The 72,089-nt window shown below is 39.9% G+C and overlaps 4 protein-coding genes and 1 pseudogene across 4 annotated transcripts; 3 read left to right on the plus strand and 2 right to left on the minus strand.

Annotated features, from left to right (window-relative positions):
* Positions 1 to 8,493: 8,493 nt before the first annotated feature.
* Positions 8,494 to 11,419, plus strand: LOC135697660 (E3 SUMO-protein ligase ZBED1-like; annotated as a pseudogene).
* A 361-nt stretch (positions 11,420 to 11,780) lies between these two features.
* On the plus strand, positions 11,781 to 12,923 carry LOC135697595 (zinc finger BED domain-containing protein 4-like). Its single transcript, XM_065217378.1, has 2 exons — positions 11,781 to 12,158; positions 12,404 to 12,923. The coding sequence occupies exons 1-2, from the start codon at positions 11,830 to 11,832 to the stop codon at positions 12,921 to 12,923; spliced, it is 849 nt and encodes a 282-aa protein (XP_065073450.1). The 5' UTR covers positions 11,781 to 11,829.
* Positions 12,924 to 17,920: 4,997 nt separating this feature from the next.
* Positions 17,921 to 20,422, minus strand: AP-1mu (adaptor protein complex 1, mu subunit). The gene is made up of 4 exons (XM_065217379.1): positions 20,286 to 20,422; positions 18,786 to 19,876; positions 18,590 to 18,715; positions 17,921 to 18,510 (listed from the first exon to the last, which is right to left on the minus strand). Exons 2-4 carry the CDS (start codon positions 19,827 to 19,829, stop codon positions 18,412 to 18,414), a joined length of 1,269 nt encoding a protein of 422 aa, XP_065073451.1. The 5' UTR covers positions 19,830 to 19,876; positions 20,286 to 20,422; the 3' UTR covers positions 17,921 to 18,411.
* Positions 20,423 to 31,788: 11,366 nt separating this feature from the next.
* LOC135697753 (selenide, water dikinase 2-like) lies at positions 31,789 to 33,214 on the plus strand. The gene is made up of 2 exons (XM_065217557.1): positions 31,789 to 32,059; positions 32,122 to 33,214. The coding sequence occupies exons 1-2, from the start codon at positions 31,834 to 31,836 to the stop codon at positions 33,048 to 33,050; spliced, it is 1,155 nt and encodes a 384-aa protein (XP_065073629.1). The 5' UTR covers positions 31,789 to 31,833; the 3' UTR covers positions 33,051 to 33,214.
* Positions 33,215 to 33,323: 109 nt separating this feature from the next.
* On the minus strand, positions 33,324 to 47,129 carry LOC135697755 (putative odorant receptor 83c). The gene is made up of 5 exons (XM_065217560.1): positions 46,324 to 47,129; positions 33,889 to 33,988; positions 33,740 to 33,829; positions 33,527 to 33,679; positions 33,324 to 33,463 (listed from the first exon to the last, which is right to left on the minus strand). Exons 1-5 carry the CDS (start codon positions 47,127 to 47,129, stop codon positions 33,410 to 33,412), a joined length of 1,203 nt encoding a protein of 400 aa, XP_065073632.1. The 3' UTR covers positions 33,324 to 33,409.
* Between the last annotated feature and the right edge of the window lie 24,960 nt (positions 47,130 to 72,089).

Genomic DNA, 72,089 nt, shown 5'->3' on the forward strand with positions numbered 1-72,089 from the left:
TGATCTCAGACAGGTGTCTTTGAACCTTTCCAGGATGAATACTCTCCGTTCTTCTAATGTCTGAATTCCAGCCAGGAGGTGGATCTCAGAATTTCTAGTCCGCGGGGGACTGTTTAGGACCATCCTAAGGATCTTGTTCTGGATCCTTTGGAGTTTAAGATGATGGCTTTTTGCGCAACTCTCCCAGATTGGCGTACCGTACTGGATTACAGGAAAGATGATTTGTTTGTAGACAGCAAGCTTATTTTTCAAGGACAGGGTTGACTTCCTGTTGATAAGTGGATACAACGATCTTATCAAGATGTTGCACTTGGTTTTCGTTTTGTCAACGTGCTCCCTAAAAGAAGCTTGCTGTCTAGTGTTAGCCCGAGGTACACGACCTCTTTGAACCAGTCCACCACTGTGCCGTTCAGGCAGATCTTGTTATTCTCCGACGGAACAAGTCTGGGAGATTTAGAGTGCGGAAAGATAATGACCTGGGTCTTTGCCGCGTTGATACGGATCTTCCAGCTGTTGAAATATTCAGACAGGACGTCCAGGCCTCTCTGAAGTTTGGCAGTCAGAGCTCCGATGACCCTACCCTTGTAGACGATGGATGTGTCATCTGCGAACAGAGACAACGATCCACCATCAGGGAGAGCCGGCATATCGGAGGTGAACAGGTTGAATATGATGGGGCCAAGGATGCTTCCTTGTGGAACCCCGGCACCGATGTTGAAAGCATCCGATGAGATGCCATTCAGAGAAACTCGGAACGTCCTGTCTGATAGATAGTTGTTTATGATCTTCACTAGGAAGATTGGAAGACCGTACTGCTGCAATTTGAACACCAGGCCATCATGCTAGACATTGTCGAATGCTTTTTCAACGTCCAACAACGCCATGGCAGATGTTTTCGAAACAGACTTGTTCCGTCTGAGAATGTTTGTTACTCGAGTCAGCTGGTGGACGGTCGAACGACCTTTCCGAAAACCAAACTGTTCCTCGAGTAACAAGTTGTTTTTATCGGCAGATGTTAGGAGCCGGTGGTACAGTGCTCTTACGAACAGTTTTGATAACCCTGAGAGAAGGCTGATTGGTCGATAACTTGAAGGAGAGGACGGATCAGTGCCAGATGGCTGTAGAATCTGGAACTCAAGTGTTTGAGTTCCAGATTCAGTATGTTGTCGAAACCTGGGGCCTTCATGTTTTTAGATGGTTTGATATAGGCCAACAGTTCGTCAGCCGTAATCTCGGATTCTTCTGGAAAAATGTTAGGAATCTGAAGAAGATTGGTTGCATTTTCAGCAACCTCAGATTCATGAGGGCTGACGATGTTTCGTCCGAGATTATGGGAGCTGACGAAGTGTTGACCTATCGCGGCAGCCTTCTCTTCAGGAGTTATCAGATGAACCACTGGGTCGCCGGGACGATCCAGTGGGGTCAGTGGTGGAATGGGCCTAGGCTTGTTTTTAAGAATTTTTGTAAGTTCCCAGAAGGACTTAGCACAATCTGAGAGAGAGCGGATCTTACTAGCAAAATCGTTATTTCTGAGACCCACCATCCTGGCCTGAATGATCTTTGTTAATCGATTACAATTGGTCTTCAAGTTAGGCAGGCCAGTACGCTGGTACTGCCTACGAATGGTGTTACGGAGTCCAATGAAATCTTTGGTAGGACTGTCAAAGTTCAGAGTGTTAATCACCTGTCTGTATACTGGCTCGTGTTGTTTCCTGACACCGGTCAACATCTTCGGACGTCCCCGGTTGGACATCGTAGTCGACGGTCGATGGTAGTTCAGATATTGCGCCCAGTGGTCTCGATGGTAGTTGTCCCGGGAAGCTTCGAATCGGTTAACCGAGGATCCAACTTCGGCCACCACCGGGTTGCCTCTATGATGACACTCTGTTTTGGCTGGATCTGGCATCGTGCCATTACGCGGAACCGGTGATGGAGTGGTACGAAGCCAACGATGTTGTTTTTGTGCCAAAGGAAGCAAATCCGCCAAACTCGCCAGAACTTCGCCCAATAGAAAAATTCTGGGGGATTATGAAGGGGAAACTCCGGAAACCAGGGAAGATCTTCAAAAACGACAAGGATTTGACAAGAGTGGATGGAAGTGTGTAAGAAAGATGGCGTAAGTGTTGCACGGGATTTGATGGGTAGCGTTAAGTCCAAGGTGCGGGCATTTAGCCTAGGAAAGGAGATTGAATAAACCAACTTTGCAAAAAACCGAGGCAAAAACATAGCTAAGCCGTGTTTATTTATGCCCTGAGAGTTTAAAAAATATCCGACTTAAAATTAATTTTTGGTGATCATTTTTGTCTGTTGCATTTTTTTTTTTCGAGTACATTCTATACACAAACTTTACCTCCTCTACTTGCATCTCTGTTTTCTGTTTATAGCCGTACGACAGCACCCATTGATTTAACACACGGCGGCTCTTTATCCAGGATTCGCTCCTCTAGCCGCTGCCATAAATACTATCAAAGTTACACACCTGTGTATAATTCTATGGGGGGGGGGGTGCATCGCACTTATGAGCGGTGCGTTTCGACCGTCACATATTTTAGCTGTAATGAGTATGTTCAAACCTGAATGTCACTATCGTGAAACCGAGGGGCGAACCACTCATGTATTTTCGTTTCATCCAAACGTATTGGCGTTGACGGCATCGTCGAAAAAATTACTCTTCCAGCAAATATAAACTTTTTTATATGGTAGTTTTCGATGGAGTTAAAGGATAATACAAAGTCAGCCATGTTTCACGTACAGTCTGACGTTTGCTTATAGATGTTCTGATAGAAGTAAAGAGCTACAGAGTCGCCATCAACGCCAATTGGGGATACGTATTGATGCGTATTGATTAATTGAAATGCATTAATGCCATTTTGTGTAATAATTAGTATTTTACGTAATCGAGATTATTTATTTGTAGAAAATGCACTATTCGTGTCGTGTTTGTTTACATTTGTGTGTGAATGACATTTGCGAGTTAAAGGTTCCACGAAACAAGCCACGAGCCGGCGCCGGTGGTGTAATGGTAAGCGTGACTGCTTTCTCACCCCAATGGGTCTGGGTTCAATCCCAGCCAAGGTCGGTGGGATTTTTTTGAGGCATAAAAATCTTTGGTCACGACTTCCTTCCGAATGGAAGTAAAGCCGTTGGTCCCGGCCCATGTGTATTAAATGGGTTCGATATCCTACGCAGGTGTGGAAGCTGCCTTCCTGCACATTCGATAGCCGTTAATGGATGGCAATCGATGTCCGTCTGTGATTGGCACTTGATTGCGGAACAGAGACCGACCTTAAATAAAGGAAATCAGAAGAAGAAACGTATCGTTTCAAAACAAAAATGGAACTGCAACTTAATTTTTCACAATATGGCGGAAATTTTACATTGGTTCTTTTGAAAAATTACTCGGGTAGTATCTAATACTTGAGTAAAATTATCCATACTTTTGAAGAAGTTTCCAAACCCAAACCACTAATTTCAATGGAAGTGCGACCAATCATTGCAATCAACCAACCAGTCTAGAACCAGATTGATGAGCCGGAAATCATCGCTGGAAGGGGTTGGGCCGCTGGGATTGGGGTCACATGAATCGGTAGAAATAATTAATCACACGATGAAACAAATTACTTAACTAAACATAAATAACAACAGCAATTTTATCACATCACAGTGGTCTGCTCAAAGGTAGGAAGGTTGTTGGTACGTGTTTATTTATACTTTCCAGAGCGATGCACATGAAAGGCTTACCGTGACCAATTTCACACCCAAAGCCATGCCATCCGATTGGATTGGAGCGCCTCGTTCCCACGCGGATGATAATGTTGGCCACCTCCACCACCTAGTTGGTACTGCTGCCTATGACCAACCGAAGGCGATAATTGCTGGAGTGCAGATGGGGCCTGTCCGTTCTGTTTACATGTTACACAAACTCATATTTTAATATAAATTAAATTTTAGTGAAAAAATATGATAACGACTAATTACCGCGCGAAAATGATTTACATGTTTTGCGTTCAAAAGGTGATCTTTGTTTCGGTTTGGTGGGGACGCATGGCGTTTTAATTTTCTTGGGAAACACTTCCAAAACGAACGATAAAACAGTTAACTGCTCCAATGGACTTCAACTCTTTAAAAAAAAAAGCTCCGAGCCAGAACCTGTGGATCCGGAGCAGGTGTCCTACCGAAATGAAATCGAAAAACTTTGACAAACTGACCGTACTCAAGCGGCAGCAAATCAAGCAGACAAAGTTCTGCTACCTACCTATTTGTAAATGTCTCCACAAGGTTGGGTTCGGGTCGGTTGATGAATGGTGCTGACCCTGGTCATTATCGAATTCAGTTCTTGTCCTAGTTGTGGCAAAGAATTTCAAAGAACATCACAGAATGAATGCACGATACAAGACTAATAGGAGCTAACGGTTTTTTTTTTTTTGGCGTGTACAATCTAATAAAATTATATTATTGCCAATATTGCTGATTGCAACTGAAACTGGACAGATTGAATACTCTTAAAAGTGTAAAAAAAAGTGGACGTTTTCAGTCAAATAGTTTTGGTGTCTTCGGTGCACTTATTGCTTACTTGCTAAGGAATTAAAGATAACAAGGCGATTAGACGGAAAAGTGCACTTTTGTCACACTTTTTAGTAAGTGAAAACGCGCTTTTTAATCCAGTTTGGTGTGAATTGATCAATATAATTAATTACAATATGGGACGTTCACAACAGATGAGGGGGGTTGTTAAGTATCTTTACCCTAAAAAATCCATTTCATCTCAAAAACCAATTACAATAAATTTTAAAGTTTTTCGATTTTTGATAATTTGAATACTACTATGCAACTACAATATAGTCACCACATTGTCACCAACAGAATGTATTGCATTTTATTGATATTTTATTGCAATTGTATGGTTATTTTGATACGGGCAATCATCGATGGCATTGAAATCCATAACATGACATCCCATTCGGCTCTTGCTTTCGGGGTAAACTAAACGCGTTTAGCAGTGCTTCCCAAAAGTGGGAAACCGATATCGACACCGATTGCACAAAACTTTCTACGCCAAACCTCAACCCAAAGATGCAGTGCAGCAATGGCTTTACACGATATACAAAGAAGTAAATAGGAACCCAGCTAAACTGAAAGATAGGATCCACAATTCGGGACTCACCTCACCCCACTTTCAACTAGACCTGTGCGCCAACACCAAGACGTTTCCCCTTGAACTGACACTATCAACCGGTGGAAACTGCAATCGTATTCCACTCGTTATACCACAGAAACTAAACGATTTAAAATTGGCTCACTACTTGACTAGCATATTGGTCCCAAGTACATCGATTAACGTACCCCATTCTAGTCGAACTGCTAGTACTACACTATGTTTGTTTTGATTAGCTATGAAAGTTTGACAGATAAAATGGATTTTCCTTATTAGCCAAAAAGTTGAGCACGTTTCTTCGGGACCTTCTGGTCTTAGAGTTACCTCTAAGGACACTATCATTCTGTAAACCATGATCCGAGGGACACGCAGAACACTGTATTGAGTGATTTGTATTCGAAGTACTGTAGGAGCCTTCACGGTATTTAAAGAGAATTCACAAGTAATTTTAGAGAAATTAAAGTAATCATAAGTATTTAGGACTTCAGTTCGCTCTTAGCTGTCGACACAAACAACTGTGTGTTTTTCTCGATACGAGTCTAGCGATAGTCTGTTTTTCGATAGCAACGCTCATTGTTGCGGTGCTTGCTCATTGTTTGAAGTTCGTTCGCTTTTGCCGTTGCCCCCATATATATAGGTGTTCTAATGTGTCAAATTCATGATTCAGCCATGTTGAATTTTTGTATGGGACAGCGACCGAGTCTCGGAGTATGTAATTTTTTTGCTGGTGTCGAATGGAAACTACTATATGCGATTTACTCAAATTTGGGTTATTGAGCTGAACCCCGGAATTGAGAGGAAAGTACTTAATTTTGAGTAGTTCAAATTGCGGTTCTACAACAACTAGTCTTGTAATATTTCGTTCCACTTTCTTTGCTAAACGTTATCCTTATACCTGTTTTTACTTTACGAGGAAACATGGTTTGTCTGAAATACAATTATTTTCATACTCTGATCTTTCCTTGATAATTAATGATGTTGCTTGACTAGCAAATGTCGCGTTCGCAACTACAAGGGACAGTCCTAATGGGTTGTACCATAGAGGTAACTCTAAGACCACTGGGTCCCGAAGAAAATCATTATTATTTTTGGCTCACTCAGTACCAGAACAACGGTCCCAAGCAGTCCCAAGCTATTTCACTCACCCCTGCATGTTCTGCATGAATCCACACACCCCTGATGTTATCTGTCAAACTTTCCTAGCGAATCAAAACAAACATAGTGTAGTAATAGAATTTCAACTAGAATAGGGTACGTTAATCGTTTGCTTGGGACCAATAGGCTACTAAAGTGGTGAGCCAATTTAAAATCGTTAGTTTCGTATTGATTGTTGGTTGTACGCAATGGTGACGTAGGACTACGTATTCTTATATAACAAATGTTATTTATTAACTGCAGCATGAGCTTGTGTTTTGTGTAGGAATTGGAATTTGAGCGGGGTTCTCTCTGTTTATACTATTTAGTATGACTATGATTGCTCTGAAAAGACATGTTCATAAATTTAACTCTTTTGGGAAATCTTGATGATTCTGAGAAGGGCCGATGGTAGTACAGGCTTAAATCCTTTGGAAGATTATAATGACTTGTAGGCACCTGCATCAACAAATCTGACCAGACAATCGCATATTCTTCGGTTCAATGATTGGGCACTCGCAAGAGTCTCGTTTCGTCTGTTGCTGGACAGGGGTTGAACTGATGCCTGCGACAGGTTGGAAGGCCGCAGAATATCACAGTCCACCCAGCTAAAGCTCCTCCCCTTTTTAGTTTTCCTCGTTAAACTCCTTCTCTCAATCTTAGCCTTTAGCAGAAAGACGCTTTACACTTTTTTCGGCGAATTTGTACATCCTGTTTCACATCATGGATCTTCTCTATGCCTGTTCAGATAAATTAGTACTTTTATTTAGTTTCTCTTCTGCGCAAAATCCAACGAGTAGAAATAAGAAGGGTTGTCGGTTACGCGATCGAATAATTGGGTTATTTAACTTCGAAATGTATATCGATTTATATACATCATCTGATAGAACTTTGTTTTTTGAGGAGCACAACGATATTTTTATCGATCCCGTAGACATTATTCTTGATTTTTAAATCAATATTAAAAATTTTGATCGTTGACAGCTCGCTTCCATACAAAGTCTCACCAAGGGGCGCAAAGATGGTGATTTTTTCTAATGTAATCGTACTTATTTAAAATAGTTCCAGTGTACCAAAATTGATGAAATTTTTGGATTTCGGTTCCATTTTTAATGCAGATAACAAATATGTACTTACCTCAATAACCCTAAACAACCCAATTGAAAATTAGATAAATATTTAGTCGAATAGCTGGAAAAATCTTTACCTTTATAGTACGTTCATAGTACGTTCAAACGCTATGACTATGATAGTACGTTCAGCCTACAGAGTTATAACATAGAGGTAACTCTAAGACCAGCAGGTCCCGAAGAAACGAGCTCAACTTTTTGGCTCAGCTCTGGTACTATCTTCGGTCCCAAGCTAATCGATTCACCCTTCGAAACATACGAAAATCCACTAACCCCCCATTTTATCTGTCAAACTTTCATAGCGAATCAAAACAAACATAGTGTAGTACTGGAATTTTTACAAAATGGGGTAAGTTAGTCGATTTGCTTGGGACCAATAGGCTAGTCAAGCAGTGAGCCAATTTAAAATCGTTAGTTTCGTATTAATTGTTGGTTATAACATGTTATAGCGCTATCTTGATGGTGGTTTCTGTGTTGCAATTTTTTGACAACCGTTATAACATGTTATAACTAGTGCTGTGACGATATCGATAAATCCGATATTATCGATAAATATTGGGTCCAAATTATCGATATGATAACCGATGTTTCAAAATCCGATATCGACGATAATCTGAATTTAATATCGGTTTGCTGGTAGCACTGTTTATAAATATTGGCGATGATGACATTACTCTTTTTGCTGGCGATTTTGTCAGAAAGTGAAGGAGGGAAGATTTATGCTTTTTTCATTCACACATCAATAAAAAACAGTTGGTGCAAAGAGAGTTTCCCGGCTAAGCTAATGCCGTCAACGTCAACGCCAATTACGCAGCAGTGAAAGAGCCGACTATTGAGTTTTTGACACATTACTCTACCATTTAAATCGGATAAATACATAAATGAATATGGTAGACATAAACATCGGATAAATCAATGAATCATTAATCTCAACATTTTTCGACTCCCTCGTCTACAGACGAAACGAACTCGCGACTGCTTTAATTTCTGTTCGTGCTCGTTTTAATGTATAGTATTTTTTTGCTTAGATAGTCATCGGAAGTCATTTACATATTTATATAATTATCGTTGAAGATGTCCGAAGTTTGGAATTATTTTGTGAAAACGTCCGGATACTATCGCTAAGTGTAAAATATGCGGTTCAGAAGTTCCACGTCTCGGTAATACCATAGAGGTAACTCTAAGACTAGTAGGTCCCGAAGAAATGAGCTTAACTTTTTGGCTCAGCTCTGGTACTATCTTCGGTCCCAAGCTAATCGATGCACCCCTCGAAACATAGGAAAACCCACGAACCCCTCATCTTATCTGTCAAACTTTCATAGCGAATCAAAACAAACATAGTGTAGTACTAGAATTTCGACTAGAATGGGGTGCGTTAATCGATTTGCTTGGGACCAATAGGCTAGTCAAGTAGTGAGGCAATTTCAAATCGATAGTTTCGTATTGATTGTTCGTAATACCGCCAATTTGAAAGTTCATCTCCAGAAGTATCCGCAGAAGGACAAAACGCTACGGTTGCAAAATGCATCCAAGTGTCAGGATCAGGAACAAGATTTGGCTCAACCTCCTACTCCCAGTACAAGCTTCGCTTCTGCAGAACCATCCACATCGGCATCCACAATAGATCGAACGTTTAAAGAAACGCAACTTTGGACATGTATTTTATGTTATTTGTTTTAAAATCAGTTTGAGGTTAAAAATTCACTCGTTTTTAAATATTGACTATGGGTAAAGCGAATTTGGAATTATACTATGGAGGTTTTCAGTCAAACTCCGTTCAAAAGCTTCCGCAAAAACTAGATAACTGGTTCTGAGTCATATATATAGAAGTCCATAGAAGTTCCAAGAAGTTTGTAGAGCTTCCAAATAGCCCGTAGAACTTCCTAGAAGTCTGTAGAACTTTTGAGAAGTTTGTAGAACTTAAAAAGTCAGTAAAAAATATCTGAAAGGACCGTAGATCTTCCAAGAACTCCGTAGAATATCCGAGAAGTTGTGTTGCGTATTGTATGGTTTGTTGTAGTAGTTTGACAGATTATTTTCTGATACCAACCATTTTTCCCACTATGCCAGGTTTTTCGGTATGCATGATAGGGATGAAACTGGTCTCCAAGAGATTTAAAATCGTTAGTTTCGTATTGATTGTTGATTATACGCCGTTGTTCAGGGAGATAAAAGGGGTGATCGTGTAAATGGATGATTTGCTTGTTCATGGTACTACAGAGGAAGAACACGACTCTACGTTGAAGCCCGTCTTACACATATTCTTGTCTAATCGTTTGGATCGTTTTTTCGAGCTCGAAATGGTAGTATACCACCTCTATATACATATATGACGCAGAACCTGTTACTCAATGCGTGTGCTCTCTCTCTCTAAGACTACAATGCCCCAGGTCCCTGGTCTAAAGCCACGGGGACCAGACGGGGTGGGCTATCCACCAGCCTCTTTTGCGGCGACTAGCTCGAGCTTGAGAGACGGAGCTCTCAAGGTCGGCTCCGGACAAATAGAGGACACTGATCAGCAAATGCAAACACGGTCACCTAATCTTTCTTCTCTTTAACTTTTATTAATTAAAACCTACTTACAAATTCTGGGGGTGTGTGTGTGTGTGTGTAAGGGCCGGCCGGCACGTGGATCTCTGCTGCGGGGAATCGGACGGGGCGGCTACGAGTGCGATCGGATGATCGCTGATATTGCTGCACGTCGGCGGCGTCGGCGTCACTTGCGCTGGACGCAGGGGACTGCTGGTTGAGTGCGATGAATGGCACGATTGCCACGGACAGTGGTATCAGTGCAGGATGGCACGAGGTTCTGTAGCTGCGAACTCCTCGCGGTACCAGGTTTCCTACCAAGGTTGAACGTCGGCTCGTTGGCACGTATAGCCGGTCGATCGAGCACTACCTGGCCTAGTGCGTTCTCGGACTGATTTCACAGACCGTGGCCTGACTCAGGCTTTACAGCCGGTTTTGAGGTAAAACTCAATGGGTCCTGATTCTACGGTTTCAATAGATTAGGCAGCTTTGTTTTTTCCACCCGTATTTGACTGTTCACTATTTTTTTACACTTTGTTCTTCAACTTGGTGAACTTGTTCTCTCAAAGGTTGGCGTGGAAAAGAACTAGTGCTATTCTTCGGACCGGTAGCAGACCATATATTTCCCTTTTCCCAAAATGTCCCTTTCCTTCTTGATCCATTAGTCCCATTCCAAATTTCCCTTCTCCTCCATGATCCGGGTGGTGGGTGTTGTTTTCTGTATGTTAAGTGTAGGTGTATAACAGTTGGTATGTTTCTGTATTTAATTCGACCGTTCATACAGGAGTTCATTTAATTCAGTTCCCTAATTCCTATCTGTTTTATGTATATGAATGAGCCATTAGTGCTCTACTATTCATTCACTGTTTAGTTTTAGCAACAATATGACTAATAATATCATTAATTCTAAGCAAACATTAGATCAATCATTACTGATTATAAACTATCATGGTTCTCAGACATTAGCGCACCGAACAGCAGTATACTAGTGGATTGCTGTCTCGTTCGGTTGAGTGCTCGCTCTTTATAGCACTGCTATCTCTCTGCTCGAGCTTTTTTCATAGGGCAAAGTACCCAAACGGTAACAAACCAGCTATCAAATAATATATACTATAGCACGATTATTAAGCTCATGTTATTTTATTAATAATGGGAAATTGATTCTAACATTCTAGATGATGGACCGAAAACCAGAGAAATTAACGAAGCGATCGCATTCATGATTGTGAAAGATTATCAACCGTTCTCGATTGTGGAAGACGAGGGCTTTGTTAATTTATTGAAAATTCTGGCACCTAAATACAAAATTCCCAACCGGAAGCTCATGGCAAAGCTAGTTGACGACAAGTATTCGAAAGTGGTCGAGTGTGTCAAAACCAAAATTCAAGATTAAGACTTGACCATAACTGCCGACATCTGGACCGATAGCCATACTACTAGGAGCTATTTGGGGGTAACTTGTCACTTTTGAGCCCTCAAATTTCTACAAGTCTCCAAACGATTGACTTGGGCGTTTATAGTGCATACATTCCAACTTGCTTTGAAGAAGTTCTTAAACATTGGGCAATTCCCAAAGTACACGTGGGCATGATTGTTACAGACCATGCGTCTAATATATTAAAATCTGTTGCGGATAGATTCTCTGAAGATAAACATATTGGCTGTGTAGCCCAGGCAATCAATCTCGTTGCGAAAAAATCCATTGAAACTACAAACACTCTATCAGAACTGATAGATAAAGTAAAGAAGATAGTTGCCTTTTTTCGGAGATCAACAATCGCAACAGATAAACTGCACAAGCTACAGATTGAAGATGATGCGAAAAGAACACCTCTGAAAATTACTTCATTTGTGCCTACCAGATGGAACTCGGAGTTTATCATGGTTAAACGGTTTCTAGAGCTGTACAACTTCATACAGATCATTATGTCGGACCAAGATCGCTCCTCAGAAATGGTTAAATTGGAGGGAAAAAGATATCTGGATGAAGTCGTCAAGCTACTACAGCTCTTTAATGAAGTAACTGAAGATTTGAGCGGTCAAGATTATGCGACAATAAGTCGGGTGCTGCCTATCATAAACTGCCTGAACAATTGCATCACTGCTATGAAACCAGTATCATCGGTTGGAAGAAACCTCCAAGCATCCTTGTTAAGAGAAATCCAATCCAGATTTGAAAACTACCGAGCCTCGCCTCTTTACACACTAAGGTTTTGGTTCCGTGTTCGGTAAATTTTACCGAAATCAGAACAGCTGAACGCTCGGTAAAAATTTTGACCTTCATTTTAAAGACTATTGAATTTTAAAATAATTTGAAAACATGTTCAACCTTGTTTAAATGATCAAATCTTGTCATTTTAGTGGAGATTTAGTTTCAAAGTAGCTGAAAAGCAATTGAATTGAATTGCATAAATTTTACCGGTAAAAATTACCAAAGTCGGCGATAATTTCTAAGTGTGTATGGACCAGGTATGTTTCTGGATCCTCGATTTAAAGATGTTCATTTCAAGAGTGCTGATGAACGCAACGCTGCTACGAAAATAATCATCCACATGGTCCATCCTCAAGTTGAAGGATCTGATGAAGAAGATTTTGTTGGCGAGGAGCCGCCGAGGAAGATCCCTACCGATAATGGGGTGTTGAGTTACCACGAAGGCATGGTTCAACGTTACAACAACCGAAGGGTAACAATGCGAACGCCAGACTCCATTCGCAAGGAAATTGACTTCTATATGAGGAGTGGAATCGAATCAATGACGTGTGACATTTTTCGGTACTGGGAGCAGCAGCAGAGCAGATTTCCATTTTTATACCAGGTGGCACTGAAACTTTTGCCAAGGATTGCAACCTCGGTGCCATCAGAGCGTTTGTTTTCAAAAACAGGGCGAATTTTGAGTGAGTCTCGAAGCAGTCTCGATCCTGAAAGAGTTAATCGAATAATTTTTCTCCATAATGTTGATGCTTCTGGTTTTTAAAATGCAAAATAAACGCCGGAAACGACACCGGTGCGATGCTAGTTTTCATTGCTATGACGATGACTGAATTCAGGGGCTTAGAAGCAGAGGGGTGAAAGTCAATTCTCTTCATCGATTTCCTCTTTTGATGACCATGGCTTCACTAACCTATTTCGCACTATTTCTGCTATGCTCTTCTATCACCCAGAACAACAAACGTATCAATAAATGTATTTGCCGTCGAGTAATTAACGAAACAGAAACGCGATGAAGAGAATCGATCAAAATCACTTGAACCCCTGCTTCCAAGTTTGGTTACAAGATTACAACTCTGGAGAGCATTTCTCAAGAAACATTTCAAAAGGTTCTATCAGCTTTGATAAATTCTTTTGAGCTTGAGCTTGAGCTTGATTGACCGCCCACGGTTGCTACTCTGTTATTGCCAGATCCAATAGACGATGCTTGGGACTAGCAATACCAGCGCCGGCCGCGCCCGAACACAAGTCAAGAAAGGAATGGGAAGGATTGTGTTGACATGACACTCGCTTTGATGGAAGCCGAGAACACCTCTGCACTTCCACGAGAAATCACTGGGATGTTGGATAAGAGGGTTGGGTTTGCAGCAGGATTCGTTTTGGTAAACGATAAGTTGAATTGATTTCCTAACGATCATATAACGCGAAGGAGCTTGGGACTAAACCCACGGTCTTCTGCTCAGTAAGCAAAAACGTTTGCCACTAGGCAGACGAGCACCTTTTTAATCACCGAGTTGCTGTTATTACCATGTAGTCATATTAACAAATAAAACGATTGACGAATCTTGAATGTGGATGGGCCTGAGATTAGACTCATGATGTTCTGCTCAGTAAGCAAAATCGGTTGCTCTAAGGCCACCGAGCCCCTCATATCACATAATACCGTTGCTCAAATTTTTGTATCCATTCAAACCCAGAACCAACGACAACAACGAGTTTCGCAAATACACGATACACAAGCGATTTTACCATAAATCTCTTTGATATGTAAGGACCTGGGACCACGTTTTTCTACTCAGTAAGCAGGCCACTGTAACCGACGATCTTTCAAATCCGAAAACTAAAAACTACGAAAAAGTACTTAGGCCTTCATTAAGTTCCACTTTCACGCGACGTTCAATGTTTCAATTTGCTCTTTACGCATTGTTCAGGCTATAATGTATTTACAATACCAACAGTTAATGAAAACAGAGAAAAAGAAACTTAGGCAGTCTATTAGAAAAGTATAAAAACAATGGATAAATAAGTAGGAAAACAAAACTACTTTATAATTAAAAATGCAATGCATGAGCGTTAGTTTTGGGATCATTTTAGTGTTAGAGTTATGTTAGCCTTGACCCGTAATCAACCCTGCGGCCCCTCCAACACTAGTTGCAGACAGTGGTTGTTAGATCATGCAATACTGTAACTATAATAACTATACTACTATATTCAAGGTATGATTCGTCGAGTTTATACAACTCATTGTTTCAATTCAGGTAAACTATCTATCAAACAATTACAAAATCAACCTCAAAATTACAATTATATGCCAATCACAGACAAGCGGACATAACACTCGCAAGTTGTTAATCGAACAAGCATTTAACAGTCAATTTGAAAGTATCTTAGTTGGTAGTACCGTCACCTGTGGCACACATAGTCAATTCCCTTACGTTTGACGTTTACACACTACCGCCATCTATTCAGCGTACTATCCACCACAGTGCACTCAACAGATGGCGGTAATGTTTTAGCAACGATGTTTTACAGTGAGAAATATTCAATGTGTTATGCCTGTTTGTCTGTGTGCCAATACTACGTTTCTGATATAAACAACTTTGAAGAAAACAAAAGCAACTGCAGAATGAAACCTGACAAATTATCGCCAATCCTCTCCTTCTTGGGCAGGGCGGTTTGCAGAAGGGTTCGTTTTTGGTGTCAAACTATTGCCTTGTGCAATTCTAAGCGATGTACCAGAGAAAATCGCCTCCAAACTCCAAAAACACATGCTCGTCGAAGAGGAATTAAACAAGGTTGTCCTTTGTCTCCATATATTTTCAACTTAAGGGGGTATTCCCGATCTTTTTTTTCAAAAAATCAAATTTTTTTTTATCACGTTTTTTTGTACTTTAGACTATATACTTTCATCCCCCCAAGCCGTTTTCCGATCAGCGAATTCGGTGTCCAGGCATAGCTGACTAATGGTAAGAACCCCCAAATGGTTTTACCTAAAGTCAAAACTTTAAACGCGTTTTTCTCGAAACCACATTTTTTTTATCGGGCGAAGATTTTTCTCAGAAACTATAAGAGATATTGACTTGAATCTTTGCGCATTTTGTTCCTTATTAAATTCTTTGGAGCTTCTCGCACTTTCAGCCAAAAATATTAACATTTAACATTGTTTGAAGCACCTTAAAGCTGCAAAAAAGCGGGCTAAAAATCGCCTGTTTTTTCATATGGCCGCCATTTTGTTAATTTGCAAGATTTTTTGCTGCCAACGGGAGAAGCTCCAGAGAATCTTATGCAGATTATAATTTCATCACGAAATCTGTTTCAGATGAAGCCGTTCCAGAGAAAAGTCTTCGCCCGTCCAGGCGTTTGCGGCGAACAGGGGTCTGTTTGCCGCCATTTTGTGACGTCAATAATGTCTTTTTTTAAGTCGAAAAAAATTTATTTGTAAACTTTAATGTTCAATAAACAAGAATCCCAAAGAGTTAGGCGCATTACTATTCATTTTCCTTGAAAAAAAATAATTGAAAAACAGGCCGAAAAAAGGCAAAAGATTGGGAATACCCCCTTAATCATGGAAGCTGTATTGGAATCTGTTGCTGATGAAGTTCCCAACCGTATACTGAACCAGGAAGGTAGAATCACACTTCCTCTTATCCTTGCATTTGCCGACGACATCATTATTATCGTGGACAATAAGGAAGACCTAGAGGTTATTCTTTCTAAACTCAAAGAATACCTAGGATATGTTGGCCTGAATCTAAATGAGGACAAATGTAAGATTTTAGTTAGGGAATCAAAGGGGGAGGCTTTGACTGAGATCCAGATTGGTGGGTGGTATTATAAAACCACTGAGCCTATGCGGTACTTGGGTGTGTACCTTACAGCTAAACTAGAACGCTGTGAGGGCTCGTTGTAGGAATGCTGTGTGAGTTTCAAGAGCCGTGATGGACTTCTTAAAAAAGTACAATCCATCCTGGCAGCTGGGTCGTGTGATTTATGAGTCTGTTATAGCTCCTGCCATGATTTTCGGGACTCAAGTTGCTGTTTTGACGAAGTACAGTCGAACGTCTATCCTGGGATACGAGAAACAAGTGGTGCAGAATATGGCGAACTTGTGCCAAAGTGAAAATGGATCTGTTGCTAACGCATCCGTGAATCGTTTGCTTGGTAAAAAGCGAATCACAAAAAAGGTCAGCATTTATCAAATGCGCTGGTGGGGGCATGTTCGGAGACGAAACCGTTCTCATCCCCTTCGATGTGCTGCGCGGTTGAGAGCTCCACAGTTACGAGCTTCACTTGGTGGGACAGTGTTCATCAGTCGATGCAACGTTTTGGAGACCTTACCTACGATGAGTGGAGCAACTCGCGCTAGATAAGGGAAAATTTTATAAGAAATTAATCGAAATATACGATCTCGACGAATCTGATGGTAGCGACTGGGGTAGAATCAAATACTCTTCTTCGTTTAATTTTTCAATACTAAACACATTTTTTTCTAGAGGTGATCCCTGAAGAAGCTTGACTACCATGACTACACTATCGAACTGCTTTACAATCCTCACAGCTTTGATCAATTCTTTGCACAGACTTTCTCTTTTGATAACCACAAACAGATTTTGAGCTATTTTTCCACATATTTCGATAAATAGCGTCCAAAACGTCAAGTGCAACAGGCAAAGTTTTGCAGTGGAGTTATTAACGAAAGAGAAAGTCGATGAAGAGAATCAATCAATGCAGATAGGACCTTTTGAAATATTTATCTAGACTTTGTGTGATCGTTGGGGGCGTGTGGTTCTGAATATGGCAATGAGTGTGCAAAATGTTACGCAATTGCATCCTCCCTATTCGCACACGCCCGAAGATCAGAGGTGAATGCCACTTCGACATGTTTCGTGTAGAAACGATTCTCTGATGACTGTGTTGAGGAAGCAGCGTATTCATGTACGTAATCTGGTGAATATGTTTGATAATTCGACACTTTTGGTCAATGCTTGACATTTACCACCTTTTCAATAGGATTCTTGTTGAAAATAAGCAGTCGGAAGCATTGTTATAAATATTTCTGATCGATTAGTGATAAAATTATTGAAATTGGTCCAGGGGCAGCTGAGTTATTAACATTTAAAATCTTTCACAATTTCGTTACATATTCCATTTTTGATTTTCACAAAGTGTATCCCCATATAGCAATCACAGACGTAGGCCTACGTCAAAAATGTTGAGAAAATTGGTTAAATATTTGTAATAAAATTATGCAAGTTGTAAAAAATCTAGAGATTAAATGAAAATTTCGGTGGGTTCCTTTAACGAAAATCAAGCAATATCCATTATGAAACTGTTAAAAAAAACCTGCGGGCAAACATTTTCCCTCCCAACAAAATATAAATCGGCGCACACGTCTTCTTTCAATCTCACATGAATGGGAATAAGGAGCACGACCAACCAGCAACTTTTGAGCTTCGTCGTGCACACAGAAGTGATAAAACAAACTTTGATGGAAAAGTTACCAATGCAAAAAAGGAACTAGCTTAAGCTCTGTGCACCAACTGCAGCTCCGGGGTGTGTTGTTTGAAAAGCTTTCCCCATCCTACCGATGTGCAAGGTATTGTATACCTACTACTTTTTTTTTCTAGCATCATCCGATTGTGTGACATACATTTTCGCATATACGAAATCAAACTTTGTTGCAACGAAGTTGTTTACAGCAGATTAAACAAAACCACAGGAAGTAAGGCTTTCTTTTTCGATCTACGTAATGAGGACAATCCCTTCTTGCTTTCATTGGTGAAATATGAACCGATGTCTGTTATTAATTAAACACAATAAAATAAAGGTAAGTAGAACTTTCTTGATTTATAATACTTCATCCGATTGAATGATATTTTTCTTCCATCCTTGCTTGCTTGTTAACCATTTCTCACTTGCACTATTACATAAATGTCTGAGGCCTTCACGTTTTCCTTTTTATCCAACTAGTTTAGTCAAACATAATGGAATTTAAAAAAAAAAATAAACAAGCTAAACCGGAAAACATAAACTGTGTTCATGCGCGCTGCCATAAACTGTTAGTATCCTTGATTTTGTTTTGCATTCAATTTTTGCACTTATAAATTCACTAAAATAAATTTCTACAACGACCTTTTGTCTTTTGTTATGAGACATGCTATCCCTCGTGGGCATCCAGAGCGAAGAATATTTATATACGTGTTTGTGTATGTGTAGGTGTAGGTTATGGGTATGAATGTATGCCCTGCATTTGCTTAGTTTGTTCTCAACTGGTAGTCGCCGTTCTGGGTTATGTAGCGCACCCAAGGCAAAGCCTGGTAGCCGCTCTTTTCGATGATCTTCAGATAGCGAACCTGTTGACACGAGACACGAGACACGAAATATGTTATGTGGATTTAGATAAACACCTTCACGGCAAAATAAACATCTCACCTGAATTCCAGACGTCGTAAAGTACGGGATCTCGAACTTGACTTGAATTGGCGGCTTGCCTTCCGAATCTTCACATTCAACACTGGGAAGTCCAAAGTGTGCTCGCATCAGATATTCCTTTCCACCCTGCAACGAAACCGACGAAAGTTAGTTCCTTTCATTCAAGAAATCCAACAAAAATTAACCAAAAACTTACCGGGAACGACTTGATCGTCCAGGTGATGGCATTCTGCTCCGGTGCGTACTTGACGCTTCCGATCGTGGTCTTGAACTTGGGTGAATCGGCATCGGCCGGCACCGGAATGACAATTTCCACATTGTTTGCCGTCGAACGGCGCTTGAATTGCGACTTGGCCTTAATCATGTACTCGACCCGGCTGTGGGCGTGCCGTTCGATTACCGATTCAATCCAGATCAGCGGTTTCACGTGCGTGTTCAACCGGTAGGACATCAGCTCAAACTCGCCGTCTGGTGGAATGAACGAAATGGTGCGATCGTTCTCGAAGCGGGACAATCGCACGCACTGATGGAATTTGACGTCCTCCAGTTCCACGGATTTGGATTTGCCACGACCGGTACTCTCGAACAGCACCTTATCATTCAAGCCCAGCCGCAGTTCCGGCATACCGGACAGATAGACACGCATCTTGATTGCTCCCACAATTTCACTGCGAAGGACATTACCGTTGGCATTGGCCAGCAGGTTAACACTTTCGATCACATCCAGGAACACTTCGTTCTTCCTATACTTGATGCCCTCCGAACGCCACGAAACGGCATTCGTCACGGCCATCGGAATACGCGGCTGTATCTCCAACTTATGACCCTCCTGGGTAATGTATTCCTGCAGGATCTTACTATCTGTTGTTTGCGGATAGCCGAAATCAATCAGCTCATCCAACAGTTCGTAGATGACGACAAAGTTGTCACGAATACTTTCCTCCTCAAGCTCTTTAAAATACTCCGTAAACACCTGAACCACTTTGTGGAGGAAAACAAACACCAGCGCGATGTTGGCATTGCTCCGGGTCACCGAAACTAAGTACAGATTGTTAGTCTTCACGTAGGCAAACGTGCACTCCGGTGTCTGCAGGATAGGCGTTATCAAACCTTCCTCTTCCTTCTCCATCAACAGTGGCATGAACTTATCAACCACACCCATGTCGATGTGGCCACGATAATTACGGGAAATCAGCACCTTCCCTTTGGCGTCCAGTATGAAAATTGCCGACGAAGACATTGCGCTACAAGCTTCTTATCGCTCCGAATCAAAATTCACGGTCACACCTGGAATAAAAACAAGGATCCAATTAAAATTACACCTTGAAGTCGTGTTTATTTACATCCATCATTCGTCTCGCCCTCTCGCCTATCCTAACGTTCCCGATCTCTGACTTCCAGCACCGCAAGCGAAAGAGCAATGGAAAACGAATGACAAATGGAGAAAATTTACGTCACCACTTTTGGGGCTCGGTTTTTTATGGAATCCTCCGGCCGGAATACGTTCAAGACGTAAAATTTACTATCTTGCTGACCAATAGCTTAACTCTTCAGATCTAGCACTAGTTTAAATGTCTTAAATAGATTTAAGTGATCAAATTTAGTCAACCAATTAGGCTGGACTCGAAACCCTATGGGACGGCTAAAAGCTCACTTAAACAACACTGAAACACACTGAGAGCCCCCAATTCATTACCTTCACTAAATGCACGATATGAAGAACCAATAAATACACGATTTAGCCGTCGAAAAGCTAAATTACAACGAATAAAACACAAAAATTACAGCACTGTCGTCATTTTTCACTCTTTTTTTTTCTCTCGGCGAACACGATTGACGAACTGCTTTGCTGTCAAAAATTTTATCCAGCTGCAAATGTCAAACAGAGGAGAATCGGGAAAACAAAAATAACGACGAGGGCTAACCTCGCGTTCGGCCTCCTGGCGGTGAGCACGGCAGAATTTCAGCACTGTACACTCAAAAAAACATTAAATAAAAGAATGCTTAAAAATATGCAAATATGATCACAAAAGAATTAAAATTAATAAAAAAATATTAAATAGAATCAAAAGTTAATAAAATTCAAACAATGAAACAATCAAGATTGTTTATTGTTGTTTTACATCAACAGGCTGGATGAAACCCCATTATATTAACCATATAAGCCAAGGGGTAAAACAGGTCCTCATCATGAGCAATTTTAGAGTAGCTTTTGAGGCACATCGAGTAACTCACACAGCTCAGTGAGCAAGATCCTTCTCATTTGCATTCTCACTTTTTACATGACAGCAACATATGAAGATGCGAAGCCGAAAAGCTGCTGTCAAGCAAAACAACAACAAACAACCGGCTTGATGTGGTAGAAAAACTCGATCCGTCTGACCAAATACTCCAGATCCGGCAAATTATACGTACACCGCCGCCCTCCAATACTCGTCTAAGCGATCCCGTTCCCATCACTCAACAACCTGCCGTTAGATTAAACTGCGATCGTGTAATGGCCCGTTTTCTGCGATACACCACCGAGATTCTGCTGATGATGGTACAGCACGGAACAACCATCCTACTGCTATCTCTCTGAGATGACCACGTTGGTCATGACGAGAGGAGCAACACAATAGTTGGGTAAAGAAGAATTGCATTATAACACACCATCCCGAATAGAAATTGTAATGTAAATTGTAAATCAGCAGACATTTTCAATACATGAATCCCAGTCGGCGCCGCCGGGATGTTCTGAGGCAAAAAATCTCTGATCACGCCTTCCTTCGGATGGGAAGTAAAGCCGTTGGTCCCCGGTTCATGAGTTGATGGGTCGATAGGTAGGGTCCAGATGTGGGAGCTGCCTTCCTGGCACGTCGGTAACATTGGTGCTCAGCACGGAAAACAAGATCAACGGAAAAAACAAACCAAAGGAAAAAAAAAATCAATACATTAAATTTTAACGTGTATTGCTGTACCCTTAATGTATTCAGACTTCAGTGTGACGTACAAGTACATAAAAACGAGGGGCGATTCACTTGTGTATTTTCGATTCAGGCCAACGTATTGATGAACGTATTGAAGTATTTTTTTATCGAATAAACGTGTATTTTGTGTAATAATGTATTTTTTTGTATTTTTTGAATATATGTATTTTTTTGTGTATTAGAAAAATAAAAGTGTATTTTTATGCATTAATGTATTGAAAATCAGATATAAGTGTATTCTGTCATTTCAGTGTTTATGTTTACCACTCGAACCGAGGATCAAACGGATCAAACTCACAATGTTGACGTTTTGTTTGACAAATGCACAACACACGTGAACTTTAAAATACCCACTGATGAGTAGAATTTCACCCATTTTAAAGAAAAGAGGCTTAACTCATTAACTACGTAGACAGTTTTTTGGGTTTCCTCGCCCCCCTCCTTATAAACCTGCGTAGACAAATGTCCAGACAAAATTTTTAAAATTTGTATGGGCCGCGAATAATTGTCTACGTAGATTATGAACAGGCGCTTACCTCGCTCATTACGCATTAATAAGCATCTGTTACATTACGCTACATCTGTTACATTACGTATTAATGAATTATTGTTACTTATTTGTGGCTCACAACTACTCAAAATGTTTTTTTTTATTTAATAAATGATTTAAGGCACTTTTCTTAAAAATGGGCGAAATTCTACTCATTAATGCATTGTTTTGTGATTCAAGCTAGGATTAAAACACAAAATAATAAATTTACGCATTTTGTTCGAATTCAGCATTTTGATTCTACATATTTTAGATTTTTTCGTGCAAATGACGAATTATCGTGTATTTTTATTATTCGTCGAATATTTTTGTATTTTTTTCCGAATTTTGTATTTTTTTGCATTTTTTTGAATAATGACGAGTAATGATGAATTTTTGTGTATTTTTTTCATTAACGTATTTTCGATTCATTCTCGAGAGCAGTTAATTGCCCCTCGCATAAAAATTAAAGAGCCTGAATTTATAAAGAGGTGACATCTTATCCATTTGACAGGTCTTCTGCTCGATTGGAATGACTTTTCCTATGACTTTGACAGACAATCGATTGTTCCAAGTTTGACATGTCGTCTGACATGTCGTCTCTTTGTAAATTCATGCTCTTTAATAAAAATACATTAGCCTCAAACGTTACATCAGAATCAAACGTCTTGACGATGTAAAATTTGACACGATGTAATTTGTTGCGCGCATAAAACATCAGAATACATCCAATGACAACAGAACCAAACGTTACATTAGAATCAAAGTTCATCACGATGTAAATTATTGTCCCTCGGTCCCTCACCGCATGCAAAGTTTGTTTTGTTCAAGGGGGACGGTTCTATCTACGATGCAGAAAAGATTGTGTTTAGCTGTGGCTAGCGGCACGCACGCTGAGTAGATAGAAAGAAGATTGATGACGATTCTGAAGATTTCCTGCAAAAAGATGATGCGCGATGCAAGTAGATGCGAGAAATGAAAGAAGATTTTTTGAAGATTGATTCGCTAGTGTGAGATTTGTTGAGCATCTAGACTTGAGATTTAGATGTGTCGCCCCCCTCGGTTTTGTCCTGAGTCAGCACTACACGGCAAATGAGAACGACCCAAATTTGAGTTTAGTTCACTCATAAATCGCAAAAAGTGCAGGAACTCAGTTTTGAGTTAATTTCCCTCATGTTTTCCAGGTTTTTCCAGGAAAATTTTTCCGAATATGAGAACAGTAAAGATTGGATTCTCTGGATTTTCGTCAATTTTTCTAATTTTAGGGCAGATTTTTGAGGTTTTCCACAGGAAAACATGCGGCAAATTTACTCATCCTGCACTTTTTTCGATATTGAGTACACTGTACTCAAATTTGCGTTGATCTCATTGGCCGTGTACAGTTTTTTTTTTCGCAGTGGGAAAAGTTTGATTTTTTGACGAATTAGCCCGGGAAAGTGCTGATAATGTGTCCGTCGCGAGTTTTGGTGGCAATTCGATGTTTTTCAGGTAAGTTAATTCGAATTAATGTAATGTAATGTAATTATGTTTTTTAGGAAAGTGCACCAGTCCGAAGCCGAATCCTGGAAGGGAGTCCAAAGCTGGATCCCGACGGGGAGTTTGAAGCCGGATCTCTGCAGGTTAGTGAATGTGTTTACTAAAAGCAAAAATAAAGTGGAAGTGGACCCCGATGGAAATCCGATGACGGATTTTTTTTTTTTTTTATATCTTTATTAAGGAGACTTTCAGCCGTTGGCTGGCTCGTCTCCGAACCCGATGATGGATTCCATAGACGGATCCCCATGACGGGTTCCGTAAACGGATTCCGTAAAAGGACCCCGATGGAAAACCGAATACGAATCCCGATGGGAAAACCAAATACGGATTCTAATGGGGAAACCGAATACGGATCCCAATGGGAAAACCGAATATGGATCCCGATGGGGATACCGAATACGAATCCCGATAAAGAAAACCGAATACGGATCCTCCGAGGGGAAACCGAATACGGATCCCGATGGGGAAACCGAATACGGATCGCGATGGGGAAACTGAATATGGATCCCGATGAGGAAAGTACAAGTAGAGTACAAATAATTTGTTGAACTAATTGAGGTTTTGCCAAGACGGTCCTCCAACATAATATGTTGGACGATGGAACGGTTGGTGTAGCAGCCACCGCCATAGATGTATTCGAGCAGGTATAGTTTTTGTTTGGTTGTTCTTTCTTCTTCCTCGCATTTCAAGCGGCACATTAGCTTATTGCGTGCTCTCAACTTAGTGTTCTAGATGCACTTCTACAGTTATTAAAGCTGGGTTTAGATATGGCAAGTCAAATGATCAACTCAGTTGAATTCAATTGGCTTGAAAAGTTGAGCCTGGTTCAACTTTTTTCAATTCAAGTGAGTTGATCAAGTCAGTTGAATGGCATGGTTTACACGTTCAATTCGCGTTGAAATCAGTTGAATTCAACTGACTTGATCAATTGACTTGCCCTATCTAAACCCAGCTTAATTGAGAGCTTTCGATGCCTGTATCATTTTTGCATTAGTATAATTGTGTGGCAAGTACAATCATACCAAATATTATAAATTAACAATATGGTTCACTCTTCCATTATCCCCAAGACACGATTTTTCCCGACACTAGCGGCTCTAGTGACGCGAAAGGTGACTAGTACACTGTAAATTGAGCATAACAAGGCAATCAAAAACAACTCACTGTTGAGTAAAATTTAACCACACGGTAAGAAAAAAATAGTCAAAATTAAGTTTATATCTCAAGCGCCGCCGGGATTTTCTGAGGTTCAAAATCTTTGATCACGAAGGGTGGGTGTGGAAGCTGCTTTTCGGGTGTCGGTAGCATTGGTATTCAGTACGGAAAACAAATCAAGGAAAAAAAGTTTATTTCATCCAACTACACGAAACGAAAATCAATTATTTAATTCATGTGTTTCACTTATACATTTTTGCCAAAGCATCAGCCTTATACATTCCATAAGACAAACCACATAGGTCCTATTAGAATGCATAAAAGGTATGTGTGACCACTTATACATTTCATTTAACACATGATCTTTATTAACTTTTTGCAAGGCGTCTGCTTATTAGTTGACTTATACATTTTATGAATAATCAGCAATGGAAATTTGCCAAAAGGTATAAGAAGATTTCTATCCGTGTAGGTACTATGTGGGAAGTCAAAAGTAAGTAAAGTCCCATGTACTCAATTGTTTTGTTGTTTTTGACATAATCCACATCCAGAGGGCCAGTCACTTTCGAATATATGGGAATGTTAGGAAACCATTTGGAAATGCATGAACATTTTCAGTTTTTATTCATTATCGTCTTTAAGGCCTGTATAGAGATCGAAGCGAAGCGAAAACCTCATACAAAATACTAAATTTTTCACCAGCGTGAAAAACGCAATTGACAAATTTTTCACTTCGCTTTGAACTAGGCTTTATGAGCAGTTTGGCAGTTGTCACAAATGACATCAAGATGCCTAGCCGGAGTCAAATTTGTTCTGAATAGTTTTCAATCCGATAAGTAGACTTACTCAGATTGGGCTTTTCCGCTTTTCGCGCTGCCGTTCCGCTTCCGCAGTAATTGCGTAATAAATAATAAAGCGGAATGGAACGATGCAAAATGGAAAGCAGAATCAAAACAAAACCGCAAATAAGGCTACCAGAAACTCAAATTTCTAATGGTCATAGGGTTACAAGAAGTTCAAAATAAAAATAAACCCCGTTAATATGCACGAAGTGTCATTAAGATTAGCAGCATTAAGAGTCAACAGTATTGTAGGATATTTGGACACCACCAAGTTAGTTGACTTGAGTTCAATTTCACTCATCATGTGGTTTCCATGAGGCTAGGTAAAATTAAATTAATTGTGAAAACTAAATTTTGAGAAATCCTCAATTTCTACGAACGTACACACGCCTAGCAGTGTTCGAATGGTTCTAGCGGTGCTTGCGCTGCGTAGAGATTCTGGAGCGGAGAGGGCCGAGATAACGAGAGAGAGAGAGAGAGGGGAAATACGTGTAGCAGACAAAGAGAACACTCTCAGTGGAACCCTAAGCTGGAGCTTAGGAATACAGATAAAAGGCATTCTGTGTGATTGTGTGACTGCGAGTTTTCTGTATGCGAAAGTGAAAAACGTGAGAATGAATGTATGGAATGGAAGCGAATTGAGTATCTAGGGTAAGATACGTTTACTGGACTATTTGGATTACGAGGAACTATGGTAAGTGATTTTAATTTAATCTTACGCTGTTTCTTTTATGATTAGCGCTGTCACTCTGCCTCCCGGACGTTTATACGTGTGTGATTGGGTCGCTTGCAAAAAAAAAAGTTTTTTCGAACGAAATTGTTTTGTGTCCCGGGCGCGATAATTTGACTTGAACAGCGCTGATCTTTTGTTTACTATGTGCATTGATTTGGTGCACAAAGTGACTAGAAAAAGAAAAGTCCCGTCTTGGGCCGCGGCCGGAGTGAACGCGACGCGACCAATTGAAAAGAATCTTATTATTTTTTTATTAACGTCGTGTAAGAATAGAATTTAATGAGGGAATGGGCGCTTTTTTGTTTCCAGGTTTGAAGGATCGTTGGTGGTAGAGGCTTGTTCTTGTGTGGGGGGCGCCGCCGTGGAGTTTGAGTTTGAATGGATCCCGAAACTATTATATTATTATTATATATTCAATAATACATATTCAAAACAGGACCAAAACAAACTGGAAGAAGCAAAGTAACATTGATTGATTTTCTCTAATGTATGCATACCGTTTATAGTGCAATTAACCTTTCTATTTTTCCTTTCTAGGAGACAAAATTACATTACTTGTTGATATATTTATTGGTATACTTGTAAATACTTATTTAATCAGATTCGGAATATGAGTGATGAGGAAACTTATTGTGTTCGCGAACCCTCCGTTTAGGCTGGATTTATTGATTTAAATCCTTAAGTTTATTTTCAACTCTTCGATGATGGAACATTTTTAAATTAATATTATAATGATTCACTTTTATCAGCCTTCGTTCAGGAAAATACAGAAACATTGTAATGCATGATTACAATTGCATGATAACTGTAAACTGTCCAAATAACCTTGATTTTTGTGACTATTGATTCTTTATTAAAGCTTACCAATATTAAAAAAAAAGCATTCCATATTGCGTTAAACCATTCCATGGTGCATAATAAAGAGTTTGTTCAATTCCAATAAAATATCAAAAATAATAATAAAAAAATATACTGCGGTTAACTTAAATTGAACTTATGTGTATTTTGTAATACTTGTTTATTTTACATTCATTATATTTTATATATTACATGACTAGTAAATTATTTTTATTTCACATATTTAAAATCTCATTATATCATTATAACTATAATTTTCATTTACAGAAAATAGTTGTCCTACAAATACTGATGGTGTATCAAATAGCAAATCATTGTTAATTACATTTTATTTTATTATTATATAATATGATCTATGGTTTTCAGAATTTGGACTACCCAGAGAATAAATTGAATATCATCATACATTAGGCCAATGTTTTTAATTTGTTTTACTTTTGCAGAATTTTGCTCTTTCAAGAATTATTCATTGATACTTTTTTTTTATAAATCTTGTATGCTCAAATATCCTTGACTATGTAGCAAATTGAGTCTTTATTTAAATTGTGGATTAATTAAATAGGTAAAGTTGAGTTCAATCATACCACGGCCAATGATTATAAATAACAAAACTTGTTTATTTTTTTTATATGTTGCATTTCACTACATATATTATATAAATTATACATTGCATGATGTACTATTACTATTAGCTTAATATTCCAGTTACCCAAGCAAGTCATCGAAATTAATATGAAGCTGATGAAGCAGAGGAAATAACAATATTAAATAAGATTATATTTTTCGTCTGTTAGTTATTAATCACAATTTTTAGCATTATTGTTAGTACCATTCGAGCAAAATATATTTAATTGCCTTATATACCCTATACATTTCAGTGCTGCATCCACCTGCCATTGTAAGCTGAAAAGGTATAGAGCTGCATCTTATTATATGTAAAATACTTCTTCATTGCAGTAGCAACTATATTATCCATATAAATGTATTTCATTATGTCATATTTTAATGTTCTGATATATTTCATTTCTCCATTGCATATATTTTCATTATATAAATAAATACTGGGTTGGGAGGGAGCATCAGGGTATCATTCAAACTGAAACTGGACGATGGTATGATTGACAGCTGGAGTCTAGGAGAGAATAAACACTATCATTTTCTTTATCCTACCGATTCGATTGTGGTGATGTGAATTCTACTCCAACAGTTTCAGGGCGATTGACGCGCCCTTCTTAACAAACCATCCAGTAGGAAGCTTAATAAGTATTGCGAATTGTGTTATTCGATTTGTTGGAGCGTATCGTTGGAAGGAGATTCTTAAATTCCCGTGGATTTCGCGTAAGTGTCTCTGCTTACGGGTCCACCCTTCCGTTTTTGGCCCTTCATACAGCGATATAGTGAATTCAGATCGGTAGCTCAAATTGATCTTGCTATTAAGTGGAGCTGCATCCAAGACAAGTCTTGAAAGGATGGTGGCTACCTTACATACATACACATACAAACTAAATTTTGAGAAATCCACATCAATAATCCATAGAGTGAAAATTACCTAACCATCAATTGAATGGAATTGGCGTTGGCAGCAACTCTGTAGCTCTTTACTCCTATGTTAAAATCCATAAGTAAACTTCAGACTGTGCGTGAAACATGGCGGACTTCATACTATCAACCGGTGAAAACTAACGATTTTAAATTGATTCACTACTAGAATAGCCTATTGGTCCCTAGCAAATCGATTAACGTATCCTATTCTAGTCGAAATTCTAGTACTACACTATGTTTGTTTTGATTCTGTATGGAAGTTTGACAGATAAAATGAGGGGTTCGTGGATTTTCCTATGTTTCGAGGGGTGCATCGATTAGCTTGGGACCGAAGATAGCACCAGAACTGAGCCAAAATGTTGAGCACATTTTTTCGGGACCTTCTGGTCTTAGAGTTACCTATATGGTACTATCCTATCACTTCACCGAAAAATCCCATAAGAAACTGTCAATCATTTCTAGAAGAGACCATTTTTCGACAGTGCCGTCAACGCCAATAATGGAGCACGAACGAAGGGGATGAAGCACACAAAAATGACAGTATCAAAGGCAGCGCAGGTTGCTATGATTTTGATCCAAAAATAAGTTAAAATTTCTCAATGGTGAAAACATGACGGTTGAGTACTTTTAACTTAAAATCGAATTCATTTTTATTTTTTGTTATTGAGCTTTTTTAAACTTAAGTGTTTTTGAGTGTTTTTTCTTCTTACCGTGTTCGTTAATCTATAACCCAAAATTGGGTTAACGATTATTAGCGTTATGAAAGTTTTCCTCCTGTCAGTTGCCAATGTGGTATGTAAAGAGGAATGGCAGATATAATCTGCATTTTCTTTTATTTGTTTGCAGTACCTCTAAGCTTATTGTACATTCAAACTTTAGCAGATATCACGTTATTTAGGCACTTTTGATATCATATTATATAACGTTATTACGTTATTAATATCAACTATAGTCTGAACGTAGTACAATGTCATGATGTCAGGGTACGCGTGTAACATGCATGAGAAAGCTAATACTGTTTGCCACACCTTTTATTTGACTAAACGTATGAATTGATTACACGCTTAAATAATAAGATCACGAATGTTTTCACCGGGAGAGGGTATTACTTATGCGTCTTTTCAGAAATATATGGGAATTCTGGAAGTGAACCATATTGTTAATTTATAATATTTGATCATACTCTATGCCCAGGGAAGTCGAGAAATTTTCCAACCCAAAAAATGCCTAGACCGAACCGGGAATCGAACCCAGCCACCTCCAGCATGGTCTTGCTTTGTAGCTGTGCCTTTACCGACTGAGCTAAGGTAAAGCACCGCTTGTCGTGACCGGCCCGAGATTTCCAGCGTCGGCCACGGCTACATGAATTAGCGATGCAGCTCCCACAGCTGCGGCTGCCTCTGCTTTAGTTGCTGCTGCTGTTCCGCCTCCTCTGAAATTCATAAAAAAAAGATGGACCAGCAGCAGCATTGGAAGTAGCCGTGGGAGCTGCATCGCTAGTTCGAGTAGCCATAGCCGGAAACCTCGGTCAGGTCAAGATACTGCTGTCAGCTGTTCTTCGTCTGGGAGGAAATGTGGATGCGACTGCCGTCACGGATGTAACAATTTTGAGAATCCATGGCGAGACTGGTGGAGATTCACGGTTGTTTTGAAAATAATTTGATTATATTGTGGCAACATCAATAACAATTTTTGACACATGCACACTGCGTAAGCGCAGAAAAAATTCAGTGTTGCCAGTAACTTTAAAGATCATAAAAATTGTAACCATGGGTGCCAAACAGCGTCAATGACGACGCCCAGGTGTGCCCAAGTTTGATTTTGGCACACAATGTAGAATGACCAACCCCTTGACCTCAATTGAAGAATCAAAGTGACGATTGACTCACAGATGGTGATTATAGTCGCTATATTTATAGTCTAGTGAATAGAATCTCGGGAAACAATCGAGCACATCACGATCAACAAGAAAAAAGCGCATATCAGCTTTTACGAACAAAACTTCGGAAACCGTTTTCTCGTGACCTCGCTCGTGACTCAAGGCTCAGCTATGCAAACCAACACCATCAGTTCAGGGTAGCAACGGCGCCGGTGGTGTAGTGGTAAGCGTGATTACCTCTCACCCCAGCAGGCCTGGGTTCAATCCCAGTCGGCACCGCCGGGATGTTCTGAGGCATAACATCTCTGATCACGCCTTCCTTCGGATGGGAATTAAAGCCGTTGGTCCCCGGTTCATGAGTTGATGGGTCGATAGGTAGGGTCCAGGTGCGGGAGCTGCCTTCCTGGCACGTCGGTAGCATTGGTGCTCAGCACGGAAAACAAGATCGACGGAAAAAACAAACCAAAGGAAAAAAAAAAAAAAAGTTCAGGGTAGGAAAAGTTTCCACCATCCGATGATGCTGTTAATTTGCGTTTGGTTGGTGATGATAGAACTATCAAAGTTTTGTTTATGAAAGTTGATGATACCTTTTTAAATATTGCTCTCCAATATATTGAATTGGTCCCACTTCTTGATAGGTCGAAATTCTATCCACTTAGACCATAAATATAGCGTCTATAATGGTGAGTGGGTGAAAATTGTTATGACCAGAGTCAATGTTATAATAAAAGTCCCGCCTATATTACATGATATAAGCCATAGTCTGTACGGGGTATTAAGTTTCATGACACTTCGTTGGTGATTGCCTCTCCTAATAAAAAATACCATAATCGAATGATACCCCAAAAGATTGAACAATTCCACAATTAGTTTGGATGATACCCGGAATACGTCGTTAAGCAAAATAACCATAACCATTAAGGGCATAGTCTATAGCCCCTCGCCCTGATTCTCAACCCTGCGCACGGCATTCGTAATTTTGATCATCTTTTCTGGAGGCATGAGGCTAACCTCGCTCACCTGGCAACAGGTGCGTGTTTATTTTTGTCTTTACTCTTTCTACCATTTTCATCGTCAGTCTCAGGCACCTCGTTCTGTCCGTCTATCAAAAGCGATTTATTTCTCGAACGGTAAGCATCTAATATTGGAAATAATTTCCACTTGAAGTAATTAAAAAAAATAAACCTTAGCGTTGGTCAGCATGTTTGATCCTACGCAGCACGGCTTGAGCCGTGATTTTCGCCTCACCAAGTTCTCCACGCTGCGCGGGTGAGGTTCGAAAATTCCTCAGGATGTCCTTGACCGGCTTCTCCGAGGAGTGTACAGCGAACAATTCGCCAGCAGCAGTAGTAGTGTAAAAAAATCCGACAATGTTAACAATGTAGAAGGTGATAAGAAGAGTACCGCTGATAGCGCTGAGGGTGTTGGTAAGTGATTATCTAGTTTGTCCCATGATTATCATGTCAATATGCGCTTATGTACTTTTTAGGGATTGGACTCGATTCATCCGTGATACCGTTGAAGAATGATTTGCATTTAGTTCAGACCGTGGACTTCTTCTACCCGTTGATCGATGATCCGTACATGTTGGGTCGCATAGCCCTGGCCAACGTGGTTAGCGATGTGTATGCCGTGGGAGCGTTGGAGATTGATGAAATCAAGTTGGTCTGTTCGGCTCCGACAGAGTTCAGTGACGAGGAACGGGACATTGTGGTTCCGATGATCATCAAGGGCTTCCAGGATGCGGCCACCGAGGCAAAAGCCCGCGTGAAGATCGGTAGCATTGCGCTGAATCCGTGGTGCATTATCGGAGGAATTGCCACGGCCGTTTGCCTCAAGTCGGAGTTGATCATGCCGTACTATGCACAAGCAGGCGATTCACTGGTCCTGACCAAGCCTCTGGGAACGCAACTAGCCACGAATGCGTTTGTGTGGATGATCGAAGAGTCGGACAATTGGAAGAAACTTTCCGAACAGTTCACTGCATCCGAAATTGAGAAAACATACGACATCGCAGTAGAATCCATGTCGCGGTTGAACAGATCTGGAGCGGAGCTTATGCACAAATTTGAGGCTCACGCTGCCACTGATGTGACCGGTTTTGGGTTGTACGGTCACGCCGACAATTTGGTTAAATTTCAGAAAGGTAGCATTGATTTCGAAATCCATACGCTACCGATAATAAGAAATGTCAAGGAGATTGCGGAAATCCTGGGAAGAAATGCGAAGCTGGTAGCTGGGAAGGCAGTCGAAACATCCGGCGGACTGCTGGTTAGTTTGCCATCTGCCAATGCAAAGCAGTTCTGCGACGAGTACGAGAAAGTTTCAGGTCGTGGTGCATGGATTATCGGAACGGTGGTGGAAGGTAGCCGGACGATCAAAATAAGTCCAAATCCAACGATCATCAGCGTTGATTAGCACAAACCGATGCAGACTGGGTTGATTGAGAGGGGGCTGGTGTCGGGAGCAGAGCAGCGGCTACGTGTGGTAGAACGTATGAAGCGGACTTTTAAAGGCAGAAATGCTGGTAAGTTTGTGAAAGTTTTTCTCCTCGGTAGCTGTTACCTGCTGTTGCTTCCGGTAGTAATCTCCTGTTGATGCCTAAGTTAGCGGAATAAATTTGTTTAATTTGTACTTTTTCTAAAGTGTGGACTCTGAGTTTATTTGCTAGAGAACGAACCCTGAACATCAACTTTTAAGTGCTTCTGAACGTGTGTTAATCTATCATCTAGTAAGTGGTGTTGTGTGCTGAAAACGAGGTGTTGAACGATTTGAATCTACTCCTGTGTTGTAACCAGCATGGTAAAGAAACTGTAGATCATTTTGTGGCTCTGTGAAAGGGAATAGGGATTTCAGTATCGTTAACTGATGATTCGATTAGAATGAGATCTTACCTGTACATAGGTCTCCATGTTCATCACTCCAAAGCGGTACGATATCTCCTTGATGTTTTGAGACATGAGCAGAAGCAATTTCAGAGATTGTTGAACCGACAGGTCCAAATCATACCAGGTGATGATGTACACCTGTTCGATCAGTTCTTCGCTCTGAAAAAGTATCATACCGATTTTAATCACTTAATCTGAAAGCCATGCGAGAAATGTTACCTTCACTAGCAAAAGGGTTCCCAGCAGGCAAAGTGAAAAGATCTGGAACGATGCAGCAAAGCAAATCACAATGGCCGAATACCAGCGCACCTGTAAAGGAAAGGATGAACGATTCTGTTCAAGAGTTTAAACGAGTAGTTCCAGCTTACCCAAACCAACGCGATTAGCAAAACGGCAATCGTGCCAGTCATACACGCGAGGCTCATCAGAAAGTATGAACTGAACACTTCGTTCGACAAGTTGAGGAAGCTGAAAAAATTAAAACGACCGACGGATAGGTTGTTAGTAACAAATAAATTTCAAAGGATTGTATGGCATTTTCCGGAAAGCCATTTGCCGGAATGGACCATTTCTGGGAATGTAGGGGTAGGCGGGGCAAAATGAGCATCCTGCAATTAAGCCTTAATTTTCTAATTGTTCGAAACAAATTAACTGGTAGGACTAGGAGTAGGTTCAATAGCATCATTGCAATTAATTTCTAGAAAATTATTGCATGAAACACATTTATACTTCGAAAAAGATTGTATGGCATTCCCGCGAAAGTCATTCCCTAGAACGGACTACCCTAATAAAAATAACCATAAACGAACGATAACCCAAATCATTGAACTATTCCATAAATGGTTTGGATGATACCCAGAACACGTCGTTAAGCAAATTAACCATACAATTTTTATTAGGGTATTCCCAATAAAATCACTCCCCAGAATACACCATTCCCCAGAATGGACTATTTCCCTGAAATATAAATTGTTACGTTTCCGTGATTTTGTCGCACTAAAGCTCTTATTGTTACATATTATAATCATTCTGAACAAGAAAAATGTCATCAAGATAGATTTGTTGCATGTTAAAGTAGATTGGCCCACATTTATATGGGAGATTTTTTTATCGTTTTTTTTTCAACGGGCCAACCCTCCAATTGTCCAATAGTCACTCTCTAAAAATTTCACCTCATTCGGATGTAACACGAGCAGGCGCTTTTGGTTTAAAGTTAATATGAGGATTTTTTCCAAATGTATGGAGAACTAACATCCCTTCACTCTTTCGTGCATAAATCTGGTTCAGCAAACTCTTTTAAGCTCAGAATTTCAGCTAAGCTTGTAGCTTAAACTATGAGAAACAACTTTGTTCAAGACAGCATCATGATTCAAGTTAGTATTATGTAGATATTCATTCTTGAATTTATATGTGCATTTTGTTCGTATATTGCAGCAAAAAACAGGCAGCTTCTGCAACGTAGATTAACACTAAAATAATAAAAGTTCATATTTTCCACAGGCCAACATCCAGACTCATGTCAGTACTCGTTACTCGGAATGGCGCTGTTGGTTTTATGTTCATGTAGTAGTAAATTTTGTTTGAATTTTCATATACAAAATGCTCATATATATTCAAAATCGAATATCTCAATAAAATTAACCGGAATTATAACGCAGTCTTCAGCAAAGTTGTTACTCATTGTTTGAACTACAAGTTTTGAAAATTTGAATCAAATCGATAATAGAGTGCAGGAGTGTCGCTTTTTCATGTATTTTATCCAAAATCTCCATACAAAATTCAAACTAAAAGCGCTAGCTCATCCTACAACCAAATGAGTTAAAACTTTCAGAGAATGGTTTTCTCACCTAAAGGCACAAATCTAGAGGTTGGCCCGTGGAAAATTAGAACTTTTATTTTTGTGGGCCAGTCCAATGTTATAGCTCCCTTTTCTGAACATTAAACACGTACCGTCTAAAAAATAACAACAGTGTACTTACATTTTCAACTATATTCAATGCACTAAAGGGTGTCCACGATGAAATTGCCACACTATGAAATTGCTCTAACTTTTTAACCGTTGGGTAGAATTTAATGAAAATTTGGGTGGATTTAGTTCATAGTGCATGCAAGTTTTAAAGTCCTGTGATCAAAACTCGCGGAAATGGAGTCGAAAGAACAGCTCGTGCGTGATAAAATCTTGCGCATTCATTACGAGAACAAGGATCTCTCGCATCGTTCCATCGCTAAAACGTTGGGAATCGCGAATTCCACAGTGTCGCGAGTGATTAAGCGGTTCGAGGAACGGTTGACCACCGATCGGAAGCCCAGAAGTGAAGGAAAAAGTATTCCGTACAACACCAAAAATCATAACCGCGTAGTTGGGGATAAGTTCAGCGTTCCGGAGCATGTCCGCACTCAGAAGATGTCCAAATTTGCGAAGAAATTCCTGGTTTGGCAAGCCATCTGCACGTGCGGGAAGCGGAGTGCACCTTTCGTGACCCAGGACACGATGAACGGACAGGTGTACATAAAAGAGTGCCTCCAGAAGCGGCTGCTTCCTCTCCTGAAGGCCCACAACGTCCCAACAATCTTCTGGCCGGATTTGGCCTCATGCCACTACTCCAAGGACGTGCTGAAGTGGTATGCGGACAATAAGGTCAATTTCGTGCCGAAAATGTTCAACCCTCCCAACACTCCGGAGCTCCGCCCCATCGAGAAGTACTGGGCGATTATAAAGCAGCACCTTCTTAAACGACCTAAGGTAGTGATGACAGTCGAGGAACTGAAGAAAGTATGGGTTTACATGCAAAAAACGGTTGATTCACAGGTTGTGCAGAATCTTATGGCCGGGGTTAAGGCCAAGGTGCGGGCATCTGCGTATGGACTGTAAATAAAATACGAGTAAAATGGTAAAATGAAGTTTAATAGTTATTTCTCAATCCCTGAAAATTTGATGGCAATCGGATGAAAACTCGAATTTTGCGAATCAATTTTGTGTGTGGCAATTTCATCGTGGACACCCTTTAAACTTGATGTAATATAATCACCGACGAACCGACATGCCAAATGAACATTTCGTTTGTCCACAATTCAAATTGTCAAACGAGCGATTCAAATTTTCAAACGAGATGAGGCGCCGCGTAGTGAGAAAATACCGAACTTCTGTCCACCAACCTTTAGATATTGATCCACTGAACAACTTCTCCGAAGACAGCAACTTCTTAGATGGCAAGGATTTCAAGTTATTTTTTCCTTGATTTGTTTTCCGTCGATCTTGTTTTCCATGCTGAGCACCAATGCTACCGACGCCAGGGAGGCAGCTCCCACACCTGGACCCTACCTATCGACCTATCAACTCATGAACCTGGGACCAACGGCTTTACTTCCCTTCCGAAGAAAGGCGTGATCAGAGATGTTATACCTCAGAACATCCCGGCGGTGACGACTGGGATTGAACCCAGGCCTGCTGGGGTGAGAGGCAATCACGCTTACACACCACCGGCGCCGCTAAAGGCCCACGCACATTAGATCCGGATCGGACGCACTGCCGCAAAGTGACAGCTAAATCTATTGTCTAACTGTCAAATTTACGTCAACGCAACGCAAATGGGTCTAATGTGGGTGGCCCTTAAGGATTTCAAGTTATACCGTATGCGTGATAATGTTTGCACCATCGTACAAATAAGGTTCACGTTTCACCTGTGCATACAATGCCTTGGTGCACGTAACCTATAGCTCATACCATAGTAGGCTGTGTATAAAAGAAAACGATTTACTTAGTTTGACAGTTGCACCATGACGAAGTGGCAGCGTATTCGTGATTTGTCCCATGCGCAAATGTCGCAAAAAGACATCTCAATCGCCGTGGGAGTGTCCCGGTGGACCGTCAAAAGGGTTTTAGACCGAGAAAAGAAAGTACAACTATCCGAGAAGGTGGCCACAGGTCGTCCGAGGTCAGCTCGGGTTCCGAGGGTTATCGCTGCTATCAAAAGGAAGATTCGGGTGAATCCAGTGCGTTCAATAAGGAAAATGGCAAAGGAACACGGGATCAGTGACTTTACTCACATGATTACCAACCGCATCCGGGAGCTACGAGTCGAACGATGCATGAAAATCTTCCGTAAGGGGGAAATACAAGTAAAAATTGTTTTTTTTTATCGATTTTTATATTTTACTTTAAAAATTTTAACAAATGCTACGAGCACGAGGAAGGAGTGATCTATGGCCCCGGTATCACCGATTAACCATAAGTTCAAAAAATCAAGTTTTTACACAACCCAAAACTTTAAACGCGTTTTTCTCGAAACGGTGTTTTCCAAATTGGCGGGAAAGATAACTCAAAAATCTGGCGCATCTTAAAGGAAATATATTTTTTCTCTATGTGAACCGCTGATATAATGAAAAAAATTAACAATAACTAATTTTCAGGTCTGCCTAAAGTGGAAAAAAACAGCGAAAAATCCGAGGGGGGCGACACATCTAAATCTCAATTCTAGATGCTCAAAAAATCTCACACTAGCGAATCAATCTTCGAAAAATCATCTTTCATTTCTCGCATCTACTTGCATCGTGCTTCATATTTTTGCAGGAAATCTTCAAAATCGACATAAATCTTCCTTTTATCTACTCAGCGTGCGTGCAGCTAGCCACAGCAAAACACAATCTTTTCTGCATCGTAGATAGAGTCGCCACCCTCGGAAAAATCAACTTTTTTTTCAGATATTTTTTTCTAAATTTTTAAATCGTTTTTTTCTTTGGGTTTTAGAGGTTCACATAGAACAAAAATCTTTTCTGAAAAAGGTCCAATTGATAAAAGTAAGTTTTGTCCATTCTTCAGGTCTCTAGAACGCCCGCCAATCCCCACCGGAGGCGACCTCCTTCCGATGTGACCCCAAGAAGCCACAGAGGTCACACACCAATGAAAAAAAATCCCAAATGTAGAGGAAGATTTAAGCAATTTAATGTAAAAAACCCCAAACGTTTGCGTTGTTTCATTTGCTCACAAAAAAATTCCGAAAATCGTCGAGTTTTTGACGTGTTACTTGTATTTCCCCCCTTAAGCGAAAAAAAATCTGGTAATCCTGTTCACCGACGAGAGCATGTTTACCGTCGATCCCGTATCAAATTCCAGAACCGACCGGTATCTCTTCCAAAAGGCGACAAGGTCAATACGGAGGTCTACATCGGGATTTTAAGTAAGTATGTTCTTGTGTGGATCAAAGAACAGTACGGTCCGAAGTCAAAAATGTTGTATTTCAACAAGATGGGGCTCCGTGCCGCACCTCGAACCGCACTCAGAAGTGGTTGCAGGAACATCCTCCGTTCTGGGCGAAGGATATGTGGCCGCAATCCAGCCCCGATCTTAATCCGCGGGATTACTCATGAAGGTCAAGGCCTGTTCTAAACGCCACCCGAGTACAGCAAGCATCAGACAAACATTGACCCGTACCTGGAGAGAAATGGATCCAGACTACATTATTAGAACCTGCAGTGCATTCCGGAAGCGTGTGGAGGCCGTAATTGCAGCAACTGGAAACTCGATCGATGATTAACATAGTTTAAGACTCTGAGAAACATCCCCCTTTGAATAAATAAAAAAAAACTCGAAAACGAAATTTTTGAGAATTTTTTTAATTTTGACATTGCTCAATGGTGCAAACATTATCACACATTACACATTACCGTAAACAAGGAAATCACAAATTCAAGTGACAAACTTCGCCAAAAGCAGCAACAAAGTTGAACACGTTATTTCGGGACCTTCTAGTCTTAGAGTTACCTCTATGGCTTTACATCGTACGGGTTAGGCAAAAAGGTGTGCGTTTGACTTTGTACTGTCGCATTAATGGCCCTTCGATCATTTTCAACTTCTATTCAATTTTCATACTGCCGTACTCTAACGGAACTATCCACCTACCCTCTACTAAAGATCATTCTCTAGCTAATAAATTATCGCACTTGAGCTTCATGTTGGCATTTTCAACCAACTCTGATGTATTGGATGTTTTATCTTTATTCAAATTTAACACCCAGAAAACATATACCCCAAATTTTAATATTTTTCAAAATAAAAACAATGAAAAACATTTTGGAGCAATATGTCATTGGAAGTTAAGGTATTCGAATGAATTAATGCGTAATTGAATTAAAATAACAAAACTAATCCCAACAATCAATACGAAACTAACGAAAATGATTAACGTATCCCATTCTAGTCGAAATTCTAGTACTACGCAATGTTTGTTTTGATTCGCTATGAAAGTTTGACAGATAAAATGAGGGGTTAGTGGATTTTCCTATGTTTCGAGGGGTGAATCGATTAGCTTGGGATCGAAGAGAGTACCAGAGCTGAGCCAAAAAGTTGAGCACGTTATTTCGGGACCTTCTAGTCTTAGAGTTACCTCTATGCTAATACCAACAATCAATACGAAACTAACGATTTTAAATTGGCTCACCACTTTAGTAGCCTATTGGTCCCAAGCAAACGATTAACGTACCCTATTCTAGTCGAAATTCTAGTACTACGCAATGTTTGTTTTGATTCGCTATGAAAGTTTGACAGATAAAATGAGGGGTTATTGGTTTTTCCTATGTTTCGAGGGGTGATTCGACAAGCTTGGGACCGAAGATAGTACCAGAGGTGAGCCAAAAAGTTGAGCACGTTTCTTCGGGACCTACTTGTCTTAGAGTTATCTCTATGCTAATACCAAAGAGGTAACTCTAAGACCAGATGGTCCCGAAGAAACGTGCTCACCTTTCTGGCTCAGCTCTGGTACTCTCTTCGGTCCCAAGCTAATCGATGCATCCCTCGAAACATAGGAAAATTCACGAACCCCTCATTTCATCTGTGAAACTTTCATAGTGAAACATAGTGTAGTAGTAGAATTTCGACTAGAATGGAGTACGTTAATCGATTTGCTAGGGACGAATAGACTAGTCAAGGTAAGCCATCAACATCTCTACTGATGCTTGCAAACATGATGAATCACGTTTTCTTTCTCGATTCTAAAACTTCCCGGAAAGCGAGAAAACCATCAATCACACAAGTATAACCAACCGGTGAACACTCGTGTTTATTTCAGTTACCGTGGGGACGTAATTTGTGATTAGCCCCGGTCCCTTTCAAATTGTATCATTATTTATGTACGGTCCTTATATTTGAAATAACGTTTCACACAAGGGGGGTGGTGGCTGTCAAATACGAACAATCGTCGCCTACCTCGCATAACTGGTTACAAACGTAAACAAGCCATAAGAAACCTACAGTGTTTGTTTACGTTTGGAACCAGTTTCATACAATAATGATCAGTAGGCTGATTTGGCAGGACGTCCCCCCCAGGTTTCACATTCATCTAGTGATGGCCGATTTTCATTCGAATAATTTATTAATCGATTAACAAACCGAAAAGTAAAATATTTGTAATCGGTTATATCGTGCCGATATAAGCATTAACATCTCCAGAGGATCATCACCGATCGTTTCAAACATGTGCTGCACTCTCATTGGTGGAAAAATGGCATCACAGCGAACAAAAAATAATCGATTAGTTGTTAATCGAGTAATTAAAAAATGGGACATCTCTGATTCTGGTGTGTTTGTTTTGATAAAAATGAGCGCAAAATTTCATCTCTACTGAGGGGGCAGCAAAACCACAAAATTACTTTGAATACGGGGGGTATTCATTGGATGAAAGGGACCGTGAAAGAGGACACTAAAATTGAAGGTTTTTCTTCCGACAGTTTCATCTTAGTATTCATCTTTGCGTCGGTAGCATTGGTGCTTAGCACGGAAAACAAGATCGACGGAAAAGCAAACAAAAGGAAAAAAAAAGTGAACTGCTGATCTGAGTTCCTCTGGTATATTCAATTAGAGGATGTTCCTGAATATACAGTCAAACAGCTCGTAATGTTCTGAAAAACTTCAATGACAGTTGTCCAGTATTCATCTTTGGTATAACCGTCCGAGAGACAGAGTGCCAGCGCTAATCCCACCGACAAACCGACAAGAATGACCATAGCAAAAACAATAAATTTTCTGGCCAAAGCACACTACTGACATCTGGCTATGCTATGAATTGGTTCGTGTCTGATTTATTCTGGACAAATTATTTTTATCTAGATTAAAAAAATCCAAAACCAGGATCACTGTACATTTCAATCAGCCTTTTACTATTTTCGGGCATAAGTGAGAATTAAATGTCATGTCGGTTTGTCGGTGCTAATCCGGCAAATGCAGCCGAAAACTATGAAAGCGAATGCACGCACAAAACAGAGAACAAACTTAAAACACAACTGTGAAATAATTCGGGATGGTAGGTCCATAAAGCTTCTACATGAGGGATTCATTTACCACAAAGACAAAACGGTATGGTTGTAGATCTATTTTTTTGAATTACCTACAATACAAATTAACTATTTCAATTAAAAATTACATCAGACTCCGGAAACGTGGAATTAGCAATGCTCGTTACGAAGAGAACAAGGCCCAGAGGAAAAATGTCCTGGAAGAGCACGAACTGCTATCAGCCAAGGCAAGCACACCTTATCGTTTTCTTCGGAGCATAACAATATGCCGAATACACTGGCTATTTGACAGTGCTCAAACGGTTTCAAATCAGGTCCTGATTAGCCTACCAAAATTTAAACTCATTTGGTAAGAAACTGACTTGGCACAAACCATTCGAAGTTTATATGGAAATTACTATTGGAAAACTAAACTTTTTGTTCATTGTCTTCTACCCATTTTCCATATTGCTTTTTTGAAAAGTTCAATAACTATTCTTACGGAAAATTTTCTAAGCTACAACTTTGCGCAGTATCGTTTTTCAGTCAAATGTCAAATTAAATAGTTATTAATTGTTTAAGAGATTGATAATCTTATGGCATGATCAAGCAGTTATTTTGTGGGCAACACTGTGTTCTGCTGTGTGTCGTAGTAGGCATGATATTTGTGCTCTATTCTTCGCACCAGAAACACCAATGTTGCCTGCTGAACAGTTAAATTAGCATAACCATAAGCAGGACTTCCACTCACTTCGCTATAAAAAAATGTTTTTCGGAATTATGGAATCATTTGGATGCTATTATGATAGTTTGTACTTGTCAGATACAAGAAGAAGTTGAAGTGTAAGTATTAGACACATAAAACCTGCCAATTTCGCTTTCAGTGCGTCACAATCAGCGAAATTATGACTCGTGAGCGCTCACGATTCGTAAAATCACTGATTGTGACGCACTGAAAGCAAAAATGACAGGTGTTTATGTACCAAATACCTAGTTTGCAACCTTTTCTTGTAACTTACAAGTACTAATTATCATTAAAATATTTAATGATTTCATAATTCCGAAAAACAATTTTTTATAGCAAGTGAGTGGAAGCAACCCTGATCATAAGACATCAGTGACTTGAATCATTAATAACTTTTGTTCCTTACATTTGATTGAAAAGTGGTTTTGAACAAAGATTTAGCTGATAAAATTTTCTACAATCACTGCTATCATTTTTAAAAGCATAATGATGTGGTAAATTATTAGATAGATATCAACAAAAACATAAGTGTTCCCATAGTAATTCCCATATAAACTTGAAATGGTTTGTGCCAAATCTGTTTCTTACTAAAGAAGTTCAAATTTTGGGAGGCTAATCAGGACCCAATTTGGAACCGTTTGAGCACTGTGGAGCGAAAATTTCAAATTTTGCATAACTCTACTGGCTATTGAAACAGCTCGGTACAGAGCAGCCTTAAAACGAAAGGCTAGAGAAGGTTCCGAAAAACCAGAAAAATCAAAAGATTGACTGCGACACAACACTCTTTGGAGGTGAGTAACACGTGGTGGATGCTTCAATGAAATATTGCATATTGCGTTCAATCGTATGTATTGTCAGTTTTCAATAAAGATCTCCGATTGGTTAAGTAAGTGTACGGTTAAAGAGTTACTCTATGATTCGAATACGGCGAGCTACTCATTTTACCACACTCACATATAAGCATTCAGAAATCTCTATTGCGACTAACGCGAGCAAGCTTCAGTGTTTTATTCAACAACGGTCTTTTGATTAACACTCCGAACACAATGCTTCTAGTGTTAAAATGTGTAACGGAAAATTGGCAATGTTTGAAAAATCATTGCTCAGGAATTTATCGATTGATTTTAAATCTATTCATACCGAATAAATCTTTAAAGTATGAATCTTCAAATGGCGCCAAAAGATTCGAAACTCGTTAATAAATGGCTGAGCTATGATTTTTCAAACATTGCAAGTTTGCCGTTACTCATTTTACCGGAAGCATCATGTTCGGAGTGTTAAAAGATGTACGTACAACTGCTGATGGACTTCTTTTGCAATAGGTACAGACTACGACGTCCAAACTAACCCAGTGGAAGATGATCCATCGTATCCGTAAGACTACAAAACCTCCTAATGACCCTGACGACTACGATTGCGTCGATACATTATAGGGTAGGATGGTGCAAAACGCACCGTTTAAGCAAAATCGTCAATGGCTGGCGAATGGAAGCTAAAATCAAGAAGAAAGTAATGGCGTTTGGTTCATTACCATGTTTTCTACAAAGATCAAGTGATTTAGAACTACAAAAGGATGATTTTCCAATGATATCGGGGCAAAACGCCTGATTCATGATGCAATATGCACCACAACATTGGGACAAGACGCACGACAACAATGGCCAAAACGCACCACAACATTGGGGTAAAATGCACCCCATGGTAAACAAACCATAACCCCTGCAAGTAGATAATGCAAAGGGATGCCGTATTTCAAATGATTATTTCTTTATGTTACATCAGAAATAAGGTCTCAAAATCTCAATAGAATGTTAAACTGTGAATCATCAAGTAAAATATCTAAAAAATATACGAAACGTAATTTTTTTAATATTTTTTGTGATACATGATGATAAAAGCTTAATTTACAGTCGATGATTTTAACAACTGTGTCCTGTTTTGCACAAAATGCAATTTTTTTAAGGAATCAGTAGGTCAATACATGATTTTATGATCAAGAATTATTTGTTAAACCTCCAGTTGAAAACAATCACAAACCGTTACCCGGAAAATGCATCTGAGGAAAAGTTATCGCTGTTTTTCTATAAGTGGGCATTTTACCCCAGGGGTGCATTATGGGCTGTTCTCCCTTACATTAAAACGAACGACGGGCAAAATTTTTTGCTGAAGAACATTATGTTAGAGGAAGAGCGGCTGATGATTTTCACTTAAGGTGGTTCGCTGTGAGATTGGTGCTAATGTTTAGTTTGTTTTTTGTATAATTTCAGGTGTTAAGGTGGTTCGCTGCCTCTGGATAGTAGGTTTGACGGTGTTTCAGCAAGAATAATATTGAGACATACGGAAATGCAACAAACGTGTCCAATTAACTGCATTGGTAACGAAAACACAGAGGAGCGTACACCTGATGTCACACACTAAGGTGATGGTAATAAAATTGGTGATAATATGACATTTACACAAAAGCGGAGATCAAATCAGATTCGTCAACGTACCAAAATTCGAAACTTCGATTAAAACGTAGAATCTGTGCAGCACCAGTGGAGAACACTCAAAAGCTGCAGGTCTCATCAACCGCTACCTTTGGTATATAACTTGTGGCTGGTGGCCTCACAAATGGATCTCAGATGTAAATGTCATCAGAAGCCGATAGCAATAGAAACAAAGTCTGCAGGCAAGCGTTTGATTATGAATTAAATCCACCAGAACATCGCAGCAAAGGCAAATACTAAAGCGGCGGAGCGTCAACAAGGAAATTAAGCAAGCCGATAGGAATTTGACCTGGGCCCAGGTCAAGCAGCTGCCCAGAATGGAAGTCTTTCACGTTGGCCCTGTACACCTCTGGAGGTTCCCAGGTATTTGAGTACGACTACGATGGACGTTGCCCCTTGGAACGGAATGAAAGCGATCGAACCTGATGTTACACAACAAGCCGGCGTGTTTTTTTTTTATCAAAACAACAAAATCCTCTATCTCTCTTCTTTATTTTTTTGATCTCTTACTATCTCCTAATCGGACGCTAGTGGGACCAAAAAGCCTGCTAGTGAAAGGAAAGTCGTCATGCTATACGGTCTAGCATAGGCCACGACTAAATTTCCGTAGGTTCAAGCCTGGCTTAAGTGCAGATCGGTAGGCAGCAGCCAGCCAGGGTGTGAACTGAGCAATAACAATAACAATATTCAATTGCTAAAAGCTTTCCCCCAAGCAGAAGCTTTGGCATTTTTAGATCCTAAAAATGTTGCAAAAGGCTTCAAGATCAATGCAACCTTTCTTCAAGTATTTTGAAAGGAATTATGTATTGGGGACAAGAAAGGGCAAAACTCAAGCTCGTCAGCGCTACCTTTGGACAGCACATCACGTGTTAACAAAAAACTGTTACATAAGAACGAAAAGTTTAAGAGACCTATTCAGCGCAGGACTGAGGATGGATTGTGCATTCCAGAAAGTATTCAATGAATAGCATTGACTTTGTCTCAAAAGTAAGGGTGTTGGACTGTACAGAACCAGAACTAATGACTTTGTCTACAAAGCCGAAATTGAAAAACAAAAACAAACATATGGTGCACAGAACAATATAAATGAACAACAACTATTTATTTGTCAGTTTCTGGGGAATGGTTCATTCTGAGGATTTTTTCTGTGGATAATGGTGCATTCTGGGGGATGGTATTCTTGAGAATAGCATTCTGGGGAATGTCATACAATCGTTAAAAAGTTACAGCTGTTTATGTGTGTGCCATTTTTATCGAATACACCCTTTATGCTAACATATTTTAAGGAGTACTGAATAACTTACTCGAGCAAATCCTGATGTTGTGTTATGATTGACTTCATTCGTTCTTCTGCAATCCGTAGGTTAGTGGGGCTCTTTTTCTGCTGCGATTCCTTGGACAGCTCCTTCAAATCGGACATGATGCAATCGTACATTGCCAGAGCATTGACGTAGACGGCCACGATGAGAACGTCGTTACAGCACGAGCTTATTACCACCATCAGTACCCCAATCACTTGGTAAATGTAGGTCAGCACAAATCCGGGCCATTGAGAGGTGTCCAGAAACGAAAACTGAAATCCAAACGACAGCTGCCGTTCTCCAGTAAATAGGGACGTGATTAACCCGAAGATGCTCATGGTAACAAACACGAAACCATACAGACCGATATAGAATCGTTCCATCATCAAAACGACCGTTACATTATTCTTCAGGATTTCGTTCAAACGATCGTTTTCTTTGTTCTTTGCTAGAAAAGCGTAGATCTTCCTAATGAGAGTGTACATGGCTTCCTTGCGGTAAACATACGCTTCGAATTTGGCGAATCCTTGCAGCCCGAATCCGAGCACGGCTATGTTGTACGCAAAACCACCGACGTCTCCGGAAAGGATAGCAGCTTCCACATCGGCATACAGGAAGCTGCTCATAATCAGCAACAGGAAGATGTACCGAGGATTAACGAAGGAAAAGTCCAATTCCGTGACGTCCATTCCGAGCCAATTGCGAGCGATTCCGTTCAAAAAGACAATAATGTCTTCGAAAGTTTTATGAGGGTCTTTCACTTCTGAACGGAGAGCGTGAAACTTTTTGAATCGTTTCAGAGTTTCCATCGTCCTGATCGATCGTACCGCACTTGTGGAGAATTGGGAACCGAGTGGTACGCTTTCGGGTCAGAAGATCAGTTTCATGCTATTATTAACCTTGAAGCCACAGGGAAGGAAGCAATTCTTTCCCAGACAATCATCGGGAAAAAAATCGGCCATCATTTAACCTCTTCTCTCCGGGTAATAAAGCTATTAAATAATTACGGCATGCATAAATAATTGCTGGAATTGTGAAACATAGTTATAGAATTAAAAATAAACGTTTAACCACAAGGCGTTTAGCTCTATGGATGGTAATAGTTAATGGCATCCATTTTGTACACCCAACGTAATTAGTTTTTCTAGAAGAATGGACAACCATCATGGTACAAAAGAATCCTTTTTTGTACCCATCCAAAGCCATGGGCCGAGCAGTGGTACAAGTGCAAGCAAGTGCCATACAAATGGATGGTGGGTGACCCGGTCCACATATGGAAATTAATAATGTTGTTTGGCTTCTGCTCTACGAAGGAGGATGGAACAGCATGGAAAATGAAATTAATTCCTGCGGTGGTGGAGAGAAATTTGCTCGATAGGATTTGTCGATTTGTCACTCTCGACGTTTGGGGACCTAGTCTTCTCGTACCATGAGGATAAAACGATGCAACGTGGCTTGAGAGATGCTCTTTTGCTTTTTACGTAGTAGCCGCAGTTAAAAAGAGCAGATTTGTCTAATGATGAAAATGGGTTGAATAGTTTTCGGTCGTTGTAGTTTGTATGATGGTGATTACTTTCGAATGATTGCTGGGGGAAAGTTAGTTGCAAAAGTATAAGTTTAGTTTTGTGCGGTGGCAGGGATAGCTTACTGATGGGATCCAGGTATAATTTGAAATAATATATCTCGGAAAGTAGGGCCTCGAACCCATCAACACATGGCTCGGGACCAATCACATCATTTCCCTGCTGAAGTAATTCTTATCTTTGGACAAATTACTAGATTTTATTTTATTTATCACCACCTTCGACTAAAGTCGTACAGACTGAATGCTGCTGCTTATAAACTAGAGATACCACCAATATCACCACTATACCACAGACAAACATACATACTACTCGTATACTATAAATCGATTAAGCAATTAACGGCCAACGCAATATTTTGTTGGTTGGTATATCGCCATCTGAGACGCTACCACCATCTGTTGAGCGTGCTACCCATGATAGTGCAACAGTGATGACAGTGTTTTAGCGACGGTGTTTTTCAACGATAAATATTCCATGTGTTATGTCTGTTTGTCTGTGACAGTATGGAAATCTAGCAAGGCAAAAGTCCAATACTTTTTGTTTTAAGTTTGGTGTCTACGGTGAATTTGTTTTTTTTGCTTCACAAGCTCATTGTTTTAACCTTTGCGTACTTGCCTTTGCGTAGTTCCCAGATACACTACCGATGATAAGTTTAAGGACACCCCAAAAAACCATGCAAATATGTTTTGTTCAATTTTCGATCTCCAAAGGTTATTTGAATGGTATAAATGGTATAGCATAAGGGAAGGCCCATTAATTATGTCACACAAATTTAACCCATTTTCTACCCCCCTCCCCCCTTTGTCACATTTTTTATATGCACCTTAATTGTTTTTTGTAAGACTCGTCACAGTGTCCAAACCCCCCTCCCCCCTCCCCCCTAAAAGTGTGACATTATTAATGGACGATCCCTAAGTGTTCTAGCACTACTTTTATTTCAAAATTTGGCCAACCCAATTCTGTGAAAATCAGTCACGATTCTTCAGAGTAAATTTTGAATAATATTGTAACTTTGGGTGAAATCTTAGCACACAAAATTTGAAAATTATGTTGAACAACTTGCCTGCGAGGAAAGTTCCATTCAATACCTTTCAAATGATCTAAAGAGAACGAACATTAGACGTAACATGACAGAGATATGAACATAACAAATTTGTCATGTTTTTTTGGGGGTGTCCTTAAACTTATGCTCGGGAGTGTATATTTCAGAGCTCCCTGGAACGGTGCTGGAGAGGTGTTACTCCTGTCAGAAACTCGAGACTCATAATATGCGTCGAGTGCATTTAGCCGAGAGCAATTGACGAGTGCACGGATGGATTTGAGTTCACTCACTCGACAAAAAGTGACACAACAGCGGGGCCCTGTTTACTAAAAATGAACACATATGTGTTCATTTTTAGTAAACAGGGCCCCGCTGTTGTGTCACTTTTTGTCGAGTGAGTGAACTCAAATCCATCCGTGCACTCGTCAATACGCATACAACGGTATTGAATTCGTTCCAATTTTAATTTATGATTTTTTCTTCCCGGGAGAAAGTCATATTCTAGAACAGAGAGAATTGTTGCGTTATAAGTTCCCAAGGAAGGGGCACCCCACCATGTGCAGCAAATTAAACGGAGAAAGTTGACCCTCTGATCGCAGTTTTGCTTCAAATACGTAATGTGGGTATTCCAAGTACACTTTAACTAAAACCAGACCCCAAGGTACTTGAAAGATAATGCTTAGGCTATTGACGAGTGCACGGATGGATTTGAGTTCACTCACTCGACAAAAAGTGACACAACAGCTGGGCCCTGTTTACTAAAAATGAACACATGAATAATGCTCGCGTAACATTTGAAAAGGGCCTATCAACTTTTTAAAATAATTTGCTAGGTCCTTTTCACGAGAACCGAAGTACGCCCACGCAAACCAAGAGCACTATCGGATAGGGGAGAATTTCCTCTGCCCGATGGTGTTGTTAGTTTGCGTGAGCGTATTCGGTTCGCGCGAAAAAGGCTTAACATGTTTTGGGTACATAAGTTGATAGACCCGTTTCAAAAGTTACGTGAGTATTATTCATGTGTTCATTTTTAGTAAATAGGGCCCCGCTGTTGTGTCACTTTTTGTCGAGTGAGTGAACTCAAATCCATCCGTGCACTCGTCTATGTTTCGGTCAAAATGATTAAGATGCATTTGGGCTGGGTACCGCTTTCGAGTAAACACCACCAGTTCAGTTTTCTGCAGCGAAAATTCGATCCCTGGATTCCTAGCCCAAGAAGACAAGTTATCTAAGGTTGGCGAAAACCAAAAGATAGCGTTTGTCAAAATGCAATACCCGTCTCAGAATGGAGTTTGCGCAATAGGGGAAAGTTGCTCAAACAGCTTAGCGATGAAGGTGAATCTTGGGCACCGCAACATTGCAAGCTTTAAAAGCTACCGTTCGTGCACTATAATCATCAGTTCCATCCGAGCAGACATCCTTAAGCTTGAGCTTGAGCTTGAGCTTGATTGACCGCCCACGGTTGCTACTCTGTTATTGTCAGATCAGCTGTAATTACACAGAGAACCAATAGACGATGCTTGGGACTAGCAATCATCCTCAATGTGTAAAAACTGGTGATCTTAAATTAGGCAATACCAGCGCTGGCCGCGCCCGAACACAGGTCAAGAAAGGAATGGGAAGGATTGTGTTGACATGACACTCGCTTTGATGGAAGCCGAGAACACCTCTGCACTTCCACGAGGAATCACTGGGATGTTGGATAAGAGGGTTGGGTTTGCAGCAGGGTTCGTTTTGGTAAACGATAAGCTGAATTGATGTCCTAACGATCATCCATCCGAGCAGACATCCTTAATGTTTAAAACAATTTATTTTATTTTTTTTTTTATATCTTTATTAAGTGATTCAGGTAGTCACATCTCTGGATAGCATTGGTTCACTCATTAAAGGCTGACTAAAAGTGAATTGGTACGCACAAAAAGACCTGTAATTCGTGATTCAATAAGTTTAAAAGTCCATTAATGGTTTTGTGTATTAATTTATTTGTACAGGCTCAATTGTATAATTATCACTTGCGTTTTACATAATTAATGTCTTAAATCTAGAGTTAAAGGAATTGAACCGATTAATCACGGTCGTATCGAGCTTAGTAGAGATTTACAGTTTTATGGATGGGGAGAGGGAGAAGGAGGTTTGAGATATGATTTACGATACAAATATTTCATTATTCCTAAAACATGAACTTCCCAACAAACATTTTCAGCTTTATAAGCCACCTTTTTCAGCATTGTGCTGTAAAGCAGCTGAAAACAAGCTGCAGATACAGCTACAATCAGAAGCTAGCAAAATAGTTTTGGAGAGCGTTTACTCAACTTTTCCACAACCACTATTCAATTTGTCAGTCGTACAGAATAACAGCAGCCAATAAATGCTAATGTCACTTCTATGCAAATATTAATCAACTTTCAATTTTTAGCTGCAAAATAAATCTATTAAAGTGAATATATTACTTATTTCATGGCTTCTACACAACCAGCCACTCTTGCTGAATAACATAAACATCAAAAGTGCTGTGCAACCTGTACTCATCTAATAAAAAGTTCTAGCACCACTTTGGAAGCATTTTTAAAGTCACCTAGGTTTACTTTTAGACCTGTGCAGTTTTACAGCTTTTACTCCGCTTCTTTACAAAGCTGAACTAACTAGTTGAGAAAGGTGATTTATGTGCACTACTATAAAGCCTCTGCTTAGCGATCTTGTTGTAGAAATTCATGTAGATTTGTTTACGTCACTTCAAAGTGTTGGCGTAGCGAAGTTGGTAGTGTCAAGGTTTGCCAATGCGGTCGTCTCAGGTTTCGGTGCAGGGTAATAATTTGGTGGTGTGTGTATTTATAACTAATTTTGAATAATTTGATTATCAGTAAAATAAATTCTATAAATCCTCCCATCATATAAAGAGCAAACAATATTTAACCCGGCTTCAACATCAAGCTGTGTAGTGATTATTGGATAATCAGGGAATGGTTGAATAAGCACCTTTTAAGTTCACACACAACTAAACAGCAGAATAACAGCTGTATAGAAGCGTTAATGGATATGCAATAAGAGCTTGCCACAACCATTCCAACAGCCATTAGAAGCTGACTAAGTTTGCAAGATTTGCTTGTATAGAGGTTGAGTAAAGGCTACCTCATATCGTATAGCATTTAAATACAAGTTGAGGCTTTATAAATGAAATGAGCAAAGCGTTTACATTGTGAAAATTGTTAGTTGGGTTTTTCCTATATAATTTGGTATCAGCAGTGGAATTATACAATTATTACAGAAACAATCATTAACAAACAAAAACCAGCTCAGATCTGACTCCACGATGCTCAGCACAATGCCAAATAATGTGATCTGCGTCCTAGTAACCTTGTCCACATTCACAGAGATTGCTGTCACCAAGCCCAACACGGAACAAGTAAGCGTTTAACACATTAATGGTTGCTTCACAGTACTTTGATTAAAACATCAAAGTTACACCATCAAAGGGTTACATTTCTCCAGTTCGAACGAAATCTCGAACCTTCCTCTTGATGGAGCCCCTCAGCGCGCGCACAGTGGAAACGGACACAGAATCAGCGCAGTTCTTCCATTTTGCCCGCATTTGCTGGATGTCCTTGACTGCCCCGCCGCTTCGTCGAAATATTCGCCCAGTATTTTTGGATTGGTCGAAATACTTCGATCTTGTTGGCAGCATACCACTCCAGAACCACCTACACGCTGTTTTCAGGCATTTTTCGATGTAAACTTGGGATGTCATCGTCGAAGATGTGACGAATGGTTCAGTTTTCAGGCCACAACTGCAAATCGCTTGCCAAATCATGGCCTTCTTCGCGAACTTGTCGGCAAACACGAACTTGAATCTTCCCGGCACATCCCCACGTCCAGATACGATTTAAAACTTTTGATCGGGAAGCTGCTTAAAATCGAGTTTGACGTATGTTTCGTCATCGATCAATGTGCAGCCCTTGTGTTTCGTCAATACACGGGCGTACAAGAGCCTTGCACGCTTTTTGGCCACGGAATTCTGCTTCATGTGCCGGTTCGACTGTTTACTGGATTTGTACGACTTGTATCCTGGCCACATCTCGGATCGAAAGACCGGTGTTGGCTTTAACGCACCTCAACACCTTGCTGCGCAGCTGACAATACCTGGTTCCAGTTTTTCCGTAGTCCCGCTGATTCCTTTCCACACTGAGGGTTTCCTCGTAGGTTTTCGGCATCTTCAGCTCTTTAGCCAGCTTGGAACCGAATCATTCCGGATTTTTCAAGTGATTGTGCACAATATTTTTTCTTCTTTCGATTTCCATTTGACGTTATTTCTGAACGCGATCGACTACTTTGATCAAACTTGCACCAGTTGTTCTCTATAAAAGTGTAAGCAAACCACTGTCAAAGATTTTCGATTCCCAACGGCGCGCGAGGGGCGTACCCATTTACTTTTAGTCAGCCTATAAATCAACAAATAATTGATCACTTTAGATGGTCTAGTTTTGAACCCACCACAGCATGCTTTTGGCGCTACTGTATATGGACGATCAAATGTAAAATACTGTGGTACCTACAGCACAGTTCTGTCAAAACCTCAGCATTTTCATTGATCCATTGGAGAGCACTCGACGTCATTATTATTAAGAACTGCAATTGAAGTAGAAGTGTGGCGATATCCGAATCCCCAGTCGGATATGTTCTGAAGGATTCGGTCGATGAACTGGACCAAAGAAATTGTCCAATTGACGAAAACATGTTCGATAAGTTCTTAGAAGAAGTCGATTAGATCTACACTTTAATCGATGGAAAGGCGGTCAACGCAATAGTGGGTAACCGTGACACATATGCTTGTTCAATATGCGTAGCAGAACCAAAAGGAAAAATCGGAACATCATTTTTTCATTCACAATTAAATGCTGTAGACTGTACTATAAGGCAATCCACGAAAAACACATCCCGAAGTGAAAGCAGAGGCCTGGAAAATTGCAAATTATCTTGAGGAGCATTTTAAAATGCAAATAAACCGACCGAAGATTGGAGGATCCGGTAGCTCCAACAACGAAAACATGGCCTGACGATTGCTCACACAACCGAAGGTACTTGCACAGACAAACAGACATAACACATTGAATATTTCTCACTGTAAAACATCGTCGCTAAAACATTACCGCCATCTGTTGAGTACACTCTGGTGGGCACTACACTGAACAGATGGCGGCAGTGTGTAAACGTCAAACGCAAGGAAATTGACTATGCGCGCCACAGGTGGCGGTACTACCAACTATGATACTTTTAAATTGTCCGTTAAATGCTTGTTCGACGAACAACTTGCAAGTGTTATGTCTGTTTGTCTGTGGTACTTGTTTATATCCTCAACATTGGCAAAGAGCTATCGGATAATCTCCGGCTAATTTTTTCCTTGTATTTTTTTACGTACGCTAGGTCTTACGGGAAGGTACTGGGGGTAAATCGAAAATCTGAAATTGCGACCGTCACGAAAAAGTGTAAGGTTTTGAACGCTTATTACTTTGTCATTTATTGATGAAATTTAAATCCAAATACACCAATTGATAGGAAAAAAAACTGCTGTTACATTAAACGCTTTTTTTTTTTTTATTTTTAATAGAAAAACTGTTTTAAAAATAAACAAATAAAAGGTGATAATTTTATCACTGTTTTCATGAAATAAACGTTCTCCCCAAACCCAGTCGTGATAATCGAGTATCATTTGGCTGTACATCGTGCTGCTTGAATCTGAAAAGTTATAAAACAGCGCTTCTAATGTGCCTTAACTCATTTTCGCTTCGGACGGCAGGTAAACAGGTAGCAGCAGCAGCAGCAGTGGCAGTAGCAGAAGTAGGAAGGCGGTTCCTGTCAAGCGCGCAGCGCTCGAGTCTTGCACCTCGAACTTTGCACCGTCGAGATCACTGGCTGCTGGCAGCGGCGTCGCCTCGATGGCGCAAGCGCTCCTTGCCTTAATAATAACTACAAAATAATACTTCTTCGGCTGTGTACCAATTGCCGAGTTAAATTTAACTCGTGGTTAAACGTGACATTTCGAAAGTTATTTTCAATGTTCGAAAATGCCGGAAATTGATCAGTTTTCAAACAGAACTCAGCCACGGTTACCAAAATTGAGCTTTTAGTCGGTCCGAAATAACCACGCTCGAATAGCAGGGTTATGCGATAACTCATCTGTAACTTTTAACCACGAGTTAAATTTAACTCACCCATTGCGACACAGCCTTCGAAGTAAAATTAGGGCCATCCATAAATTACTTATATTTTTTTTGACCAATTAACCCCCTTCCCCCTCGGAGCGTGTTTTGCAATACACTTAATACATGGCCGGTCCCAACTTCTGAAACCCCTCTTCTCCCTCAACTACTACGTTATTTATGAAAATTCCCTAATCATTGGGCTACAGTGAAAATCAGCAGCACACACCACACAAAACGAGTTGGAAATTTAGGCGAAATTTCGGTATTGATCGTCAATATTTCGCGATCAGAACATTTTAGCTTGAGGGATCTCCATTTAATTCTCGGTAGATTTTTAAACTATTGTTTGAATAAAAAAAAAATACTTAATATGGTGTTGTTTTAAAGATATCGTGCGTTTTATGAACGCCCATCGATTATTTTGCATAAGAAACGAGGTGTTTCTGTGGTGAAAAAAAAAAGGATTTTCCTACACAGATTGCAGACTCCTGTACCAAGCACTGAAATTATCAGACGGTACCTCTATTTATGCTTTTAGATTAGCTATGAAAGTCCATCCTACTTGGAAAATTATGCCATAGAACGGTTTAAGATCCCAGATTTTTTGCTGATGGGGGCGAGGCATAGCAAGCCGTTCGATTGCATAATTTTTCAAGTAGGAGGGACTTACAATGCTTATCTTTTAGCAGTACCGTCGAGTTTTTTTCAGTGCTAGGTACTGAAATTCGGTAGTGAGCGTTCAAAAAGGCCTACTTGTAATGGTCGATTCTCTTCATTGATTTTCTCTTTACATTGCTACAGCTAAGCGAAACAATTCAAGCTGAATATTGCATTAGGTACTAAGTAACATTGACAAGATTCTCTTCGTCGACTTTCTCCTTGAATCCACTCGGCCCAGGTATTTTCAGCACACATATCGATAAAAGAAGTTTTTATCTATAGCATCTAATGCGACAAATACATGAAACGGTTATGTGCTCAAGTTATTAACGGAAGAGAAAGTCGACGAAGAGAATCTATCAATGCTTATTAGGACCTAATGCAATGTTCAGCTTGAATTTTATCTGAAATTTGTTCATTGCAGTGCTGTATTGGTTATCAAAAGCAACAGCAAACGCACCGAGAAATGTTAATCCAAGCGAGTTATTAACAAAAGAGAAAATCGATCGTGGTTACGTCCTTTAGTATGCTCACTGTCGAATTCGTAATCTGTGATAGATATGGAAGTCACTTTTTTTTCACCACAGAAACGCCCCATGTTCTTATGACAAATTATACATGTGCGTCTACAAAACGCGAACGAAATCTTTAAAAAATAGCAATATTTAGTATTTTTTTTGCTCAATCGGTAGATAAAAGATGTACCGAGAACTTATGTCTAATCGAGATCATACCGATCAACTCCGGAGTGATTTGAGATTGGAGCGTAATTCCTTTTTGTAAACAAACACTTCAATCACCGATTTCTAGCGAACAAAAATTCAGCATTGAAAACTAACAACACCCTCATGTAGAGGAATGATTCCTCTGTTATTTGGAATAGTTTGTTCGCAAGATTGAGCTTTTATTTGCAAAAAAACAACGATTGACATATTTGTTTACCATAGCAATTACGCCCAAATCTCGAAGTTCTCCGGAGCTACGAAAGGTTGCATAACATTGGTGCAAAATTGTTGTTCGTTAATTAATTTGATAAGGCTCAAACGAATTAACTTTACAGAGCCGTGGATTCTTGGTCACTATACAATACATCTTGAAACTATAGTCAAAAGGTACAACACAATAAACACTTTATCTTCCGCTATCCAAAAAGCCTCCTCCCGAGGGGCACGCAATAGCCTTCTTGACTGCGTTGGATTTAAAGTACAAGGTGTTTAACTATGTAATTAAGTAATTAAAAATGAAAATTAAGTATTTCATGTCATGGGGGGGGGGGGGGGGGGCAGTTAAATGGGACTGTGGACTGTCTAAGACCATTATTAGCCGTGCAGAATCATGAAGTTTGATATGTCGCACGAAGGATTTTGGTTCTTGTCGATAATTGAAAATATACCCGGGAACACAGGAACATGCCCGAGAGGGCTAGTGTGACCGTCGAGTCTCATTAAGGCCATTACCAGCCAAAATTTGGAAAATCATGAATTTTGATATGTCGCACGATGGGTTTCGTTCTTGTTGAGAATTGGCCACTTCCCCGGGGGCACCGGAACATTCCCGGAAGGGCTAGTGTGACCATGGACTTTCAATAAGGCCATTACTGGCCAAGATTTGTAAAATCATGTTGTTTGATATGCCGCATGATGGGTTTTGGTTCTTGTTGAGAATTGGCCACTTCCCCGGGGCACCGGAACATTTTCGGGATGCCCAATGTGATTGTGAACCATCGAAATAGCTGCCACTGGTCCAATTACATCGTTTGAGAGAAAAAAACATGATGTTCATCGTGTGTATACTTATTACAGAATAATAAAGCCGAATGCCGACCAAAAGCGACCCCAACGGGAACCGAAATAACTCCTGAACCATGAATTGATCAAAATATTTTCAGATGTATTCAGAAACTAAATTCAAGACAAAATTCAATTTGTTGTAAAGACAAATATTGAGAAATTATGTTTTTATAGCTAATTGAATTTTGAAATCTATGCAAATTTAGACGTTAGGCACGCAAAGGTTAACATAATTTTCTATTGTAATTCTGTTTTCGTTCGCATCCTCCAAATTAAATTCGTTATTTCTTAGGTTGAACCAGGTAGCACAAACAAACATTCCTTTCATTGTCGCATTCTCCGGTGCTTTTACAGGGGCGTGATCCAGGATATAGTTCATTGCCCTGCCAACACCTCGGCAGTATTGAAATCCGACTACATTTCCAATCACGAACCGATCGTTGTATGTGAATTGGCACCAATCACCAACTGAAATTATCCTTAACGTAGCAAAAGGGCCTGTGAAATTTTTGTTTCACGGGCCAATAACGAAAGGGTCTAACGGTACGCTGGGGGAAATTTAAGTACATTTCTCGTTGTACATTAATGGAGTTAATGTACTTAATTTATGCGACTTGTAATTAAAGCTGAAATTTGTACTTAAAAGTAATTAAATCAAAAAATTTCCGACGCTCGTAATTAAAGTAATTAATCATGTAGTTAACTGTAATTATTGTACTTAAAAAAGGCTTGCGTAGGAGTTAAAGGTTATTGCGTGCCCCTCGCCTCCTCCATCAGAACTGGAGTCGCTTCCAGTGGTTTCATTGTATGACATTTACGCCATCGTGAGGCAAAGCGCTTCCATTGCAGCAATGGACGCAAAACGTGGTCAACACTCACGCACTCATCACGAAACGGTTGCTTTCCAAAGTCGACGACGCATCCACCGAAAGAACTGCTGATGAAGAACAATGAGAAGGACCACACAATGGTTGCTGCCGAGAAAACAGACGATCGCGTGGCACACATCGAGAGTGGTCTGCTTTTGTCGACAGCCGAGTGAACACTCGGGTGCAAAATTGTGCACTCCGTTTTTGTTTGTGCTTTCTTTTTTTAGCGTTTTGAAGTTGAATCGCTGAGGAAACTTTATTTCTGATCAATCTCAGTACCACATAAAAATTTCAAGAGCACAAGTATCAGCTCTCACGAAACTTATAACAAAGAAACTGGAACTTCACGTTTGCTGGAGTGCAGTACACAAGGAGTTTCAATTTCATGAGTGAAGTCACAACCTTCCAAGATTTATGCCCTAAAAATCTTGAAGTGATAGGGAATATCAGCCATAATGACGGTCATTGTTGGACGCTTCAATATGTCACCTGAAGAAAGCCTTAGGTGGCGGCCAGGGTAGACGCGACACGAAATCCATACTTTATAAAGCTTCATCTAATCTAAATCTAATAAGAATTTTACCGAGCACTTGTGGTTTGCTCTAGGTAAGAGAGATTACGTAATTGTTTTTAGTGGATTGAATCTGATTAGGTGTTTGGAAATGGTTTTTCCTTAACTTATACGAGAGTACAAATAACAAAGTATGTTATTTAAACAAAATCTTAAGAGTGAAGTGTGTTCAGTTGTATCGCTTCACCTATCTACTTCGGCATGTAAACCAGGTATTATTACGATCCGAGGAGGTCCATGTTTCAAAATCTCCAGCACGTGCATAACCAACCACATTCAACGTGTGGAAACAACTTTGAAGAACCGATTGCAACTGTGTTGTCGTTAAATTTAACGCCTTCAACTTTGCCATATGCCCAACGTTGCTGGTTCGAGATGAAGGACTCCGGTAAAGTTGCCAAGAACGATTCAAATTTCTTACAAAAGAGAAACTATTTTTTTTTTCGGCAATCATCATCCACCAAGGTAGAAAACTTTCATCCGGTTGTTTGCAAGCTGCAGGAAAGTTTTAGCCCTTTTTCTCGATTGGATCCAGCAGAGAGAAAAAAAAAGTTCAACCTCAACCAGCATGCAACTTGTTTCCTGCACTTGCTGGATCCACCGAAGCGGGAATTGTTCTCTAATTGTCGTTCGCAAGTTTGCCTGCATCAAACAAACACTTTCCTATTGCCGAAGAAACCCTAGAAGAGTTTCTTTGCAAGCGGTTTGATACCTTATACAGAAAGAAGAATACGGTTTTAGTTGAAGGAATTTTGGTTAAAATTGGTTAGCAGTATAGGAAGTTTGTATTGGTAGTTGGTATCAAAGGGTACTGTTTAACAAAACCTTAGTAAACATTTTGAAATTTTCAGCTTCTTTAATTAGGGTAGGTGTTCCAGTAATAGTGGTGTACCTATAGTTGCGGTATGGGGATTGTGTCGGAATAATGAGGGAAAACTGGATATGGTTATTTTTCATCGGAAAGCTCTTCTAAAATAAAGCAGATTTGCTTTTTTCAAACTTGAATTTAGTCCAAAAATTACGGAAAACAATTCATTTTCCTTAAGAATTTGACTCCTTTGCACTGTTCTGGTAGTGTTTCTATAATAGTGGAACCCATAAGAAACCAATACAGCCTGTTGCAAAACGGTTACAGTTCTCAGAAGAATAATTCACAGAAAATTTAAAACTCATTCTTGATTTTGATATACCCACTGTCACTGTCCCAAAACGTTCATATTCTTTATTTTTTACTTGCCTATGAACAAATTTGACCAAACCTTTGGCAAAGTCAACTCCCATGGTACGAATCATCATAAATTTAGACAAATAAACGTGATGAGGGTTCCCTGCGATGGCCGAAAAAATCGTGGGAAAACCAGCAACCTTCCCGGAAAAAAAAAATGGATCCCCAGTGGAACGTTTAGCACCAAACTAAACACATTCAATATACCGGAGACGGCAGGTTCAGCAGAAATCCGATTGAGGTAGGTAATCATTGGCTCATTGATGTCCTTAGCTTTCACGCGAAACGACTTTTCTCTCTCTTTGCAGCAACCACATCTCACTCTGGGGAAAATAGCTGAAACGATTATTGGAAAATAAATTGATTTGAATTTAATTTACACTTTGTCAAGTTACACGCGATGGCCATGGCAGAGAGCCTTTCGCCATCCACACGTATCCCGATAAGTGGCATCCTTTTTATTTTCTCCCATCCACGAGGGTGTGAATAGGAACGAGGCGGTGTACTGGGAAAGAAAATTGAATTAAATCCTCGCCGTCAAAGCTGTTTCCGTGTCTTAGCGGTGTTTCCAGTTATTTCTGGAGAAGGTTGGACGAAAGGCGTAAATCCTCGGCAGAAGGAATCGAGAGAGAAAAAAAAAAAAACTCGAAGATAGATGACCCGGATTGATCCGCTATGGACAATCCTTCGATTGGTCCCATTTGGTGCATGGAAAGCTAAGCCAGAGCTCGATGTTGTGGAATGGCGAACGGAAGATCCGTGCTTCGTTTTCTCCGCTAGAAATTAAATATTTTATTTTATCATTTAATTTAATTTTTTATCGCAAATTCAATAAATAACGTTGTCGTTACAGCTTTCTCAGAGTGGGCCACTTCTGCTGTGAAATCGTTTTAACTCTATTATGGCTTGTTGTTTCCAAGGATGAGCGTAGAATAGCCTTACGGGGCAAATTTAACAGGAAAAATGGAATAAATCGTTGCGGATTAAGCAAAGGTTTTGGAATGGGATATTTCTCGTATAAGGGTGATTTCAACTTTCAAAATATAGGTAAACTTTCCATGGTATCACAGCTGATTCGATAATCCGACTGACAAATAGACTTGTGCACGATGGCGGTCATGACATAACTACTAATATTTAATCAAATATTAAATGGCGGACAAAATAGTTTTTGCAGTTCTACATTAATTATTAAAAAGTCGTTATGGTAGCTATCGATACAAAATAATCCGTTACAAACTTCGTCAAGATACATAATTTGTCAATTCACTACATAACTGTTCAAAAGACAACATTAACGTGTGAAATGCAATGTCTCTTAATTTCTGCAAGTGTAGTCTAGGCATCGAATTGAAATCATTTATTCCTTTAAAGTACAATGAGTTTTGTGGAGCACAGGTAAAACAATGTGATGTTCTTATTTCATCCGTGTTTCTAGTATTGTATCTATGATAGTTACTTCCTCTTCAAATTCGATCACACAAATATCGAGGGAGCAGCTACTTAACTACTTTAAAAATGAATACCATAGTCAAATATACAATTTTTTTTGGTTCACTCACAACCATTTTAAAGCGTCTAGCATCAAAGTTGAGGAAGGTGTGGCACTGGTGGTGTAGTGATAAGCGATTTCATAATTTTTAAAAAGCAATTTCATAATGTTTAAAAAGAAAGTAAAAGAACTATTTTAAATACTGCTTACAGCTGAGTACTTTTTGTATTTAATCAATTTTGAATCAACCTTACCTTTTCAACTACTAACCTCCCGAAAAAAAATAACAACAAAAATACATTAAAAAGCAATGTAACAATAAGACGAAAATTATTGTCTTAACAATGATTTATATTGTTACGTCTACAATAAATTTACCTTGATTTATGTTGTATAAAACAATAAATTTCATGGTAAATGGAAAATTTACAATAAAAAAGGGGGGTTGTTAAGTATCTTAACAATGAAATTTTCGTGATTTTCCCATATAATTTTTTTTCAATAACATTATATATTATTGTTATTTTACTGTTGGTTGGTGAATTTATTGATTAAAAAAAATAACAGTGTACTTTAGAGTGTATGTGTTGGCTTGACAGATCTACTTTATCGACTTTAAAAATAAATCGAAAAAAATAAAACATTACCCCGGGAAGGGAAGGGGGTGGTATGTCTGTTACAGGTGGTCCTTTTTTTACTGGTTATGGATCGAGATTCGATCCGGAACTTGTGAGAAATGCAGGCCAACTCCCCTGCGCTCGATATCCCTAGGTCACGTCTCCTTGGTGGTTGAGCGTCGTTGATAAGTTAATGCATTCGACTGGAGGGAATCGCCCATGAAATATGCTTCCACCTGAGAGTTTCTTCCTGACATCTTCAAGTGGTGGAATTTTTTATTATTATTGTATGATTATTGACTGCACGGAAAAGTTCTCCATTAAGCTTTAGAGAGGGTCTAGGATAAGATATGAGCGGACGCGGACTGCCTGGTTTTGAGCCAAACGAACTGTCAAAGCCAGAGCCATACGAGCAGCGCCTATTTTGATTACATTGGCAGTGTTGCTGACCTGCTTCAATCAGATTTATTTTTATTGTTCGTGAAGTAACCCACAATGAAAATACACCAATATTTAATGTAACAACAATTTTTATTGTAATAGAGTTGTTCATTATTGTTCATGATCGAATCATGTTAACAATAAAATAAATGAAAAAAAACGATAAAAATCATTGTAACAACATTTTATTATGTACATTCATTGTACAGCTAGGTAGCAGTTTTGCCGTTTTCGGAAGAGTACAACATTATAACAATCATTTTTATTGTCGACAATAAATATTAATGTTAGAGCATTGTTTCCACTGAAAATTTCACTGTAATTTTTTTTCGGGCTATGCTGTCATTGATATTTTTCCGTGGACCAATACCTACTACTTGAAGTAAGTCAATTATCTTTGTATGATGAAAATAGACAGTGCCCATCGCCTGGTATTTTCTGGAGTGATGCTCATTGTCGTATCGCATGTGCTTCATTTTGCGGCTCTCCTTTCATTTTTACTTTGTTAACGCCATGGTACCGGAAACGATATAGATTATTACCAATGCTGTGATAGTACCACAACGAGATGGCGCTCAGAATAGTTCAACGGATGTGAAATAAGGTAACATTTCAATTTAACACGATTCAAAGTATTTCAATGCATCATCACATTTTAACAATTTGACAAATTATTCAATATGATATCTTAAATAAATTCTGGAAGCATTTACTTGTGTTTTATATAATTAGTATCAATGTTCCGTCATATCGTATCTTCAAGTGATCTTCGCAAGCACCATATTTCATTGGCTGGTAAACGGCTCGACAATGCGTACCATCGATAGTTCGCATATCTGCAGCCATAAAATAGACCCAACACCTCTGTGGGCCTCTTGATCAGTTACTTCTATCCCTACCTCCCCGTGGTGCCGGCTGGGGTACGAGTAACCATGTATGCTGACAGGGAATGGGGGACTTCTCTCTCCGGAGTGTGCAGTCTTCGAGCGTCTGTTCACCATGGAGATGCGGCTCAAAATGGCGTCTGTTCTCCATGTTAGGAGCGGCTGAACAACGTCCTGGTGCCAGCGTGGGACTTTAAACAGTGCTGTGCACGATGGTCATTCGGCGAGTAAATACGGACCGGAACAATCGGCATAGACCCAGGCAACGAAAACGGAGTAACGATTGGAAACTCGGAACATGGAACTGTAAGTCTCTCAATTTCTTGGGAAGTAATCTCATTCTTTCCGATTTATTGAGGGTCCGCAAGTTCGACATTGTAGCGTTGCAGGAAGTTTGCTGGAAGGGATCGTTGGTACATACGTATAGGGATGGTTAATAATTTGACTTTTTCGCTCCATCGTGCTTAAATGGTTTCAAATCGGGTCCTGATTAGCCTCCCAAAGTTACAACTCATTTGGTTAAAAACATACTTCGCACAAGCCATTTGAAGTTTGCATGTAAATAACTATGGGAAATCTCAACTTTTTGTTCATTGCCTTCTAGTCTTTTTCGATATTGAGCTGCGAAACAGTTCGATAATCACTATTATAGAAAATTTTCTCAGCTACAACTTTGCTGGAGATCGTTTCTATGTAAAACGAGACAGGAAAAAGTTATTAATTATTTAAGAGATTGGTAAACTTATGACATGATCAAGCAGCTGCTCTGTAGGCAACACTGTATTTTGCAGTGTGACATAGTAGCCTTGATTTTTGTGTCCTATTCAACGCCCCAGAAACACCAATGTTGCCTGCTGAGCAGTTGATTGAGCATGATCATAAGACATCAGCGCATTGAACCATTGATAACTTTCGATTATTGCATTTAATCAAAAAGTGTTTTATAGCAAAGTTGTAGCTGGGAAAATTTCCTACAAGCACAAATGAAAGTTTTTGAAGCAGACCGATATGGTGAATTATTAGATAGACATGAACAAAAATCTTGGTTTTACCATAGTAATTTCTATACAAACTTCAAATGGTTTGTGCCATCTCAGTATCTCACCAAATGGGTTCAAATTTTGAGAGGTTAGTCAGGATCCGGTTTGGAATCGTTTAAGTATTGTGGAGTGAAAATTTCAAATTTTGCATCACTCTAATGGTTATACCATCTACAAGACCTGCGGCAATACACATGAGCTGGGTTCAGCTCATCGTGATGGGCGAAATGCAGAAGCGCGTGATTGAGCAGAATGTGCAAGTTGAGGATCAAAGGCCGTTTCTTCAATGTCAGTATAATCGTTGCAAGATTTTTATTGCATAACATTGCAAGTTTTTTATTGCTTCCACTCAACCTAATTAACATACAACTTTTTATTTTATGTTACAAAAATCGAAAACCATTTATTCCATTTCGTATAAGATGACACATATCCAAAAATAAAACAACTCTTTTACTTAACTCCAATTTAAACATAATTCTCTCTTCAAATTTACACACGTCGCATCGGTGATAAGGCCACAGTTGCTACCCTTCACCGAAATCAAAGCATTTCCATCGTTGCCCCAGTAGTTGAACCAGGAGTTCTTGATTAGCCAGTAATCTTCTTTTTTTAGTTTTCCGCATCCAACCGCCACCACTGCATGATCCAATCCATCCAAATTGCTCTTGCGGTTCGTAGTTTTTTTTTCCTTTGGTTTGTTTTTCCGTCGATCTTGTTTTCCGTGCTGAGCACCAATGCTACCGACGTGCCAGGAAGGCAGCTCCCATACCTGGACCCTACCTATCGACCCATGAACTCATGAACCGGGGACCAACGGCTTTACTTCCCATCTGAAGGAAGGCGTGATCAGAGATGTTATGCCTCAGAACATCCCGGCGGCGCCGACGGGGATTGAACCCAGGCCTGCTGGGGTGAGAGGTGATCACGCTTACCACTACACCACCGGCGCCGTTATACGGTTCGTAGTTCACTCCATTTGCGTAGTAGCTGAAAGACTTATGACCGACATCGATAACAATCGACAGCCCTTAGAAGCCTAAATTTGAAATTTAAATGTGAACCGGGAAGTGAATTGCTGGTCTGAGATCCTCTAGTATATTCATTTAGAGTATGTTTCTGAAATACACAGCCAAACAGCACGTAATGTTGTGACCAAGTACAATGGCAGCTGTCCGGCAGTGCTCCCAAGGTGTGCCGATGGATGTGCCAAACTGTGCCGAACCTACTTTCGGCACACTGTGCAGAGTGACTTAACCCTTGTGTTAAACTCAATCTGATGACAGTTCAGTGGTACTGTTTACGTTAGACTGCAGTGAGATGTAAACCATTCTTCTGCAATATCCACGAGCAACATCCTTTCACCGCCCAATTTCCGGAAATTTTAAAATATTTTTTTTCGGAAAAACGACTAAAGGCCCAAACGCAATGCGGGCGGAAGCGGAACGGAAACGGAAAGTTTGACAGTTGTCACAAATAACATCAAGATGCCTAACCGAAGTCGATTTGATTCTAACTAGCTTTCAATCCGACAAGTAGGCTTACTCAGATCGGGCTTTTCCGCTGCCGCTGCCGTTCCGCTTCCGCTGTCATTGCGCTTGGGCCTTAAGTATTTGTAAACAGTATCACTAAAATGTCAGGTTCAGCGATTTAAAACTGATTTTATTCGTGACGTCACGTGCAGAACCTAATTAGGTTCTGCAGCGTGTCGTCACAAATGAACTCAGTGTTTATCGACTGAACCTTTTTGACAGTTCAGTGGTACTGTTTACAAGCACTTAGTCATTTTTTCGAAAAAAAAAAAAATTCTAAAATTTCCGAATTTTAACTTGAAAATTGTCGAGGAAAAGCGTTGCTCGTGGACAATGCAGAAGTGTGGTTTACATCTCACCGCAGTCTGAAAAATTATCAAGAAAATTTACCCAAGAAAAAATTGACTAAGTCCACGTAAACAGTACCACTGAACTGTCATCAGATTGAGGTTAACCTCGACGGTGCAAAACCTAATGAACTTCCAGCCATGAATGAACAAAAACAAATTCTGACTTCGATACTCAGAGGTTGCCTTGATCAAGAGAATGTGTGTATGTAAAAATGTAAATTAATGCAGGTAGTTGGGTTATCTGTTAAGGTTGTCTTCCTTTTCAGCTAAGTTGAGTGTACACGGAGACGAAAAACTACCCAAAATAAAGTAATTTTTTCCTCAATTCCGGGGTTCAGCCCAATAACCCAAATTTAAGTAAATCGCATATAATAGTTTCCATTTAACGACAGCAAAAAAAAACTGCAACTGAGTTATTAACAAAAGAGAATGTCGATGAAGACAATCGATCAATGCAGATAGGACCTTTTGAAATATTTATCTAGAATTGATAGCATGCGCATGCTTTGTATGTTGTGTTACAGCTAAACCCCGAAGAACGCGTTGCCCACTGAGTTGCACCCACCACTTTTTCTCGTGTGGTTTCAACCAGCGGGTCTGATTTTTTTGCATGTGAATAGTGTCAAAAGAGAACCAGTGCTGTAAATTCTCAAAATCATTTGAACATTTTTGATGAAAATGAGAAAAGTAGCTATTCGCTATCAAAGGGGACCTCTTTCCGAATGGGTGATATCAGTTGCTTAGTCATTTGACGAAGGCATGGATCATTCTCATTTGAGAAACGCTATATATCATTCAATTGAGTGTAACCTGCACATTAAAGGAGTGCTGATCGACATTCCGGCGAAAAAGCAGAGTCAACCCGACACCAACCTGACTTCTACCACAAACGAAGTGACAGACGGAGCGGCTCGAAAACTTTGGTGACTAACCTGCTATTGCAATTTTTCAGTGTACCACATGGCAACACCACTACTACTGGATTGTACCACATGGCAACACTACTACTGGATTGAATTAGCATTTTCACCAAATGTACTAGAACGGTTTGGTTCTATCTCTTTCTTTTTTTTTTTTTCATTTCGTTTATTTGGCAGGCTCAAATGTTATAAAAATAACTTAGCGGAGCCGAGTAACATAGAATACCAATTATGGTACTCAAAATACAAAAGAAAAATATGTACAAATATATTTTATCATATAATTTTTCTGGGTGGCGATCGAAGCGGCGACAAAGCGATCTTCTCCCGTGCACGCAACTTCTTTCTTTCCCGAATTTGTTCCTCATTTTCATTGAACCCGAATCGTGATCGCTGCTGCTGTTTCTGGACATCGTTTCCCGTTGCATGCTCTCCGCTACTCTCGTCGGTCGTCGGGGTAGTCACGTCCATTTCGTTATCTGCATTCAACATCTCCAACCCCGTATCCGTTTCCTGATCGCTAATGACAAACGACGCACCTTCCACCACTACACCAGCATACGTACTGCTGCTGTGTTGTTTTCTTTCACTTTGCTTTCCTTTTTCCTTCAGTTGCTTCTCCGGTTCCTTCCGAGCCTTCCGCTTGGGACAGGAAAGCTTCCGGTGTCCGTCCGCCTTGCACAGAAAACATTTGTCTTTGTTGCCATCATAAAAAATGTTTCCTTTGCGATTGAAGAAATGTAATGACGTGGGGATTTCCTTCTTCACATCCATATATACACCGCGTATCCCTGTATACACCTCAAAACACAGATCAGTTGGAAATTTCTCCCGGATGATGCGTTTAATTTTCCCATATTTCCCCAGCACTTTATCCAGCTCGTTGTCGGGTACCTCTGGTGGCAAGTCATACACACGCACATATTGAATGAATTCACCCGCATGCGACATGCGTACCTTTGCCGTCGTTCCATTCGCATAATGGAAGATTAAATCCTCCGAATTGAATGTCAGAGCATGGAGCATCGCTTCCTCTGATTTGAACTTCATGAAGACTCCCCTTTCCTCACCAATGCGATAAACAGCTTCCATTTCAGCCGGATCCGCGTCGAGTGCTTTGGCGAAATTTACTATCTCTCCGATGTTTGGTTTGGCATCACAATGGCTGAAGCTAAACTTGATGGTGTTTTTTACTTCACACATCTTGCACCGTAGCAACAAAAGGCACCGAACTGCTAGCAACGAACAAAGAGCAACTATATAATAGCGAGTCTCGAAAACAGGCTATCGTGTGGTTCACAACGAAATAAAAAATCGACTGCTGATCTATCTCTTTCACTCCACTCAAAACTGAAATGCATAAAAAAATGACAAAATGATACACTCTTTGCACACTGTCAAAGAATCATTGTACACAAAATCAACTTTGTGCAAAACCAAAAAAAATACTATCCCATCTGGTGGATGATGGCACAAGCTTCTAAGAAAATTCTATTACAGCGAACCACATTATTTTAATTGATTTCTTCGCCAGTTAGTCGTCTGTCACTTCGTTTGTGCTTCTACCAAACCCCAACCCGATGTTGACCCAACATTGACCCGACATAAACCCAAAATTGACCCGACAACAACACGACATTGGGTCGACATCGACCTTAAATTAGCCTTACATTGATCCGACATTGGGTCGACTTGTCTGTTCGGGACCATTTTGCTGGATTTCTTCCATACTCCACTGTCGTATATCAAATGATAGTGAGTGACTCAATTGACAGTGACAATGAACTTCGAATGAGAAAGGGGCTGCCGGCGCCGGTGGTGTAGTGGTAAGCGTGACTGTTTTCTAACACCCCAATTGGTCTGGGTTGAATCCCAGCCGAGGTCGATGGCATAAAAATCTCTGGTCACGTCTTCCTTCGGAAGGGAAGTAAAGCCGTTGGTCCCGGCCCATGTGTGTTGTTGTGAATGGGTGCGATTCGGTTGCCGTCAATGGATGGCAATCGATGCCCGTCGGTGATTGGCACTAGATTGCGGAACAGAGACCGACGTTAAATAAAGGAAAAGAAGAGAAAGAGGCTTTTCAAATTATGGTCATGTGAGAATTCGTTTACACAGAATTGACTGAATGGTTGTATTGGTTCATCTTGAATCGAATGATATGCAAATTTACAGCACTGACGAGAACTAGTCACTAGCAGAAAATCAGAGCGCTTGGTTGAAAACAATAGAACTAATTAACTATAGAGGAGGAATAGCGCTGCCGTCGCTGTCGAAACATCTTTTCCTTACATCTAATAGGGTCAAAGCGAGAAAAAAACTATGCATTTGACAGTTCTGTACCCGGTATTATTCAACATCAGAACAAAGGGAACACCAGCGCTATTCTTCCTCTATAGTATAATGGCTCACGGAGAAAAAGCAGTGGGTAGAACTCAGTGGGTAACGCGTTCTACGGAAGAAAGCTGTAATAACAATCAATATACTGCCTATAACCAACAATCAATACGAAACTAACGATTTTAATTTGGCTCACTACTTGACTAGCCTATTGGTCCCAAGCAAACGATTAACGTTTCCCATTCTAGTCGAAATTCTAGTACTACACAATGTTTGGTTTGATTCGCTATGAAAGTTTGACAGATAAAATGAGGGGTTCGTGGATTTTCCTATGTTTCGAGGGGTGCATCGATTAGCTTGGGACCGAAGATAGTACCAGAGCTGAGCCAAAAAGTTGAGCCCGTTTCTTCTGGACCTTCTGGTCTTTTTTTTTCTCTGTTCGGGACATAAAATTACTGCGACCAGTAATTTGATCTATTGTAGTATATCCCGTGTCCTTAGTTTAGTGCATGTCGTATTACTTCATCACTATTGAAAAATGATGAAGTATTCGGTTTTGATACAGTTGTCATTCTTGCCTTCATCGCAAGGAATCGATTCTAATTGATAGGTTCCGCTATTTATACCCTTCGGAGTGTTGGAACACCCTCCAAAGGCGCGCCCCTTTGTCAGTCAAAATTGGATTCCTTAGCAACAAAATTAAATAATGACACCGATATTGACCATGCATCAGAACCCTAGTCTTAAACACTTCAAACTAGGGAACAACGAATAGAAGATTAGGAATCACATAGATGAAGACTAACTAACTCATTTTTTCCTTGTTTCAAGATCATCCACGGTCCAGGCAACCCGAGGACTTATCACTATCAACAAGGCATAAAAAGTAACAAGGACTAAGATGTGTTCCTTTGATTACTGAAAAATCCTGTTCCCCTAGTTTGAAGTAGTCAAGACTAGGAATCGGTGGTAGATCTTACATCCCGTAACGTACCACGAAAAGGTGATCTACCCACGTCACTTCTGGTCTTAGTGTTACCTCTATGCTATAACCCCAAGTTAAGAAGTGCAATTCCCATGTTAATATTAAAACTATCATAGTAAATTATTCGATAATTTTGTCAAGTTAAAATCATTTGCAATGAAGCTTGCATGTACATGTACTGTTATAATAACGAAAAATATGGCGATTCAAAAAGCACAAATGTAACTTGACCTCTGGACGATTGAATTTCAGGGTGGGACTGATATGCGATTACTTTGCTTGATGGGACAAACTGACTTGATGTTGTTTTCATATTTTTCATGATCAAAGCCCGTAGGTTTTTTTCACGTAATATGAAAGTAGATGCCAATTGACAGTGGATAGCGTTATTATCTTAAAATTGACGAAAATACATATGGGACTGATATGCGATTATAGGCAGTATAGTCAAAATATAAAGAAATTAATTTTGCAAAGCAAAACTCATAGGCGCATAATCTCATGCATGAGGTTTGAGTTTTAGAATTTTTCCGAACACTGGGCAGTGTACATCACTACAAGACAATAGTTGGTCAATAAATCCAACCCACATATGTAATACAACTATTTTGTGCTTTTTTAACAAAATTAAATTGTATTTGTGAGTTTGAACATACATTTTTATTGTAGTACGAGTTGATTTCATGCTTGGTTGCCTTGGCTTTTAACAGGTTAACAAATTAACATATTTCAAGGCACCGTTGAAGGATTTGGTTAAAATGTTGTTGCCTTCAATTTCTGAGGCTAGATTTTTCCATGCCAACACAGACACACAGATTGAAAGTTTCCATGATTTGATGACTACAGCTTCCGCACCCGAACCACTGTCATCCCGTTTGATGGCTCTCATTTGCAGTAAAACGCTTATCTTACCCCAGTCATACCCATGTGGAAGTCACCGTAGTCCCAGGACCATACCGAGTTTATTACACCCACCCTTGTCGTAGCATATGTCGAAACCGCAAGTTGCAAATTTGCTATCAACTTTCGTCGCGAATCGTAATCTTTCCCCTTCTGTAATCTGATGTTCAAAACACTACCGTATCGATAGTCAACTCAACCGGGGTGCCTTCCTATGGTAAAAAAATCGAATCAAACGGATGAAGGAAGGAAAAATTGATATCAAAACACACCTCTGATTGAGTGAGTGCGAGAAAAAAAAAAAATTCAATTTCAACTCAAGTCAAATGCT

Source organism: Ochlerotatus camptorhynchus, unplaced genomic scaffold, assembly GCF_037179485.1.
Source record: "Ochlerotatus camptorhynchus isolate MF236.1 unplaced genomic scaffold, CSIRO-AGI_Acam_v1.1 ptg000077l, whole genome shotgun sequence".
NCBI lineage: Eukaryota > Metazoa > Arthropoda > Insecta > Diptera > Culicidae > Ochlerotatus > Ochlerotatus camptorhynchus.

Coding starts and splice junctions, on each gene's coding strand:
- LOC135697755 (XM_065217560.1), bottom strand. CDS start 47,129: ATGGAAACTCTGAAACGATTCAAAAAGTTTCACGCTCTCCGTTCAGAA. Junction 33,830..33,888: donor TGCTAATCGCGTTGGTTTGG/GTAAGCTGGAAC, acceptor TTTCCTTTACAG/GTGCGCTGGTATTCGGCCAT. Junction 33,464..33,526: donor ACATGGAGACCTATGTACAG/GTAAGATCTCAT, acceptor TCCCTTTCACAG/AGCCACAAAATGATCTACAG.
- AP-1mu (XM_065217379.1), bottom strand. CDS start 19,829: ATGTCTTCGTCGGCAATTTTCATACTGGACGCCAAAGGGAAGGTGCTG. Junction 18,716..18,785: donor GGACGATCAAGTCGTTCCCG/GTAAGTTTTTGG, acceptor GTTTCGTTGCAG/GGTGGAAAGGAATATCTGAT. Junction 18,511..18,589: donor TTACGACGTCTGGAATTCAG/GTGAGATGTTTA, acceptor TCGTGTCAACAG/GTTCGCTATCTGAAGATCAT.
- LOC135697595 (XM_065217378.1), top strand. CDS start 11,830: ATGGTTAAACGGTTTCTAGAGCTGTACAACTTCATACAGATCATTATG. Junction 12,159..12,403: donor TCGCCTCTTTACACACTAAG/GTTTTGGTTCCG, acceptor ATAATTTCTAAG/TGTGTATGGACCAGGTATGT.